We start from the raw sequence: 72,089 nt of genomic DNA, 5'->3' as shown, positions 1-72,089 counted from the left end.
AAAACAAGTGAAGGTATTCGAAGTCTTCTTCTTTCTATTTTGAACTTTAATTCAAAATTGCTCAATAATGAATGGGTCAAGGCATCCAAAGTCAATCATGATAAAATTTTAGGAATTGCCAATAATTCGTTTAATCAGGATGTTAAAGAAATCAATGACGAATTCATAAAATTATCAGCTTCGGATAAACCGACAACAATTAATGAAAAGAGAGGCATTATTGATAAAATAGCTCATAAATTTGCTTGGAATTATGTATACAATAATAAAAAGAATGAGGTACATTATTTACATTAAATATACAAATGATGAGAATCATTTATTTATAATCCTTAATTATTTAATACAGGCATACAACACGATTGAACAATCAAATACTAATAAGGCTCATTACAAAACTTTATCCAATATGGGAAGGACCAAAAATGTTACAGGTAATAACAGTAAAATGTCTTATGTTATGTATTTTGTGGTTAATTTTTAATTTAACAATAATATGTATTTTATTAGAATCGTTAAGAAAGATGCCTAAAAAAATTACGACCTTATCTCATAAGACAACATTACCCTCTACAAAAACGACAAAAAAGGTATGTATTTGTTATTAATATAAATTACCGAATGGGGAACCAAAAGTTTGTCTTATGTTTTGTGGGATAATCATTTATATTTTTCAAAATAATACTCTCAAAATTTTTCAAGAGATTGGCGACAAGAAAGTAAGGTCAATCTGTGACATAGCCTCAACAATTGGTAACGTTATAAGCGTTCAAAGGGTGATGAATAAAATCAATTTTGAACACTATGTGAAGAATGTTAGGTGTTACAAATATCAAACACTTCCGGCACACTTCCTTATTAAAGCCAGTAAAAAAAAGGAACGACGAAAGAGGAAAAGGTGCTATAGATGTGCCAAACTGCACCGGAAAAATAGACGATATTTATACAGGCAATTTATTGAAAATAAAAGGGAAGATGCAAGAGTAGAACTTGAAGATGACGACGATAATGGTTGTGATGAAAGTGACATTTCAGATAACCACCCAGATATAGACGTCTCTCGGTATGTGCGATAGTGAATAATTGTTAACGTAGATATCATTAATTCTGTGTAACATATTTACAATGCACTTATTTTCTTAATCGAGGATAGACAAGGATTTACTTACAAGTTAATGGACGGAGGTCGAGATGTTTTTGAGAAGTACCGTATAGGGTTGGCAGGTATATATAAACCTATGACAAGAAATAAAAGAGATACAGATAGTGTATTAGAAAAAGGGTTGACCAATTTATCACCCTTGAGGCCATTAACGGTATGATTTTATTTCTCGTTAAATTAATTTGCTTCTGATCAGAGACTATGAGTTTTTCTTTTGATGTTACTAATTTTTATTTATATATTTTAAGGATGAAGTATTCATTATGGTTGGAGATTCATTTTCTACGGATTGTTCTTATCCTGATGATACGCAGAGTCCATCTGATTTTGTTTGGACTACAGATCGTGAAAAGATGCTTACCGTCGGCAACGTGTTTATGAATGGATCTAAAATAATCATTGAAAATGCCCAAACAAGAAATTTCGGAACGTATACTTGTTATAAAGTAAGTTAATATGTTCTAATTAACGTTACAGTGTTCTTGTATTCATGTACCTACATTCTCGTAATATGTACATCATAATGTAGTTTTGCCATTAGTTTCTACGAAGTGACAAGCAAAAGCAATAAGCTGCTCCGATTTGGTTTATTTTAATGCATTTCTTAATAAATTAATTGATATAATGATAAATGTTTATATAACAAACTAGCGGTCCGCCCCGGCTTCGCCCGTGGTACATATTTATGTTTTCTCTACATAAAAACCATCCTCGTACTTCAAGGAATATAATAAAAAAAGAATTATCGAAATCGGTTCAGCCGTTCTCGAGTTATGCGCTTACCAACACATTTTGCGATTCATTTTTATATATAAAGAAGAAGAAGAAGAAGAAGAAAGATACACAAGCAATAAGATCTTTTTTAAATTTTCAGCACAATGTCATTGTAAGAAGTGTCAAACTAAATGTGGTAGATGTTCCAAACTTTAATATAGTTTTCATACAACTTTACACACAAACAGTTTCTTCGACTTGTTCATATGACGTAAGATAAATCGATCATGTATTTTGATTATTCTCTATAAGTATTTTTTAATTTTATATATTATATTTCATTTATTTTTGTATAGGATTTAAGAGCAATACAAAATCTTGGTTTGATAATGACACAATTGTTATGCGGTAATTATTGTTCCGTGAGGATAGATGAACCGGTTTGCTTGAGAGATCGGGTAAGAAGTTTAATCTCCTTAAAATAAAGGGACATTTAAAAAGGATAATAGTCGTGGAGTAGATCTATTCATTGGCATCAATATTTGAAATTTTAACTATCCACTCGGGTATTATTTATTTTATTATTTTTAATTTATGCAGGTTGACAACTCATCTTTGATGCGTATAGTTCCCGTAATATCGTTTGATGCGTCCTTTAGTCTAAGCTGCTCTGTAGAGTGTCAAAGAGATTTAAAATGTTCTCTAGCTCTGCTTATCGCTAAAAATGCTCCAGCATTAGCTACTATTCCAGGTACTTAACTATTCAATATTTTTTTACATGTATTAAAGCATAGATTTAAATTATATAAGGTATTTTAGCGGGAGGAGATCCTTTGATATAAATTAAATATTAAATATTAAATTAAATTAAATATTATAGGACATTATTACACAAATTATTAAATTGGGCTATATTTTGATTTAGGACTCTTTAGTGAGACATTATAATTATTTACTTTGATATTTGATATAGAAGGAAGGAGTTATTTAATATAATCGTCCTTTATATTTTCGATTTTATTGAAGCCTTATCAGTCTTGTTTATCCTTTTCTGTTATGTAATGGTTAAGGTTGAAACGCAAACGAGGCTCGTAAAACAAATGATAGGATGTTATTGGTGATTATTTTCAATCAGAAATTTGTGAAAAATAAAAGTCAAAAGTTCAGTTCAGTCAGAAGTTTATAAATTTGTTTTTAATTTGCGTAGGTATAATCTAAATTTCAACCCACTTGTACAAGATTGTTCCATTAATTACGTAATTACCGGTTATAAGTTAATGGATATTTGAATAAATTATTTGATCCTAATCACATCAAATGTACCAAAGTGTATAAAATATTATTGAAGTGAAACTTCTTTATCGGGGTTAGAAAAAAAATTTGTGTAACATTTTTTCGTTACGCGTGACATTTTTCCGTTACGCGCCATCTTTTTCTTATCCCTACCACGCGTGATTCGACGTATTTCTGTAAAGTTGCATATAGTAAATTATTTTTTGAAAAATAAGGTCATAAAGAAGTTTCACTTCTTACGTCTGCAGTACACGCACACATTTTTTTGCCTATTTTTATTCCTCGTAATATAAGCTGCTATACATATTATAATACCTAATAGTGAAAATGAAAATTTGGTATAAATAAGTTTCACCTTTTCAATATTTTTTAGTTAAGTAAAAAATAAATAAAAATGTACTTAAAGTAAAGTAGAATATTTAATTTCAGTTATTATGCTCCATAATGAGGGATCATTGTTAGAGGAAATAAAGACCTGGGAACCGTCTTTCCAACAACATGAGTACTTTGTTACACATACGCTAAGGAGGAAAGGTGATTAAATAACATTTTCTTTTCATGTAGAACTCTTTGATGTAATAATACATAAAACATAATATATCTGATAATTAAAACCACTTTCTAGTAATTTGCGACTCTGGAATCAGTAAGTGTAAATGTTTAAATTAAGCTGTTTTAACGCAAGTTATAAGTTTGATTATAAAGAGACAAAATATTATGATAAACAGGAGATTATTAGGTAAACTAATTTAAGAATTGTCTTTTGAAAAACGTTACGCTGTGCCTGTGTAAACATCGTCTCTGTAGTTTTTGTATAATTATAAATATATTAATGCAAATCTAGTGCTTAAAAGTGTTTATAAATCTTAAGTTATCTCTAATAAATATCTGCAAGTGTTATCTAAACGTGTAATAGCCCTAAAGTCAATAAATTCTCGATAATATACTCGAAACATTTTAAATAAATTACTGTGACCAAGTGCATAAAAACAAAAATAATACCGTGTAAAAAGGGCATCTAGTGACATTTTCTACGATTATTCAACCGCAAAACATCCGAAAAGTGTTTATAATTTAAAAAAATCAAACAAAGAAAATAACTTTGAACAAAACCGTTGAAGTAAATGTGATTCTGTGCAAGTGTGATATAGACAAAACATCATACTTATTCTCTCTAAGAAACAGAAATGTTACTACTATAACCAATACGCTATTTTCGACATCAGAGATTAAGTTCATGTAGCCTAATGGTTGCGACGCGAGGAACGAATCGATAGATACCGCGTTCGAATCTCAAAGCAGTCGTCGAACTTTTTATTTTCTATTTAAAAATTAAAAATTAAAAATTTATATTTGTACTGAAATTATTCTTTAAAATCTCAAACATTACTCACGACGCTAGAAATAATTAAAGATTAACAATGGATGAAGAATTTGTTACGCAAAGAAGAAATAAAACCGCCTCCATAATTGAGTCGCCTAATACATCGTTTCTATCTACATCATCAACCCACAGCTTACCGGACTTGTCAACTGAGCAATGCGATATTAATGTACTAAAAGAGGAAATAGAATGTTTAAGAAATCAATTAGAAACAGCTAACTCAAAAATAAAAAATCTTATTTTAGAAAATAATCGTTTAAAAGCAAAAAGCTCTCCCAAGGCCATTACGAAAACCAATTCACCCTCTGTTTGTAAACCTATATCCCTAGATGGCGCTACTACAAAAAACAGTAATAAATTGTTATCAAAGAGCTTTAGTCCAATTGTCAATAATCAGATCGCAAATACCTACCAAAATATGCAAGATGACAATATCAATAAAATATGTAAGGATATTCCAAAGGAATCTATTCTCCAACCAATTGATGAAACACAAAAATGTATTCAAGATGTCCCAAAAAATGATCCTGAAATACTCATAATCGGTGGACAACAATTTATTGGCTTGGCGCCCATACTCATCCGCAGTCGACGAAACACCAAATACCAAAAGTATAAAATTCACTCTTTCACGAAGCCTTATGCGCCCGCAGCAGACATCCTTTCTTGTAGCAACATGTTGCGAGATTATGATGATAATTACCTAATTATATCCATTGGTGAAAATGACAGTAATCCGTTTCAGTTGATGGCGAGTTTAACAAAGACTTTAGGATCGTTCAAAAATGCCAAAATAATAGTTGTTAATGTGTTTCAAAATAGGTTCTTAAATGAATTTAAGTTAAATCAAATGTTATTGCATGTATGTAATAATTATAAAAATTGTACATTTTTAAATGTATGTAATTTTAGTATGTATCCTTCTATGAATTATATTTGTAAACGAATCAATTTCTTAATCGATATGCAATTCTATACTGACCACTTTTTATGTTTAAAAAACCTTAAATTAAAAACAAGCGCAGTTTCACAACAGAATAAACCTAAACAATTAAATCCTATTCTAAAAAAAGGAACAATACCTTACTTATTTTCTTTGATGAATAATAAAAATCGCGAAAAAAATAAAACCCCGACAGAACAGCTTGCACCCACTGAATCGTCGTCTTCTTTTTTTCGGCTAAATCAAAGCGCTCTCTAAATGCGTCTCATTTCACGTTACTTCATCAAAACATAGCTGGCCTATTGAACAAACTGGAAGCAGTTGAACTTACACTGAATGAGTTATTATCTGAAAATACGTACATTGATGTAATTTGTTTCTCCGAAACATTTGTTAGATTGGGAGATGAGTCAAATATTCGATTTAAAAATTTTAAGTTGGGTAGTATTTTTTCAAGGAGTAAGGAAAAACGCGGAGGAGTTTGTATACTTGTAAATAAGTTGATAGATTGCACCCCAGTCCCCTATTGTACTGATATTTCTACGGAAAAGGCCTTTGAATGTTGCGGTATCGAAATACGCTCTATGAATATCATCATTATATGCATTTACAGGATACCTAATTCCAATCCAAATGAGTTTCTAAACAGATTTGTAATACTGCTGGATAAACTGACAAAAAATAACAAAAAAAGAATTATATTAACGGGAGATATGAACATTGATATTCTTAAAGAAAATTATATATCTCAAAGCTTGCAAGACATTCTCTTAAATTATGACCTTATCCTACATATTAATGAACCAACGAGACAAAATTCATGCTTAGATTTAATTATAAGCAACATAAAAAATGCAAAAGGAGCAGTTCATCTACTTGGTCTTTCGGATCATGAGACAGGTCAAACTTTACATTGCCCTATTCAAAAAAAAAGTTTACCTTTAGTGTCACATATAAAAAGGCGTGATTTTTGTAAAGAAAATATAACAAAATTTCAAAAATGTTTATCAAGTCTATCATGGAGTGAAGTCTACATACAAAACAACTGTAACGAAGCATTCAATAAGTTTCATGATTACTTCATACTTTTCTATAACTTATGCTTTCCTATCAATACCATTAAAATAAAAAATCGAAACATTGGACCTAAATGGATAACGAAAGGGTTAAGAGTATCCTCGTTAAGAAAAAGAAAACTGAGATACACGTACTACAAAACACATTCTACAAAAAACAAAGAAGCTTTTAAAAAATATGATAAGTTGCTCAAAAAATGTATTAAGAACTCCCAAATGAATCAAAACTGTTCTTACCTTAGTAAAGCGAACAATATATGCAAAGCTACTTGGAATATTATAAGTGACAAAGTAGAAGAAATAAAAATTCATAATTACCTAGAATGTATTAACTCTGGCTCTATAACGCTTACGAAACCGGAACATATTGCAAATTCATTTAACGAATACTACACTAAGCATGTATCCCCAGAAGCAAGCTGCAAACTAGGCATCGAGCCCAGAGAAGCGACTATGTTTCTTTTCCCCTGTACCGAGACTGAAACTATTCAAGTAGTTAACTCGTTAAAAAATACAAATTCAGTGGGATATGACGAGATATGTGTTTTTATTATTAAATTATGTATTAATCTTATTGCTAATGTATTGACATACTTGATTAATCTATCATTTGATGAAGGTATTTTTCCGGATAGACTGAAATACTCAATTGTAAAACCGATTCACAAAAAAGGCGATAAAAATGACATTAATAATTATAGACCTATAACACTTATTCCAATAATTTCTAAAATATTCGAAAAAATAATGCATAAAAGACTAATAGATTATTTAAATAAATTCTCGATACTAAAACATGAACAAAACGGTTTTCAAAAAGGAAAGTCCACAACACTAGCAGCATACCAGCTTATACAGAGCGTTCTAGAAAATATTGATAGTGGTACTAGCGCAACGGTCATATTTTTTGATATGAGTAGAGCATTTGATTGTGTTAACCATAGTATCCTTCTAAATAAGTGTGATATGTATGGAATAAGAGGTCCCTCATTAAATTGGATAAAATCCTATCTCATCAATCGTATGCAATGTGTCGAGATTGCATGTAGTGGTGCTGGTCCAGAAGTAAAAACTATACGATCAACCTCCAGACTCAACAGTTCAGGTGTACCTCAGGGAAGCGTGCTTGGACCGCTTCTCTTCTTACTCTATATTAACGACTTACCAAACGTAACTAACTACAAATGTACCCTTTATGCTGATGACATTTCTGTGACTATACCTAATGTAACTTCGGATTTGACATGTAATCATAATTTAAAATTGACATTGAATAGAATAATTGACTGGTTAGAAATAAACAACTTGACGGCTAACTTAGCAAAGACGAAAGTAATGCAGTTCCATAATTACAAACAAAGAAAATGTGACATTAATTTAATTTATAAAGACATTATATTGGAAGAAGTTGATGAAATAAAATTTTTAGGCATTATATTGGACAGCAATTGTAATTGGAAATCACATATTAATCATCTCTGTTCGCGTATAAACAAATTTGTGTTCGCCTTACGCCGTTTAAGGACCATAAGTTCAGAAAAAATTGCTCTTACCGCATACCATGGCTATGTGTCATCTATACTAAGATACGGACTTATATTATGGGGCAATTCAACAAGTATGAATAGAGCATTCTTGGCACAAAAAAAATGTATAAGAGCTATTTGCGGGGTTGGGCCGCTAGAAAGCTGTCGCCCACTATTCCGAAAATTAAATATTCTGACACTGACCTCTATGTACATACTGGAGTGTTGTGTCTTTGTTAAAAAACACCCCCAATATTTCACAAAAGCGGCTGACGTGAGTATTGTTCCCTCTCGAGATCCTGACAAACTAATTATGCCTCGTTGTAAAACTGCGCTTTTCTCTAAAAGTGGACCTATTATGCTTATTAAAATTTTTAACCATGTTCCTAAATCCATAAGAAACCATACATTGAATGTGTTTAAAAATAAGTTAAAGAAATGGCTGATTATTAATTGTTTTTATAGCCTAAAAGAATTTTTTGACCTTAAATGATAATTGCTAAATCGATTGTATAATATGCATGTGTAGTGTATTAGATCTAGTATACCTATCTGTTTTACGCATATATTTGCATGCTTTATACAAAGCGAAACATGCTGAACAATTATCTCTTCACACCTCTCTGTACCATGTTTTTGGCAAATAAATGTTATTTTATTTTTTATTTTTTATTTAATAAATGGTATTTTATCGTGGAATAAAATTAATTGTTTGCTAATCAGATCCGAACTTAATTCGGATCTAGCAGCGTCATCGTAAATTCGTCGTCATATAAAATCTCAAAATTAAGTAGAAAAAAATTATATGCTAACAAATATTATATGCTTTACATTGCACTTTATTTAGATTCTAACGGTCACACCGAGTACCATACGCTGGCATCTAATACGGAACCTGCGACCGTTCATGTCATCATACTATGTCCAGCTGGTTTCTTCTTAGTAGCTACGCAGAAGATTTGCAGTAATTATACATTATTTTAGAAATTGACATACATACTAACAAGAGTTACTATAAATATCATAATTATTGTTCTATTCTTATGCTCTGATCCTGTAAATTTAGTAGTTTTAATTATTCTTTAAAGAAAAAACATTATTTGAATTATTTGTATTCTTAAACAGGCAAGTAAGTGTAAACAGAGCGAGAAGCCTTGCTTGGAAAATTATCGTTATGAAATAATATATTAGAACGTTCAATTCATTTTTGAACTTTTCTTAAATGCCTACACGCTATTTATGTTTTAATTTAAATGATTTTATCAATAAACAATAATTGTTGCTTTAAATTCTTTCCAGGCGTATGTCCACCAGACTCTTATTCATCAGAAGGCACAAACATATGTATCCCATGCGCAAAGGGTTGGACATCCGACCCAGGGTCTCAATCCTGCCATCTATCAGTACAACGTCTCCGTCGTTCAGCAGTATGGCCAATTTTACTTATTGATGTATCGTTTTGCCTTCCAGTATGACTTTTATTCGTTTCTCCGGAAACTACGTCAACTTAGTTGATAGTTTACTATGATTGATCTGTTTAGTTTATACGCTGGTTGGATACGATATCGAGCGTGGTTTGAGTAGCTTTTAAATTTAAATTTTACTATTTTAATATATAAAAATAATGAAAAAGCGTAGTATTGAATTTGAGCTTTCAGAATCACTATCATGGGCGGCCGTACACGGATCGCTTCAAGCAGTTGAGGCCGACGGCTTGAAGCCGCGACCGCGGTGAACTATAGACATTCATTCATTGCCGTACATGGAATGCTCGAGCCGTCGCGACCGCTTCAAACCGTCAACTGCGCGGTTTGTAGCAACAGCTCGAGCAGTCAAAGACCGACCGCTCGAGCAGTCCGTGTACGTCGCTCAGCTGTTAACTGCTCGAGCTGCCCGTGTACGGCCGCTCTAATTTTTAATTTATTTCTAGCATTTATTTTTGTTTGACTTCTAGTTTTCTTTTCCCATGATAGTTAATAGTAATAATATTCTATTTTTTCTCTAACAGTGGCAGTGGGAATCATTAATGCTGTTGATTATTATCACAATACTGAGCTTTTTAACGTGTTATGGCGTGTTACGTATCATACGTAGTATTGCAACATTAACTATGACGCACGACGAACTGGAGAGGAAAATAAGACGTAAGCTCTTATTATTGTTTTCCTCATAGTCTTTGTGTAAAAGTTGTTTGAATTCATGAATGTTTTAACTGTGTAAAAAGGAAAACATTAATTTTTCGGTTCCTTCGTTCTTGAAGGTTACGAACCTTCGGGAAATTTTGTTCTGTTTTATTACAGCAAAGAGAGCTGAAACCCAGTATCGTTCTCATCAAATGTCTTCTTCACGGGTTATTCTGAATCGACTGCTTCGAGTTTCATCCATTCCACGTACGACATGTATATTTTTAACAATATTTACTTTTTTGTACCTGATGAGTAGATTTCTTTGGTTAAAATATGTATTTAGAACATCCACGTTCCGTCAGATTTCTTTTTCCTGTTCTTTCTATCAAAAGATCCTTTAGAAAATGTTTTTCATAGTCATTTATTTCTATTATGAACAAGATTTTAGATACAAACTTGTTCTTATAATAATCTGTTTTTCAGATTTCCAAGAAACCCGTAGAGAAATTTGGAAAGAGAAAAAGCCACAACCTCCATTACCACCCATTGATTTCGATTCATAGAATTTAATTTGGCAATATCAAAAAATGTTCTATCACATATGATTTTGTTGAAAGTTGTAAAATGAAACTTACTTTAGATAGAAATAAGCGGGTAGGTTTTCAGAACTAGGACAAATATCGATAGCGGATTTAATCAGGTTAGTTATCATTAACATTGATGTCATTAAAATAATCCATAATGTTTTGTAGGATATATTTATTATGTTTACGAGTGTACCTACGTTATTTATGCTTTTAGATATAGGGTGTATGTAAGAGAGTACCGTAGTACTGGTAAATATTTGTAAGTGGGTTTTTCTTTGTAAGTCTATGGTTTAAGATTTCGGAATAAATTGTATGATGAATAATGGTCTTTTATTATTCTTTTATTCTTTTATTACCTGCTGCATATTTTTTTAGGTATCTTAATAAGTATAGGTATACTTTTTTAATTAATCTTGTCAAAGCGGTGAATAATTTTTATTGCTAACAGGATTTTCAATTCTATGAATTACACATGCATGATTTAATTAAAATAGTAATGTGCAATAGAGTGTAATGACGCCCGTATTCACTGAATAGAGACTGATAATAAGGAGAATGCGCTAGATATTATACACATACTAAGTGGAATCTCATGATACAAAGCAGCTATTATACTTAATTCATTACCCTTGCTTCCTATTGTTTATTTCTTGACAAATACCGTAGTACAGCTGAATGTGTAAGCTCTTTGTGTTTCCAGAAGTCTAATTCATTAGAAAAGAGACTAGAGAAAATGAATGCGGTATACTTAAAATTTAATATGTGGCTTCAAAAACATTTGTGCTTGTGCTCTAACATTTAAGTAAGCCAGATACAGGTATAACCAAATTTTTATGAGCATAAAAGTAATTTAGCGAAAGTAAAAGGAACATTAACGTATTAAATTCACCTCGTCTTGTTTCGTCTTTCTCGTCAAGATGTTTATCGAATCGCAGGAGCCTTTCATAAAACACGGTAATTTGCATAGCTTTTAACCGAAGTATACCTACGCACTAGAAAACCATTCCGTCGGGACAAGAGTCATTAATACCTAAAGCAATTTGACCTCATTTATTCAACACCAAGTAAAGTTGTGTCGTGTAAAGTGAAGATTTACGATGAAGTCATTACGTTTTATGGGCCATAATTGATAGAGATAAAATCTTAGGGGCACTGAAATTGCAAAGTAGAGGTTGAAGCAGGTTGAATTCAAAGACGCGCATTAGTGTAAAGAAAAATTGCCTATATTACCATAAACGACTGGCGTCGTGGTTATTAATTATGGAATTTTATAGTAAGCGACACGCGAACATTGCTTTACTATATTGTTTTGGTGTAAAACAATACACGATACTCGAGTTTACTTCATTTTACGACACGGCATTAGGAAAATGAACGTTAACGTTAACTGCCTCTAATTTTTACTTAACCCCTTTTAAAGACTCCTTTGTGAATTTTTAAATATTATTCCTTTTGATAAAGTCGGTTCAGACTAAAAATAAATCATAACATTAAAGTTGAATTCGCCAATTAGTGCTAGGACTATTAATTATTACCTAGTATTTACTATTGACCATATCGCAGAACTTCCTTCAAAGTGATAAAATGTGTTTGTGAGTTTCTTTTATACGCAAAAATTATTGCATTTAATATTTAAATAATTTTAATATATGCAATGCCGATGTATTTTCTTTTAAGTGTTCATTGCTATTGCCATTACTTTTATAAATTATGATTTTAAAGTCGAAATAAATATTGGTAAAGCAATAAATAAATATTCTACCCCAGTTATCGCTGATGCTAATAACTTCTGTAGTCAGAATACTTTCCCTAATATTAAAACACATTAACACGTTCAAGACGGGGCCCGATTTTGGCTACTTATCGTTGGGCCGGCATAGGGCTTAGAAGACCTGTTGGTGAACTTCATTTACGGCCGGCATCAGGTGGAAAGGACCTGTTTCACCTTTTGACATTAAAATCAAATGTGTCATCCAGTTGAAGACTTTTTTTAAAATTCTTTCTTGAAATGTATTGTTATTGAATCACTGCATAACAACATTAGACCCGTTTTTGAAAAAAATATCATTAAAGGAGGTTAAATTAGTAGTAAAATTATAGGATCTTATACACCTGATCCCGGCACTAGTGAATATGATTGCTAGTGATGTCAAATGAATCGACTATATAATTAAAAAAAATCAATTCATTTTTACCTCAAAAACAGTATGCGCTTCATTATAACAGTTATGACAATACGAGGGTGAATCAAAAAGTTCTTGGAATCACTATAAAAATGTAAAATCTATTTTCCAAAATTTGTTTTTCTCTTTGTAAAAAATGTTTTTTCTAACTATCAAAAATCTCAACCACGGCTACCATTGCCGCATCATAATCGTAAAATTTTGTTAGATATATAATAACAGATATCAATACAATATCGCAACGTCTAATTATTATGCACATCACTAATTAACTGACCTGTCACCAAGGGCCGGCTATCGGGTTATCAGGCATCGGGTCTTTTAGATCCGATATCCGTCCTGCAAGGACAAAATTTCTTTGCAGGCCGTATCAGGTCTAAAAGATCCGATACAATATTTTTCCTTTTATGGGTACTATTTAGTGGCAGAATACCAGTCAATATATCTGTCACACTCTCCCTACAAAAAATCCTAAAGTAAACCACCCCGGCCCATGAGATAGCAATAGAAATCTCTCTCCGGCCCGCGCGAATAGTTCACTTCAGGTGTTTTCGACCCGATGCCGTACTGAACGTGTTAACCATAGCCCATAAGTGGTAATAAAATCGCCTGTAGCTTTTGAATTGTCAAACAATGTTTGATCACCACTTGGACTAATAGCGCAACTCTGAAAGTAACTAATAGTTTTTGTTTCGTTTTATTTGAAACGCCATTTATCTTGGTGACACGTGCGGACTCTATCAAAGTTTCGAGAGGCGTCGAATTTATTTACAACATAAAGCAACTTGTTACGTGTAAGAGCAGTAGAATATTAACAGTATGCTTTGCTTTACGAGCTGCAAGTTTATGGGGGAAGTTGGAAACTTATGATTAAGGTGATTCAGGTGTCCGCCATACTTTAGTAGCGGCTGTACTTAAATGTTCAATTAGATGTTTTTGTAACTGATATTTCTTGAACGTTTGACCTTATAAGTAGGGAATGCAATCCCGATCCCGCGGGATCCCGATCTCGCGAGATCTCGTGTAATTTTTCGGGATCAATCCCGACGCATCATACGACGAGATCCCGTTCGAGATTGACGGGATTGGGCGGCAGTGGTCAGTGACGCAACACACAACCACTCGGGGCGCAAGCGGCTTCTAAAAGTCCTTTTGCACGTATATCCACGTCCACGAGCTTAGACAAATTAGAATCTACCATAAAAAAAGAAATGGATTTGTTTGAGTGTGGAGGAACAAGGGGGCGATTTTTGCAGTTTGCATACAGGGTGTAATCGTTAAGTGTACACAGGCGATTATTCCGTAACTATTATAGATATCAAAAAACTTTAAACTGATATTGAAAGTACTATACCTAATGAGTAAAATGACAATAAGAACTATTTTAAAGTAAAACGAGAAATATCCAAAAATGTTACATGAAACGCTCCCATACATTTGATTTCCCATACATGTTGTATTCAAAGCAAATGTTCGAAATGGCATCCTCGATATGGAATACCATTGTATTCCACATCGAGCTCTATTTACAGTTTCTGAATGAACTTTCATTAAAGTTAGCGAAGTAATTAAAGCACAAAATCAAATAAAAAAGCAAAACCTTTCATATTAAATGTATGAAATAGTCATATTTCATACTAAATACATATATGGGAGCGTTTCAAGTGACATTTTTGGATATTTCTCGTTTTATTTATAAAAAGTTAAAAATTTCATTTTACTCGTTAGGTAAAGGGCTTTCGATATCAGTTTAAAGTTTTTTGATATCTGCAATAGTTACGGAATAATCGCCTGTGCACACTTAACGATTACACCCTGTATAATTGCTTCGCCAGTGGCGAATCGCCACGCTGTTGCCAACCAGCGTTGAGTCGGAGAGGGCATTCTCAGCAGCGGGGTACATTGCAACGGACATTAGATGCCGTTTAGCAGATGAGAATAGTTATTAATAGATAGACCCTTTGTTTTTTAAGGAGTCATTTAACATTTTCAAAATCACTCTTTTTCCTAATTCCCTTGAAATAAGCTTATTGTTTTGATTACCTAATTTACCTTCGTTAATTTCCTTACAACCTGATTATTATTTAGTTGTAAGATTAAAGAATAAAGGTTTTTATTTTCTTTCGAGTAATATGTTATTTGGCTTAACCTTACAAATCACAAACAAGCAGTTATTAGCTTTTTCAGTCATCTGAACTCAACATTTTTTTTTAAATTAGACGGGATCCCGAAAATTCCGGGATCCCGCGGGATTGATATTTCTAATCCCGCGGGATCCCGAATTTGCAATCTCGAGTCGGGATTGCATTCCCTACTTATAAGTTGTATATACAGGATTTCCTGTTCTTATAATAACAAGTAATTGTGTCTAACTATAACTTTTATTTCTTCTATATTAATATAAATAAATTATAAGACCTTCTAATTAGTAAATTCGTGTTCTTTATGTTACCAAGTTTACCATCAATTTAGCAACGAAATATTTCTGGCCTAAATACGGCTATAATGTAGGCGTTTATAATATCTTGTTCATGATCTGCATTCAGTCAATAGCATTGACGCTATCAATGTGGATGTTGACTGAACTGTCGATGCAGTGGTGACATTCTAAAGAGCTCAAGTGTGTGCCATTTTGCTAGTCTATTTGTATCTAGTATATTCAGTTTGGTGAATAGTTGGTAACTGGCTTTAAGAAGACGAAAGTTTATATTATGCTTATAAATCTGTCTGATAATAATTATATGTAATTCTTAATCAGCAAAAAAAGAAAAATGTGAGACACATCTTTACATAATATAAAAACACCATGTAACACCAGGCACTAAAAACCTGTGTGTTGTAGTTGGTACCTAAGGGAATTTACAGTTAATTCTTCTTAAAATATAAGCATAGAATATTTCTCTTAAATACTTTTAAACCGCCTCCAGAAAATCTGAAACAGAAGCACTTCGCCGTGTACAAATATGTTTATTTTCTTGTAAAGGGTCCTTGGTGAAATAACGGTCATATACAACGGGAGAACACCGCCCGAGTCTCATACGTTAGCTCTGCACCTGGTGATGAAGTTGGCTACGCGCCATGCTCTGATGTATAGTGTGTAAATGTTCTTCGTATTTGCAGCCTTTAATATGGTTGCGAGCTAAATACAGGAGAGCGGAGTTTGGATGGAGGTAAAAAGGATAGGCTGGAAATGGAAGGCTGGGCTGCATTGTTTCAGTTTAGTTTTGTTGAAGGTTATAAAAAATGTCTCTTGTATTACAGATTAAAGAAATGTGGTACATACACAATTTTTAGTATTTTACATTTTGCCAGATTACAAACTTAAAGATTTAAAAGATTACGTCACACCACGTCACTCCCAGTTTTGTATCTATATAATACTAGAGGTAAGGTAAGGTAAGAGGTAAGGTAGGAGTAAAGGTAGCCTATGTCCTTTCTCGGGTATCAAAATATCTCCGTACCAAATTTCATGCAAATTGGTTCAGTAGTTTAGGCGTGATTGAGTAACAGACACACAGACAGAGTTACTTTCGCATTTATAATATTAGTATGGATTATTGACATAATTAAATTTTTTTGAAACAACCTTATTACATCGTTGCTAGTAAAACAATCATTCAAAACCCAACAGGCACAAAACCTTGTATTTTGAAATTCATTAAGAAACAAGTATTGCAAGTTAGCGTTAAGAACTTTTTCCATCTGTGTGTCGTTCTATGTTGTTTGAAGCAGTGGAGTCGTCTCTATTCTTTATTACTTTACTATTAGTGGAAGCTTTAAAACAAAGATACTTCATTATGTTGTCACTGCGAGATCCGGGGAGGCAGTAAACATGTCAACTAGTTAGCAGCCAATAAATCTCAAGAACGGTCCTTGCGATGAGACGAAATTGGATAAGTTTATACGAGGCAAGAAATTATTTGATTAACGTAATTATTAAAGCGACCCTACCTTTACGAGTCTTGTTTACCCTTAAATAAATTATTTATGCGACGGATTTATTTATGATCCTACTTTTTCGGTAAATTCATTTAAAATTAACGGCTCTGCTCTTTAATTAAGGCTTTTGTGCTTTATAATAGATATCATGATAATTACAGTTCACAAATTATGGAAAAATAAGTCATTGTTGTACTGTGTATAATTTCGATTCGATGTAGTAATTCAATTGTCGTTGATAAGTATATACATAGGTATCTAATAATTTTCGTTTTTCTTTGAAATTCCCTTTGAAGTTCTAATGTTATACTAATAAAACCTAGAAGGCAAAAATTGTTCAAAGTTTTTAATTACATATTGGTAATTATATAAATACCATAAGCATACATTTAAGTATATTAAACAAAATAATGTGGAAAATGTGTTTCTAAAGAAGCGGGGATTTGAAACAAAAGGCAGTTTATTTCGCAAACAAGTAACAAGTCATTCACATCTCTGATATTGTTGACATTTAATGATACTCCTATCATTTCCAAGAGACTTCTGTTTAACTAAGCGTAGTAATTGTAAGTGCTTAGTTATTTTGTTATTAATTCATTGAGCGTTTCTTGCTTCGAGTTTGTTATTGCCTTAAGCTATTTCGCTGTTGTTAACTTTGTTTATCTAAATAAAGTAATTTGATTAAACGCGAAGTATGTTAAATGTTACTTTAATATTTATAGGCAAAAATGTTTTTATGTAGGTTTACAATAGGTTTCTGTTTGAAGAAGTCAGTTAAATTTCCACTGCTCAGATAATAATAAAATAAAAATAAAATACAGTGTGTCCGGACATGACATACCGATATTTGAAGGGGCTATTCTCCAGGTATTTTTATCGACAATTCAACCCCTCTACAGTCCCCTACCTCACCCCCCTCAAAATGGTTTTCGAATTTTTTTAAATATGTTTCATCACTCTTATCAATTAAATTTGTTTAGTGGTCCCTAGAATAACTTGTTATTGTTCAAATAAAACCAAATTTAGTATTTTGTGACACTCACTTTCGAAGTTATTACAATTTTCATAAATTCACTATACGAATTGATAGGTTTGCCATTTTAAGGGGGGTGAGGTAGGGGACTGTAGAGGGGTTGAATTGTCGATAAAAATACATAGAGAATAGCCCCTTCAAATATCGGTATGTCATGTCCGGACACACTGTATTTTTGTCATTTGCTTAGTTTCCATAATAGCTCCCTACTTTTAGTTTCAATCCGAATTAGCTACTACCAGTCACATAATATTATTATTATTATGATTTAAATGCCTGTCTAGTTTTACCTACTGTATTAGTTTGAAGAATTGTTACAATGTGCAATATGACTAAACATTCGTCTCATCGCAATTAAAACATCGAATCATTATAATACATTCCTACTTCGCCGTGCATAGTAACAAGTTATAACAACTTTGCATACCCAAATTCAAACTATATGTTTGAGATATTATGTGAGACTGTTTCTGTCGAGCAATCGCTGGAAATCTTCGCATCTCTAAGTCACGTAGCACTTGTATAATATCTGGAAATTCAGTGAGACCGTCTAAATTGCTTCAAGTCGGATAATAAACGGACCGGATATAACTGTGGGTAAATTTATTAAAGTATAATATATTGCAAAGTCTTTGCTAAATACGTGCTGAGTGGGATTGGGGAATTAGTACATGAGTAAGTAAGTCTTGTAGCTAATGATTTCCAGGTTGAAATTTGGGATTATCAAAGGTAGATACTAGATACGTTTGTCGTTGTCTAATAATTAATTTTTATGCTAACTAGCAAAATGTATGAGCTAAGTATATTGAAATCATTCCTAAATTTCAATATGAACCGTTTGTACACATTATTTCCTATTAGCTGTACTTTATGTGTCTCTATTTCTTTTGTGTGTGCAATAAATAATTAAATAAATAAATAAATATGAAGTACAATAATTGTTAAGTTTTACAAAAGAAAATGGTATTACACTTCTTACTTCTATTTAAGACGAAGAAAGTTTCATCAAAATTGGTTCAGTCCTTCAAATAAAACATTTAGATCAAACATTAGATATTAATGATATCTTGATACCTTCAAATAAAGTAACCAATGCTTCTACAATGAAAGAGACAAGAGTTGGATTCGACAAGAGTTAAGCAGAATTGAAAAATATACCTCACTTTATTGCACCAAGTGTCCACTATCTAACAATTAATTAATATTACAGTACCCATGTTCAATTTTGTTGTTTTATTGTTTTTAAACAGCTGCGTATTTAATTTAAAGTCCAGACGCTTCTATCAAAAGCTCGGTTCGAACCCGCATAAAAGCCTTTCATTGTTTACAAGTTGACGGGAATCATACAATAGAGTGATGGTTTGTTTTAAATGTTATTTCGGGCTTGTGTTCAATTAATGTTTTTTAGAATAATTTTTTTTTCTGGTTTAATATATTGTATGGGTCTAAAGGTGTCAAGGCTATTGTTTGCGTTAAAATAATGGATCTTTTTTTATATGTAATACGTATAACATGGTTCTAACATGCATAAGGTTATCTCAATGATAAGGATTTGAAATTAGTAGGTACCTACCTACACATACCGATATATTTTGTGATAAATATTATAATATAATGTAGATAAGCGAAGCCTTGGTTGCATGTTATTGTCTATTATATAAACATCACTTAACGTTTCTCTTTAAATAACTCACAAAATAGTTACTTACTTATTTCATTAGCTAGTCGAGTTAGTGTACCGTAAAAGTCTTTACATCCTCATAATGAAATTTTATCTTCTTAATCCGATAAAATCCTTAAATTCTTACTTACTATAAAACCAATTATAGATCAAGGCCCTATTATTTCTACATGACGTAACGCGAAGAACACAGCTGATGTTACTTGTAATCTTTAATTGCTAAACCAAGTGTGGTTAATTGACACATCGAGACACTGGTTTCAATTAGAATAAACCACTATTTGTTATTTATATTAAGAGAAAGGAATGTTCAATCAATATCTATACTAATATTATAAAGCTGAAGAGTTTGTTTGTTTGTTTGTTTGTTTGAACGCGCTAATCTCGGGAACTACTGGTCCGATTTGAAAAATTCTTTCGGTGTTAGATAGCCCATTTATCGAGGAAGGTCATAGGCTATATATCATCACGCTACGACGAACAGGAGTGGAGCCACGGGGGTGAAACCGCGCGGAGCAGCTAGTATTATATAACAATTGAAGTGTAAAAGAACAACAATGTAAAAAAGAATAGATAAGAGTTTTAAAGCTTGAATATATTATTTTGTTCTGTTTTGTGTAAATCTTAAACAAATGAATTCTTCTCTGTAGAAAACTGTACCTAATAAATGAAACAGGAGCTTTCATAATGCGTTGTGGAAATTCTCATTTCGCGATAAAAATTCAGCCACGGTAAATTAATTAATTGATTATTTTTTGTAGAGGTTAATTGTAATTTATATCCCTTAATCGTAAATTTGACATAGCCTTAACCGTCGGTAATAGGTATAGGACATAGGTACTGAAAGTACAAAACACAATTCCTAACTTTTTCAGTTATAAATAGAAATACCTGACGGTATATTAAAACTAACGTAAGAGCAAAATTACACCGGAGCTCCTATAAATACTGCGAATTTATTTTCTTTCAGTTAAAAAACTCATTACGACTTAAAATATACTACAACCGCAATGAAGCTACCTGAAAAAAGCGACGTTTGAAAACTTTCTTCCGAGTTCGTTCGAACCAACCAATGAAGTTTGAAGCAATCCCTGTGCAAGGATAGATTGGTCTCGTGGTAAATTAGTTCATAGTGAAATTGAGATCGTAGTTCGACCGCGGATCAGTGAGTACGGATCGTCGCAAGCCGAAATTTAAACTAGGATTAGTAAATGTTAAGTACATTGTACTTTGGGAAATCGATGGATATCGGACGGGTATTTTATGAATTTTGATCCACTGGAGTAGGTCCTTGAAATTTAATGATTAAACATTCTGTGTATTGAGAGTTACAGTTATGAAGTTAATAACAGTTTCTGAAATGTAGTCTATTATATTCTGTTAGTGGTTTAATCGAATATTCTTATCTAGTTCTTGACTTCTATCACACACTATACATATATTTTTTGAAATGGTTGTTTTTTCTTTGTAAAAAATTTTTTGCGTAAAATTTATGTCACTAGTAATGTTAAATGTACGCGCAGTCTAGGATGTTATCAGCTGTTCTAGTAGAGTACACTGTACAGCTTGAAACTCCAATTTAGCTCAGTTGGCAAAAGCCTGAGTAATATGATCTGATACAAGGATAAAGTAACTAGCGTGTATCTTAATTTGTCTAGAATTTGTGATCCGTCTCTTTACTGCGTAGTTTGGTTGTTATATTACAGTAAATATTTGGCTTTACGCGTATTAATCTTGGTAAATATGTTAATTATTCAACGTGGAAATTAATGCTCCTACTATTTGGGTGTCGTTCGCGACAGTGAATTTATGTTTTATTGCGTTACTTACAAAATTAATTTTAAAATAAGCTGCTCCATTTCAAGTCCTAAAATTTATTTATATTATGCACATGTATAAAATGTTGAATATAACAAATATAAGAGCAGTAAGCACATTCTGGTAAAAGCCAATATTGGCACTCAGGTGATTTCATAAGAGGATAGTTATAGAGTTTAAATAAACTTTATAGACTAAAAAACAGAGCTACTCACGTCCTCGCAGGTTTTAACTATCAGTAAGGACATACATAATTAAACAGCCGCGAAGTGCATTTGCTCCAGACCTCATTAGGGGACACGGGTATTCACTTACACTTAGCAGAATTCAATCAAAGTTTACGATTACAAGTTTCAGCGTGCTATAGTAACGATATGTGCACTGAAGAAGTGATATAACTTTATAACATCCCTGGAAGTCTGCACTCCGAGAAACTTTGCATAGTTAAACGATGCTGCATAAACTTATTGTTGCTACAAAAGTATACTTACGAAGCATTAAATAAAATATATTACCCACGTAAATGTTAAAGATCTGTTAATGTGCTCGTTGTCTAATGCGGCAAATAAAACGAATTAAAATTTGTTCACGGCAGTAAACAGATTTTGTATAAGACATAGCTTCTTAATTACAAATTCCGACGTTTAGTATAACATTCCCTCGAGACCGCGGGACCTTGGAACTCGCAGTACACAAGTTTTTGGGCAACTACACTGCTTAATTAAATCATCAATACTTAATCGACGGATCTGTTTATGGTTTAATAATACATCGTACTAACTAAATGAATTTACGGGTAATATTTATATCTGTACTATAAACTATTATGACGCTGAAGAGTTTGTTTATTTGCTTGAATGCGCTAATCTCAGCAACCACGGGTCCGATTTCAAAAATTATTTTATTGTCTCAGTCCATTATCGAGGAAGACTGGCTATGTTCCGCTAAGTGCAAAAGGAGTGGAGCAATGCGGGTAAAACCGCGGGGCACAGCTTGTGTTTTTATGAATTTATATTGAAAAATATCAGGTAGAGATCAAATTAAGTCGATTCGTATATATTTTACTTTATATTTATGTATACAAAATAGCCCGACTAATGAAACCAATATCATAAATGGTAGAAAATTAATTTGTTTCCTCTTCATTGCTTACACGTGCTGTCGTTGTATGATGAAATAGATGGATTTGCGAGCTTTACACATTCGCAGACCACTCGGGAATTATTTGATTCTATTGATCCAATCATTGTTTATTATAGTAGGGAAGATGTTTAATAACTTGTTGGCTAGACTATGGCTAGACTACATTATAGTACAATAAGAGTAAGATACATTCACAACTCTACAAGGTTGTTTAAAACCTAAAAAAAATATTTTGAGGGGAAATAAAAAATATTTTATAGCAAAATGTGATCAAAACAAGCGAGTATTATGGAAATGGTAAGCCATATTTTGCACTCTTTCTTATATTATATTATTATGTTTTTGGAGATTAATTAAATATGAAATCTGTGCATGAAATATATTATTTCTCACCAGCAATGTCAAATTATAAATATTTTACATCACTTTTTTCAAACAAAGTACAAAGGAAATATTTTTATATAAATTAAGGTTATTTTAAATTTCATGTAATTACTTTGTCTTCATTCAAAGGTTTCTTGTAATAATTAAATGTTATTCGAGACCTATGTAATCAAATCTGGGGCTTTCGTTTATTCGTTAGTATAATAATTGCGTATTTCATATTATGTTATTTCAAAGATATTTTTCCTGAACCAATGAGTAGGTAGTTATAATAAAATTAATGCCGAGCCATTTATGGAAAAGCTTTTAATTTTAATGAAAAGCACCGAATAAGTTTAATAAGTAAGTATAAATCAATTATAGTTAATAATATTACGAACGCATATTTACAAGAAAAGTTGTGCATAGCGCAGTTAAATAACCGTTGAAATAATAGCGGACTATTAAAACGTAAATCAAAAAGGAACTAATATGAAAAATAATATGCAAACTGCACTTTTATTGTAAGCTGCATATAATCCTGCAATAATAGACGTGCCTTCAAACATAATAAAATAAAGAAAGGGCGATTTGCATTGAACGTTTGGACTTTGTATGGCCGTGGCTTTCGGTAAAAGCACGGTAGTTTGAAAAAATATAATTTATTTAGCTAGAAATCCCGAACAAAAACGGCGGGCTATTAAAATAAATGCCCTGAAAAGAGCGATGGATGAAGTTTTCTTTAACAAATGCAAATGTGATGTTCGCGAAATGGTGAATTAAAAGTTAAATTAGGTTCAGCTCAAAACATCTGTCTCGTTTGTTTATAGATAATTTTGATACTTGAAGGATCATGTTGTTTACTTTTTATGCTGTTTCAAGCATGTGACAGATTCTTTCAAGTTGTTATTAGTTTTTAAGGTTCGTTTTCTAAACATAAGCATTTATTATATCTGCAATAATTGTGTTTCATATAAGTAAAAAAAAGGTTTCCGAAATTCGTCAGGGTAAACTTATTATTATTATAGAAATAGATTTTGAATTTTGAATCCATTAATTCCATACTTTCTATTTACATATTTAGAAAAGAGTAGAAATAAGGTCGATCTTCATTTATTTGTATTCAACTCTATAACTCATCAACTCTATAATATAAACTATATAAAGTGTTTTTAGAGCGGGGGCACACGATGCGTTGCGGCGCCGCACCGCAAAGATTTCACCGTGTCAGTGGGCACACGAGCGGTGCGGCGCCGTAACGTTGTTATGTCGCAGCGGCGTCGTAGCAGGGTTGCACAGCGTGTCCTTCCTTGTGATGCAAAACAACTGAGCGGTGCCGCTCCGACGTCGCACCGCATTCACCCCTCCCCGCCTCGTCTTGGTGGTTACAAGTCCGGTGCGGCGCCGGAGCGCATCGTGTGACATGCCACAGATATTTCTATGTAAGACGACGCAGCGACACCGCTCCGGCGCCGCACCGCCGCCGCAACGCATCGTGTGCCCCCGCCCTCACTTAAAGCATTTTTGAATACCGTTACACTTAGAAAAAGAAAATCAAAGTTCGCTCTTCAAAATACATTTTATTGAGGTCCCGAGAATAATCCAGCAAAAATGATTGTGTCTTTAAACAAAACAAAATGGAGAAAAGGGTGATTCGCGTTGAAGATTTTAGGTTTGTTTTCAACTATTGACCGTATTTCAATCACAGCAGCTGAAAAAAATATTTGTATTATTATAGTTCATATTTTAATGTTGAAATTATAGGGTCCCTTGGTATGGGATTATAGTGCCAAATCCAATATACATAGGTTCTTTAAGGATGATTAATGTATTATGGGCGGCTGGTATAGCCGCAGTCTGGCCATGTCTGGTCTACAGAGATACAGCCAGACGGTCGATTTAGAGCCATTACAAAATGGTAATAGAACTGTGAGTTAGGCAATACATAGTTTATTGGTAAGAATTTATATTTTTTTAATACATAAAAATATAACGAATCAAATATAAATATTAGACTAGAAGAGTAGGGAAATAGAATAGAAGCGAAATTCTTAAAGACTATTTATTGATTCTTACAGAAATTCAAGATTGTGAACCTATTTGTTAGGCAGATTTGCCAGAATTGCAACAATTATTGATGGTAAGTTAAACGTTTTTAACTAAATAACCTTAACTATCTAATATCTATGTGCAATTACTATTGTTGTAGTTAATCGTTAGAATGAAACTTCCTACGTACTTGTTTCATTTTATTTTATTTATTTATGACTTGTATTGCGGTCCTGAATAGAATCCAGCGAATATTGGTGTATATTGAAAGAGAATGAAGTAAATGAAAGGAGTGTTTGCATTAAATTCTTCAGGCTCTTCTTCATAATGAACTGAAGTTACTCCAATTATGACAGCTGAAAGAGTCCCGAAAAAAATTTTAAATTTTAAATTATCCCTCATATCTTAAGTATATCCCTCATATTTAATGAGCAGTAAAAAAAAATGATGACACAAATCATACCATTTCCTGCAGCTGCTTCTGATCCTGATTCGTTGACAATAATTTTCGCTTTTTGTAAAGCTGACGAAACATACATTTTTTGGTCTTGTTTCATAATTCCAGTTAAGTCTGATGTATCGGGATTGAATATTTCCGTCACACCATTCTGTAAATAACAATTTTATTGAGAAATTGGTCCAATTTGTAAAAATACCTATGCCTTCAAAAATAGGTATGTATTTTATTTTAATACCGCTAAATAAAATATAGTTTGTGTTATTCTAGGCGGACGAAATCTAATGGAAATTAGTTTTTATTACAATTATATTTTCAATAAACATATTTTTTCAGTTTATTGTAATTAAGTTAGTTGCGATTGCATTGTAATGTGCCTATTTGAAAATTTTAAAAGTGGATAACATATTTTTGATATAATATGTATTTCTATTTCTTAAAAAATATCAAAGCATAGTAATTCAATTAAATAATGATTCATAACATAAGTCTACCGGTTATTAGTAAGTTAATCAACGAAATAGCTCAAATAAATACTTAATTTGCTCAAATAAATACTTAATGTAGATACAGAATAGAATAGATTAGAAAAGACTTTATTTTACAATGCACACAAAAACAACATTTACAGAAACGATAAGTAACTTAAAATAAATGTACAATTTGGCGGCCTTATCGCTTAAAAGCGATTACTACCAGGCAACCTTGGGATATAGGAAAAATAAACGAGTAAAAAGGTAGATAGTGCATAAATACATACATATGGGAAACTGTAATTATTATACATATACGGTCCACCCCTGCTTCGCCCGTGGTACATATTTCGCAATAAAAGGTAACCTATGTTCTTTCTCAGGGTCTAAGATTACCTGTGCCAAATTTCATCAAAATCGGTCCAGTAGTTTATGCGTGAAAACCATACATACATACATACAAACCTTTCCTCTTAATGATATAAGTATAGATAGATATAAATTTAATAATAAATAATAATAATTATCTGTGGCATCTATACATATAATAAAATCGTAGGAAAGTCAAAACTGTACATTGAATATTTTTTTAAAAGAATACATAATCCATGATCTATAATCGATATAGAAGCCAAAAACATAGTTTTTAGAATTTTTGTCTGTTTGTCTGTTTGTCTGTTTGTCTGTTTGTCTGTTTGTCTGTATGTTTGTCCAGGCTAATCTCGAAAAGTACTGCATAGATTGACTTCAAATTTTGCATGAATATTACTAACAGGTCAGGTGACGCTTTTTTAAACATATTATCATGCTATCACCTCCGGGGGAGGAGCTGTGAACCTTTTTTTTTCTTACGTATTCCGTGTATTACGACAGCGTACAATCTAAAGACTCATGTTTAAATGTTGGTTTCGGGTAAGCCACGCTATTATCTAGCTTTACACAATAAAAACTATGTCATTTACGTAATTTGGGCAGAGAATCAGTTTAATGAATTTATTAGTATACAAATTTGAAACAGCGCCATCTATGAGATTTCGTAAAAATCAAATCAATTTACATGTTAACACTACTGAACACAATGTTAAAAATTAATAATTTAAATATAATTATGTTATTTATTTATTTAACTCTTTAACCCATATCTTCCCTTCCCTATAAGGTGCGCTTATAATTCGTGTGAATATACTACATTTTTAAAAGTGAGGGTAGTTAGATGTTTATTATTTTAAGTCAAACTAGACACCATTACAGTTAATCTAATATTGATTGTGTTCAATGGTTACATTTTTAAAAATCTTCGTGTTTTAAAAATTCGATAACGAGGCGGGACTCGAACCAGCATTCTTTAGTGGTCGAATTTTTTCTATTCTTTATAAATTTATTGTTTATGAATTTATATTTATAAACAATAATACAAAAAGGTTAGTTCGTTGATAATTATTATTCCTTCATCATTTACATGTTGTAAGTAAAAATATACTTTGACTGTTAATACTTTTGTTCAGTATTTACCTGTATGATTATTGCTTGGTAATTAATATATTTTCATGTCGTATACCTAATTAAAAACATAAGTTTGATGTGAAACTAGCTGGATTTATTTTTACACACTCACAGTCTTATATTTTGTGTTAATGTTAAAATAGTATTAATAGTGTAAATCATAATATTTTTTCACAATTAAAAATATTTCCTTTTTTTGATGATATTGGCATCGAATTAAACCGCGCTGTCGTTTCGTTCACAAAAAGTGAAGTTATGAGGACCGAATATGTAGCCGCCTCAACTTACGGAAACGAGAGTAACCTGCGTTGTCTGTTAGTTATTGTATAGTCGAATTTAACGTTACATGGAAATTGGCATCTAATTATATGAATAATACTTATATTAAATCTGTAGAGGTCAATTCTGTACATGAAATATATTTCCTAAATAACTATCACGAGGTGATTAGGGATCGACACTGACGCCAAAAATTTTTGTCCATCTGTCTGTCTGTATAACCGTTATAGAAACAAAAACTACTCGACGGATTTAAACGAAACTTGGTACAATTATTAGTATGAAAGAAATGTTCTCCATATTATATAAAAATATCTCCCGACATCATAATTAATGTCTATCTTTTATGGTTGAGCTTAGGAGTTCAAAGCTTTCTGATTATATTTGTCTACTAGCTGTGCCCGCGACTTCGTCCGCGTGGAATAGTGACTATGGGACCTATGACCATGGGCTCAAGGTGGGGCAACAATAATTGTTTTTATTTTCATGCTTCCACTCCCACGCCCACGCCAACGCCCACGCCCACTCCCCTTCACAATTGGTACCTACCAGATCAAAGCCAGGGTAAGCGCCCCACCCAGCCCCACCGTGGCTACGCCCATGCTGAATTACTACTTAACATACAATTATTGAGTAAATACGTACTACCATAAATAATTAAAAGAATTGTTATTAAAATTTCTTACTAAACTGAGCTAAAAAACTTACGTACCAACTTATTAAAGAAAATCAAGAAATGAAATGCCTAACCTATACCAAATAGTTACTACCAGTTACTACATAATATTGTAATTAAAAATTATGATTAGTATATAATATCGAAAATCAAAAAAGAAATGCCTAACTAATTCTACGTAAAATTTCTTTTAAATTATGTCATATTATTTTTTAGGAACCAGGGGGGGAGAGGAGCAAATTCTATTTCCTTCCTTTCTTAAATGGATGTTTTTAATAATGTATGGTGTAGCCACTGATCAGCTTAATCGATACTCAATTTTTATCAAATCCAGCAACAAATCCAAATTAGATGTTTCCTGTCTCACGCACGTAACTAAAGGCTGAAGAGAGAGAGAGGGAGCACGTAACTTAACCGTTTAGACGAAGAAAAGTGTATAGAAAAAGGAATAAATAATTTCATAAACTTCCCAACGATCTTTAAAAATAAATTATTATATCATTTTTTTCATTCCCACTTTTACCCCTATGTAGGTATAATAAGTGGATGAACCGATTTCGATACAATTTATCTAAGAACCAGCGTCGGAAAATATGCTGCCTAACAAAAAAAAACCGCATCTAATTCGGTTTACCTGTTAGCAAGCTACGGTGCCATAGACAGACACACACACACACACAGAAATACATAGCAGTCAAACACATAACACCCGTCTTTTTGCGTAGGGGGTTAAAAATATAATACGACATAATATAAAGGACATTTTGTGTGGAAAATTTAGCTATTAGAAGTAACCATAATGTTAATTTGACCCCGCCCCCCCTACTACCTCAGCTTACCCCCAAACCCTTGGGGAATTTTGATATGATCATCTGGACATGTAAACGAATAACTGTAGCGTATAACAGATAAATTACGTTTTATCGTACACTGTACAGTGTACAATAGAATGCCTTAGCAAATGTTCGCCGTGATTACTTATAAATTGTCATAACTTTTTTATTTATGAACCGATTGACATGAAATAAACACTAACTGTTAAATGAAGATTACCACAATACATTAGTGAAAACCGCATCTAAATCGAATAAGCCGTTTCTGAGATTAGCGTGCACAAACATACAGATAAACAGACAAAAAAATTTTTAACTACAGTTTTGGGTTCAAGATCGATTTAATAATAACACCTGCTAATTTTTTTCTACATATTTTCATTGTACAGACATCGCTTTTCCACAATTTTATTATATATATTGATGATGATGATGATTGATGATTATAACACTCTCAGTCCGTTTTAACTTAATTTTTATTTACTCGCATCAGTGCCACCTAAAAAATCTTTATATCGAAATTCGAGCAAAGCTAAGAAAATGAGAAATAAGAGTTCTCAAGGATCGTTAGAGGTAAGAGGCTTACTATTGACCGAAAACAACATATTGTGTTATGCCGAGAACCTGAAACCGCTTCACAACGAGAATTGCGGCTCACAGCTGACCGCGAACGGCATGTACTATCCTGTGAGACCGAAACCTTCACTGAGAGGGTATAACGTCTCACAGCTGATCGCAAATGGCATATTTTATCTCGATAATCTGAAACTTTTACTCAATATGAAGACCGATTGACAAATGATAGGGTGCACCATAATATTATTCGATCTCTTGAAGATGAACATGAGCATAAGCAATGACTAGAGTAGGGACGCGAATATTACCATTATTTGAGACAAGATTATTTGAGACAAGTACGATTAATAAGTTTGTTTAATGAAAGATTAAGAATTGAAACTATTTGGTCTCTTGAAACGGACGAATAGCGAGAGGCCCGTCTTACTGTAGACAGATTTCGACAGTCTTAATGACTTAAGAGGTAAACATAGAAGATCAATCTACGAATTCGGTGGTGTGGTCCGACAAATATAAAAGTGGGTTTGCTTATAACCTCACAATTGATTACAGATCATCTTCTGTATAGGCGATATTAACGTAGTATGTTCTTTTTGTAATGCTTTAAAGAGGAGTAAGGAGTCGGCTTTCGTTTGAAGATACACCAGAACCTTTGAAATCACTACTTTTAGAGGAACATGTGCAATCTAAACAGTTCTTAGACAATATTCGCTCTTATAGTAGTGCGTTTTAAATGATCCTTTGGTGCTCAACAATTACCAGAGGATCCTTTCATGCTTACTTTTAAGATACAAGGTCAAGTTTATCATTTGATAGGATCCCTTTTGTCTGAAGGCCAACCTAAGTTTCTTCAAATATATTTTGTATTCGACTACAACGAATAGTCGAATACAAGAAATCAATATTTCTCGAATTTAAAATATTACAATTTTTCCTACAGTAGGGCGACGAATGTATTTTCGCATAGTAACGGAGGGGAACTCGCGGGGGGTCAAGTGACGCGGGCCACGTACCACAAACATGCTTAGTTTGTTGTACCGAGCGCGAAAGAAAGTCATCGTGTTTTTAGTAAAATTACTATGTAAACTAACGTAATTTAATACTTAGGTACATATTATATAACTAGCTGTTGCCCGCGACTTCGTCCGCGATTACGTCGTTTTTCGTCATTCGTCGTTTAAAAAAAATACGTGACACTTTATTTTTGAATGTTCTTAATTGTCTCTTATAAAAATAAACTACATTAAAATTGAATACTCTGATAAGAAAATCTTAAAATCGGAGGACATCGAAAATCTGAGGAAAACATGAATTTGATTTAAATTCTACATTACTTAGTAATTCAAATAATAATCTAAATTAAATGTAGATTAACAGTTTGAGCGCATCATTATATAATATGTACCTAAGTATTAAATTACGTTAGTTTACATAGTAATTTTACTAAAAACACGATGACTTTCTTTCGCGCTCGGTACAACAAACTAAGCATGTTTGTGGTACGTGGCCCGCGTCACTTGACCCCCCGCGAGTTCCCCTCCGTTACTATGCGAAAATACATTCGTCGCCCTACTGTAGGAAAAATTGTAATATTTTAAATTCGAGAAATATTGATTTCTTGTATTCGACTATTCGTTGTAGTCGAATACAAAATATATTTGAAGAAACTTAGGTTGGCCTTCAGACAAAAGGGATCCTATCAAATGATAAACTTGACCTTGTATCTTAAAAGTAAGCATGAAAGGATCCTCTGGTAATTGTTGAGCACCAAAGGATCATTTAAAACGCACTACTATAAGAGCGAATATTGTCTAAGAACTGTTTAGATTGCACATGTTCCTCTAAAAGTAGTGATTTCAAAGGTTCTGGTGTATCTTCAAACGAAAGCCGACTCCTTACTCCTCTTTAAAGCATTACAAAAAGAACATACTACGTTAATATCGCCTATACAGAAGATGATCTGTAATCAATTGTGAGGTTATAAGCAAACCCACTTTTATATTTGTCGGACCACACCACCGAATTCGTAGATTGATCTTCTATGTTTACCTCTTAAGTCATTAAGACTGTCGAAATCTGTCTACAGTAAGACGGGCCTCTCGCTATTCGTCCGTTTCAAGAGACCAAATAGTTTCAATTCTTAATCTTTCATTAAACAAACTTATTAATCGTACTTGTCTCAAATAATCTTGTCTCAAATAATGGTAATATTCGCGTCCCTACTCTAGTCATTGCTTATGCTCATGTTCATCTTCAAGAGATCGAATAATATTATGGTGCACCCTATCATTTGTCAATCGGTCTTCATATTGAGTAAAAGTTTCAGATTATCGAGATAAAATATGCCATTTGCGATCAGCTGTGAGACGTTATACCCTCTCAGTGAAGGTTTCGGTCTCACAGGATAGTACATGCCGTTCGCGGTCAGCTGTGAGCCGCAATTCTCGTTGTGAAGCGGTTTCAGGTTCTCGGCATAACACAATATGTTGTTTTCGGTCAATAGTAAGCCTCTTACCTCTAACGATCCTTGAGAACTCTTATTTCTCATTTTCTTAGCTTTGCTCGAATTTCGATATAAAGATTTTTTAGGTGGCACTGATGCGAGTAAATAAAAATTAAGTTAAAACGGACTGAGAGTGTTATAATCATCAATCATCATCATCATCAATATATATAATAAAATTGTGGAAAAGCGATGTCTGTACAATGAAAATATGTAGAAAAAAATTAGCAGGTGTTATTATTAAATCGATCTTGAACCCAAAACTGTAGTTAAAAATTTTTTTGTCTGTTTATCTGTATGTTTGTGCACGCTAATCTCAGAAACGGCTTATTCGATTTAGATGCGGTTTTCACTAATGTATTGTGGTAATCTTCATTTAACAGTTAGTGTTTATTTCATGTCAATCGGTTCATAAATAAAAAAGTTATGACAATTTATAAGTAATCACGGCGAACATTTGCTAAGGCATTCTATTGTACACTGTACAGTGTACGATAAAACGTAATTTATCTGTTATACGCTACAGTTATTCGTTTACATGTCCAGATGATCATATCAAAATTCCCCAAGGGTTTGGGGGTAAGCTGAGGTAGTAGGGGGGGCGGGGTCAAATTAACATTATGGTTACTTCTAATAGCTAAATTTTCCACACAAAATGTCCTTTATATTATGTCGTATTATATTTTTAACCCCCTACGCAAAAAGACGGGTGTTATGTGTTTGACTGCTATGTATTTCTGTGTGTGTGTGTGTGTCTGTCTATGGCACCGTAGCTTGCTAACAGGTAAACCGAATTAGATGCGGTTTTTTTTTGTTAGGCAGCATATTTTCCGACGCTGGTTCTTAGATAAATTGTATCGAAATCGGTTCATCCACTTATTATACCTACATAGGGGTAAAAGTGGGAATGAAAAAAATGATATAATAATTTATTTTTAAAGATCGTTGGGAAGTTTATGAAATTATTTATTCCTTTTTCTATACACTTTTCTTCGTCTAAACGGTTAAGTTACGTGCTCCCTCTCTCTCTCTTCAGCCTTTAGTTACGTGCGTGAGACAGGAAACATCTAATTTGGATTTGTTGCTGGATTTGATAAAAATTGAGTATCGATTAAGCTGATCAGTGGCTACACCATACATTATTAAAAACATCCATTTAAGAAAGGAAGGAAATAGAATTTGCTCCTCTCCCCCCCTGGTTCCTAAAAAATAATATGACATAATTTAAAAGAAATTTTACGTAGAATTAGTTAGGCATTTCTTTTTTGATTTTCGATATTATATACTAATCATAATTTTTAATTACAATATTATGTAGTAACTGGTAGTAACTATTTGGTATAGGTTAGGCATTTCATTTCTTGATTTTCTTTAATAAGTTGGTACGTAAGTTTTTTAGCTCAGTTTAGTAAGAAATTTTAATAACAATTCTTTTAATTATTTATGGTAGTACGTATTTACTCAATAATTGTATGTTAAGTAGTAATTCAGCATGGGCGTAGCCACGGTGGGGCTGGGTGGGGCGCTTACCCTGGCTTTGATCTGGTAGGTACCAATTGTGAAGGGGAGTGGGCGTGGGCGTTGGCGTGGGCGTGGGAGTGGAAGCATGAAAATAAAAACAATTATTGTTGCCCCACCTTGAGCCCATGGTCATAGGTCCCATAGTCACTATTCCACGCGGACGAAGTCGCGGGCACAGCTAGTAGACAAATATAATCAGAAAGCTTTGAACTCCTAAGCTCAACCATAAAAGATAGACATTAATTATGATGTCGGGAGATATTTTTATATAATATGGAGAACATTTCTTTCATACTAATAATTGTACCAAGTTTCGTTTAAATCCGTCGAGTAGTTTTTGTTTCTATAACGGTTATACAGACAGACAGATGGACAAAAATTTTTGGCGTCAGTGTCGATCCCTAATCACCTCGTGATAGTTATTTAGGAAATATATTTCATGTACAGAATTGACCTCTACAGATTTAATATAAGTATTATTCATATAATTAGATGCCAATTTCCATGTAACGTTAAATTCGACTATACAATAACTAACAGACAACGCAGGTTACTCTCGTTTCCGTAAGTTGAGGCGGCTACATATTCGGTCCTCATAACTTCACTTTTTGTGAACGAAACGACAGCGCGGTTTAATTCGATGCCAATATCATCAAAAAAAGGAAATATTTTTAATTGTGAAAAAATATTATGATTTACACTATTAATACTATTTTAACATTAACACAAAATATAAGACTGTGAGTGTGTAAAAATAAATCCAGCTAGTTTCACATCAAACTTATGTTTTTAATTAGGTATACGACATGAAAATATATTAATTACCAAGCAATAATCATACAGGTAAATACTGAACAAAAGTATTAACAGTCAAAGTATATTTTTACTTACAACATGTAAATGATGAAGGAATAATAATTATCAACGAACTAACCTTTTTGTATTATTGTTTATAAATATAAATTCATAAACAATAAATTTATAAAGAATAGAAAAAATTCGACCACTAAAGAATGCTGGTTCGAGTCCCGCCTCGTTATCGAATTTTTAAAACACGAAGATTTTTAAAAATGTAACCATTGAACACAATCAATATTAGATTAACTGTAATGGTGTCTAGTTTGACTTAAAATAATAAACATCTAACTACCCTCACTTTTAAAAATGTAGTATATTCACACGAATTATAAGCGCACCTTATAGGGAAGGGAAGATATGGGTTAAAGAGTTAAATAAATAAATAACATAATTATATTTAAATTATTAATTTTTAACATTGTGTTCAGTAGTGTTAACATGTAAATTGATTTGATTTTTACGAAATCTCATAGATGGCGCTGTTTCAAATTTGTATACTAATAAATTCATTAAACTGATTCTCTGCCCAAATTACGTAAATGACATAGTTTTTATTGTGTAAAGCTAGATAATAGCGTGGCTTACCCGAAACCAACATTTAAACATGAGTCTTTAGATTGTACGCTGTCGTAATACACGGAATACGTAAGAAAAAAAAAGGTTCACAGCTCCTCCCCCGGAGGTGATAGCATGATAATATGTTTAAAAAAGCGTCACCTGACCTGTTAGTAATATTCATGCAAAATTTGAAGTCAATCTATGCAGTACTTTTCGAGATTAGCCTGGACAAACATACAGACAAACAGACAAACAGACAAACAGACAAACAGACAAACAGACAAAAATTCTAAAAACTATGTTTTTGGCTTCTATATCGATTATAGATCATGGATTATGTATTCTTTTAAAAAAATATTCAATGTACAGTTTTGACTTTCCTACGATTTTATTATATGTATAGATGATGCGCTCAAACTGTTAATCTACATTTAATTTAGATTATTATTTGAATTACTAAGTAATGTAGAATTTAAATCAAATTCATGTTTTCCTCAGATTTTCGATGTCCTCCGATTTTAAGATTTTCTTATCAGAGTATTCAATTTTAATGTAGTTTATTTTTATAAGAGACAATTAAGAACATTCAAAAATAAAGTGTCACGTATTTTTTTTAAACGACGAATGACGAAAAACGACGTAATCGCGGACGAAGTCGCGGGCAACAGCTAGTTATTAATATTTACCATTGCTAAAATATCTTCTAAATCGGTTGAAGTTTCAATATCCATTACTGGAAGGGATACATTTACTTCTGCAGATTTAAGTTTATTTATTATATCTTCTTTTAAACTGAAACATGGACTTCTAAATGTCTCTGCAATTGTTAATACATCTTGTTCTTCATTTGGCAACACCGCAACAAATGAAACGTTAGTATTTTTATAAAATAATTGTAGGACCTGAAAAAAAAATCAACTTTAGATTTAGTTATATTTAGTCATAGTTAAAAATTAACATTAAAACATTAATCTACCTAATTTACCTTTGCATTGATGCTGTCGAGGTTTCCATAGTTAAATTTGTTTATTTGATTCATCATATTAACAGACACAGTAATGTTTTCGTATACATAGAAATCTTTTAGTTTAGTCTTCTTCGCGTGGAATGGAATTTTCCAATCACCCTATATACAAAATAAAAATAAAAAGTTGGTCATATACTTTAATACAGATAACACTAAAAATATCTTATTTCATAGATTTGAAGTATACCTTGAAATAAATAGCGTTTGCCAGTACAAGACGTGTATTTTGATTCAGCAAAGACGAAGAAACCAAATCCTTTACGAGATTATTAGTTCTTGATGCAATCTAGAAACGGAAAAATCATTATTCATTTATATTTGATTTAAAATATCTAAATAAAGATTACAAGAGAAATAACAATGACTGGTTGCTCCCGCTATATTCTTTGTGTGGGCGTTGATATGACGCGGATTTTCAATTTTCCATCAAAATTCAATATTTTTCGGTGACTAATAAATGGTAGTTACATGATATAAAAATATAACCTTTTTAAAACGTGTAAATCTTGCTAAGATACCCATGGCCCCCGGGAAAAAAACAATAAAGCCTAATGTCTCATGATGACTAAGATATTTTTTTTTATTCGATACAGAATTAGAGGAAAAAATGAAAACTACATTTCCAGCTTAATAGTTAAGTAAATAAAGTAAAGATTACATAATATATTTACCCAGGAATTTATCGAGTTAGCAGCCTCAATAGATTCGCTGAAATCAAGATTCTCGGCTTCTGCATGGAAAACCAATCTAGTGTCTCGTTTGAACGATTTCTTGAATGGAAATTGAATACTGCCATACACTTTTTCAGCTAATTGAATCGTCACATTTTGTTGAGAATTTATATCGTCTAGATAATTCGGTACAATTGATCTGATCTGAAATTTCAAATGATTAATTTTAAAAGGATATCATCATCATCATTATCAGCCTATATTTGTCCACTGCTGGACATAGGCCTGAAAAGAAGATATGTTGCCATCAAATTGTACAATGTACATAATATAGAATCTTATATATATCATTTTTCTTAACGCAAACATTCGTTGCCACACTTTTTTCGTAGGAGCGTGGCATCAAAAATGTCTTTCGTGTTTCGAGGATTAAACTAATATATCTTCTATTTAGCTTCAAAATAACTCAGGTTGATTGAGAATATCCGTAAATTATTTAATCATTATACAAATTCCTCAAAGGTTTATCTCAGTAAGACTTAGTACGAGTATAAGCTTACCTTTATTTGAAGACTTCCGTGTCAATTTATTGTAGTAGATAACTACTGATTTAATGACAATGTTAGATGATAAATATTACTAATTTAAAAATAGCTTATAAAAAAAATAACATTAAGTTATTCTTTTAACAATCCTAAAGGATTGTAATTATAAACTTTTATTATATTATAAGTACCTCATTTCTGCTTTTTATATTGAGAAGGTTTGCTAATTGTTCATATGACGTTCCCTTCGCATACAGCGCTAGTTGTGCTAAAAGAAACAGCACACTGAATGGTGATGTGATGAAGCTGCTGTAAGGACTCTCATCTAGTCCACTCTGAAAAACAATAATATTTTACTATAAAAAAGGTTCACAATAAATAAAGTACGAGTGAAGAAAGCCATATCACCACGGCACATACCACCGCCGCTCCACAGGTAATACGGACCTATTAGAATTTATAAATTAAGTATAGCTTTGTTTGTTAAATTATTTTTAAAACGGTTTGAACATGAAATCTAAACTCAAACATAAATCTTCATGTTTTTGATAGTCTAAGATCCCACTGCAGGATTACTTCGTTCATAGATTTTTTATGAAACCAAATTAAACATGCTTGCGGCAAAATTTTGACGGGCAACCTAGTCGATATAATATATTCTCCTAATTATAAATATACATAAAATTTTGGTTTCATCAAAAAAATCTATGAACGAAGTCCTGCAGTGGGATCTAGTACTATTAATGCAAACCCTCAACTGACAAGCTTATACTTACATATAAAAATGCTGCTGTGAAGTTATTGTTGCCTCGATCGAAGTCGTCCCTCCAGTTATAGTTTGCAGTTTCCGGCTTTTTAACTGCAAGTGAATTATTCATTTCATTTACAAACGATTGCTATTCACCTCCGTTCAACGCAATAAACGCATTAGTCAAGCTGCCAGAATTGTTTTGATTCTTATCGATAAAAAGTTTACACTATAGGTAATGGTTTTGAATAGTCGTAATATAGTGTAGTTACGAAGAAAAAAATTGTGCTTAATAAAATTCAAGTAGGTAATTATTTTGTTCTAGAACTTACCAGAATTAGTTGTAGCGTACGCACTTGCATATGCGTTCGCATAAGCTTGTTCTGAAACCATTCAATGTTTGTAATACTTAAGATTGAATTTAACATGATCATTACAGTTACTGAACGAGTGTTGCTCGCTATGTTCATGAGATATAAACATAATAATATTATTTATATAAGTAAAACATAAAAAACTACGAAATCATACGTAAAGTTAGTATGTATAAGTTTCTGTGATGTATATATATGAAGGTATTCAATGTATTTTTCATTGTTTATATTTGACGAAATTTCTGTCTTTTAACAGAAAATAAATAGGAACAATCAGTTCATAAAACTTGTCGTGATAACAATATAAGCATATTACCTGAAGCAGTCGCGCATTTTGAAAATAAAAGTGCAATAATTGTAAGAAATATCGAAATTTTTACAAAATGTGTTATCATTTTCAAAAAATAGAAATTCTGATAATTATGATGGTTTAAATTTTGTTAACTGGACAACACCTACAACACGACTGCGATTAAAATGGTTTATTTCAAGTATAAAAATGAATTATTTAAGAGCGAAATCGTGATGTAGGGAAATTTTACTACATATTTTATACATATAGTCGCTTTTTATCTTGGACAATAATTTTATTGTCATTATTTTCATCCGATAACATTTAATATATTAAAAAATGTTAGGTATTATATAAATAAATAAATAAATTGACTATAAGTTTTATACAAGGCATTAAAAATCTCCCATACAAAGCTGTGTGGATCTGCGATAGTTAAAAATTTCAATTTTATAAAATCTTTGGGACTATGGATAATGATAGTAACAGAAGAAATTTCTATTGTAAGCCTCTGACTGTTCCATTGAATACTGAGATATTTAATAAAAATACTGTGTATACCTAATTTTGGTCTACTCTATAACTATATATGAATAAGTACCTAGGTATGATCATATTCAACGCAATTAAAACTCAAGTTGGGCTTGTGAAAGTAGATTAAAGCGTTATGGTATTAACACTGAAAGCTTTAAATTCTCTGAGAGTGATCAAAGCGTATCTGCTATTCAATTTTCATTGTTTTATATTATGAAGTTCCATTATGCTATTATCAGTTAATTAATTCAATTATTTATAATAAAGGCGAAATTTTATAATGTGTTTATGATGAAATCGTGTTTTTGGTAATTGTTCAATTACGAAACATGCCTTAGTAGCAGCTGTGCCACGTGGTTAACCATGGATGGTACCACGGATATTTTTTCCCCTTATTTTAGAAATTGAAAGGTTGATTTAAAAAGTGGTTCTAGTTACTACTAGAAATGTAGAGCTACATTTCATTCAACTTGGTGTTATGGATTATTCGTTTAAGCAAAATAGGCAAACAATGTCTCATTCCCTGTATTGAAAAAAAAACAAACATTCATAGAGCAGAATTATTTATTTTTTGTCTATGTAATATAAAAAAATTACATACACGTTCAAGTATGTTTATAATAAATATCAAGTTAAGCGTAAAAAAACAATGTATAAAATATATACTTAGGTAAAACAATGTTATTATTAGTTTTTTCGAATAATATGATAATTAATAAGAAATATTACACAATAATTATCAAGTTGGCTATGGTAAGGGGAGATTAGTAATGAATTTCCAGATTGAGCATATTTTGCAGTGTACTTGCTTTATTCACTGGATGCTGAAAAAAAATAGGTAGGGTTTATTAACAAAATACGTTATGAAGTTGCAACGTTATATTATTGTCATGTAGTTTTTACCCGACTACGGCAAAGCAAAAGGAGGGTTATGATTTTGACAGGCTATGTATGTATGTATGTATGTATGTATGTATGTATGTATGTTCATCTGTTCCCTCGTAACTTCTAAACTACTTATCAGAATTCGACAAATGACATATCATTAGAAGCGTCTTAATTGTCCGCTGGTTATAGGCTATATGGGGTTTCACAAAATCTAATGTGGCGCCCTCTAGCGGACAAAACATACAGAGTAAAAAAATAAAGTTAAGATAAATATGCCGTGTTTGGTATCATTTGAAAGCTTTTTACTTGCACATTTTGAATATATATATATTACTAGCATTTGCTTGTGACTTTACCTGTATTCATGGGCTGATTGCATATAATTCACATCTTTTCGTTCATAGCTTCTTTATTAGTTCATCAATTTAACTTTTGTTTTATACTTTTTCAGCGTCGTTTTTTGTCGTAGTTGGGTTTTAGTTGTTTTACTTTTTATCTTGTAGAAGAACATGATATTCATCGTTATGTACAGAATAAGGATAATGTGTTTAGAAGCGTAATTAATTGAATGATAAATTGGTACCTATTTTAACAGATTATTGAGGGTTTGTAAGTGATAGTAAAATAATATTCGATAATTTCATGCTATCTTCTTAACTTTACAAACAGCTACTCCAAAAATGGAATCTCACATTCAGTTGAAGTAAAAAATACAATATTCATGTGAACATAATATTTAATATTTATATTTCGACGTTAATTTATATCAATGGAGGATCGGGAAACATTACGTAATTACATCAGTGTTCATTTTTCATTCTGAATTCACAAAGTATCTGAATAAAGTTGATTAAAATGTAATAATTTATTATACACTTAAAATTGTCATGTTTCATACAAGAATAACGGTAACAGATTTTATGTTATTGAAATAATATTAATTATTGATATAATTATTTACTTTGTTATGTACCTACTTCGATTTAGTAATTATTGAATCAATAATTATTGCATTCAGTTTTAAATGTCAGGAAAAAGTAGAGTTATCTATATTAGGTACTTGGAGTAGTTCATTTCACGCTCCGATTACACCTCTTATCTATGCAATTATTTTATTTTATTATTGAAAATACTTTGTATTTATATTATCAACTATATTTTTTTACACCCATTATAATCTTTGTTAAAAGAACTTACGGCAGTCTTCTGGCAGCACGCATCTCTTGATGTCGCTGTTGTAAACATAACTTGGCCGACAATCACATCCATTGAGCTGACAAAAGAGGGGACAGGCGACTTGTTGTTTGTAATTTGAACACGTTGTACAAAACGTGCCGCAACCAGCAGTGGCGTTTGCGTCTCCACCGCATGAGGCTGCGCATAAAATATTATTGGACATTCAACATCGGCTCAATAGTATTTCTGTTCTGTAATTGGTAGCGTTCGTTGGAAATGGCTTTGAAATAGCCTGATGTGATACACAGGGTGTGTCTGAATCAAATTTATTACTCATACGTAAATAGTGATGTTAGTTGACATGATTTTAAAACAGCAACCATTGAGTTTATTGCCTTGCTTTCCGAATCGGTGGTAAATGGTTAAACTATGTCATGAAGATTCTAATTGAATAAATAAATGTTTGAGTTTGAGTCGATTTTATATAAATGATGATGATAAGCGATCGTATTAAATAAAATGTCGGTATTTTTTTCAAATATTTATTTCATATTTTTAAAACATGTTCAAAAACACAATGAACTAGCTGCAAATTTCAATAGATATGCAATTTCCTTGGTCATCCGCGACAAAGCCGTCAAGGCATACACATCCAGGCTCTATGACGTCATTGTATTGTCCACAGTTCAAGTCTATACCTACTTCGGCACAGGATTGTGGTCTGCATATTGAAAGTACGTCGTCTACAAATTCCGCGTTGTCTCCGCATCTTGCTGTAAAGAAAAACACTGTTTAAATATCATAGAAAAGAACAGATTTCTAGAATAAAATAATGGATTAATTTGTTACAGAGGAATGCCATATATTTCAACGGATATCACGAGTTTTGAAACAAATTTTGAATAATGATTTTAACAATACTATAAAAAATATAATAAAACATAATTATTACATCCCCATCCGTCTGATCCGATCCGATTGTTCCGTAACTATTGCAGATATCAAAAAACTTTATACTGTTATCGAAAGCCCTAATGAGTAAAATGACAACAATAACTTTTTTAAAATATAACGAGAAATATCACCCTCCCTATACACACCCTGTATAGGTACTTATCTGAGACACATAACTTTTACTAGAAAACATATTACAATACAATTAAAATTTTGCAAACATTAGGTACTTCTTTATTTCTGATATTTATAAATTACTTTTAAATATATAATATAATATTACACATATCTTTGGGGTTATGTATTTGGAAAAAAGGATTAACTGAAATATATTACTTATTTGTAAAAAGGTCCGATTCCGAAAGTGGTCCTTTGTAGGTACGAATGTTATAATTTTGAATGCAGGTTTACAACTTTCTGATTTGGGTTCACACGCGTATCTTGTCCAAAACATGGAATTTCAGTATTTCCAGATATTTGTATTCCCTAGTTAGTGACTTGTGATGTCCTTCGTGAATATCTTACTTGCATAATATTGAAGTATCCTATTTCGTAATTTAAGTATCCTATTTAGCATTTTGGTTTACGAAAAACTGGCTTCCTATGAATGGGCTGGTTCAATTCCTTTTTTACATACGAAGAAGCCGTTAAACTATACACGATCTAGTTGTCCCATACCAGCAAGATTTCGTATATCATGCTTCCGATATAATTAATAATAATAAATTTTATTTCCTTTTAACTGAAATTGCATTCGAAACTTGAAGACAATTCATGTGAATTTTTTAGAGTCTATTTTCAATGGGTTTGGACAAGCGGCCTTCTTATGAATTCCATAGTATATCCCATAGTTTCTAGTGATCCAGGAGACGGTAAAGTCAACTTACGGCACTCGTTTTTGGGTACACAGGACCCATCTCTGGTTCGATACAGATTATCAGCACACCTGCAGCTTGGATTGCAATCACTGTCACCCAATTGTGGGGGTGCTTGACATAGAATTAGTCTTTCGTCGACGTCGCAATCTGGAAGGCAATAAGCCGGACAGAGATCGAACACTTTGTTCTCTCCGCAGTCCGCTTAAAGGTGAAGATACGTGTTAATGAGATATAAACAATAAAAAAATAAAAAAATAACAATATAAACAATAAAAAAATAATATAATATAAATGTTCTACATTCCCAATCAATAAATTTAAATTTATGTAATGACAACGCAGTGAAATTGAGACATTAAGTTTAGATATTATGATTGATAAAATTTGCCGATATTTACGTGTTGGACACTGTGCTACGGGGACACAAATCCCATTTTCGTCTCGCAGATAATTCTCCTTGCAGCGGCAGCCTTTTTTACAATAGCCTGCGATTAAATCGACGCATAATGCTGGTAAACCTAACTGAGAGCAATTTTTCCTTCCACATCCTCCATTGATACAGTCATCTGGAACCTCGTCAGGCCCGCAAATTGGTTCTTGATTCGTTGACGATGACGCTGACGAAGTTTTAGAAATACAAAACCTTTGAGATCTTTTTTTCCTGATTTTAATTAATCCAATATGTGCATGAAGATAAATACGCAAATGATTCAATAACATCTGTAATTGAAGTCAGCATTGATTTATTCCACTGCATTGGAAATTTTAATGAAGGTAAAATATTTCACATTTATGAACACATTTTTGGTAAACTCTTTATATTAGCATGATTAAAATTGAGAACGAAACATTTTCCCTTTTGAATTCTTTTGTAATTATTAAAGTAATGTTTGGTAATTACAGCAATGGAGACTATTTAAATACCAGTATAGTTAGATTTTTCTGATGCTTAGAGTACTACCAAATGGATTATTTATTACAAATATATTTATGTTTTGTTCCTTTGCGTAATCTTGTCCTTGGGTTCCATCGAGCTAATACTTACCTTTAATGAAAAATAATATCTTAAGCTACCGAATTTGCTAATTTACTACTTATTACAAATATACAATTAAAATTAGTCAAAGTTTTATTACTTCCATTGTAGTCTTCTACCCGGAATCCAAAGGTCCCCTGTGTCGAAAAAGTACCGGCGGTGTTTGTAGAAGGAAAATCCGTGGTAGGAGTCGTGGGATATGTCATCATTATATCACCTGTAAATTTTTATTTATTTTAAGATACTGTCTGAAAACAACATAATAAAGATAATTATATTTATAGTGTCAGAACTAGACAAAATATAAATGCGTACAAGAAGACACACTTTCAAATGAAAAATAATCATCAAAATCGTTACACCCAGTCGATAGCTATAGCAAGCCCAAAAAATAGTCAAATTGAGAACGTTTGTCAATTTTTTACATATTTATTACCAGCGGACCCCGCAATAGACTTTGATTCGTGGGGTAATTAATTAAGAAAATATGCATTAATGAGTATAATTTCAAATAAGAATCTGGTTCCTTCTTCTTTCATTCCATCTTTGAATTTTATACATGTCCACTATACTGCTATATTAAAATAGAGTACAGAAGAGTTAATTTGTGTGTAACCTCAGATTGACTAGACAATGTTTGTACATATTATTATTTATTACTAGCGGTCCGCCCCGGCTTCGCCCGTGGTACATGTTTACGTTTTCTCTACATAAGAACCATCCTCGTACTTCCAGGAATATAATAAAAAAAGAATTATCGAAATCGGTTCAGCCGTTCTCGAGTTATGCGCTTACCAACACATTTTGCGATTCATTTTTATATATAAGATTATTGCTATATTTAATAAATTTGAACACTCATTTCGAATCACAAAATTTACACTACTGGTAGTTATTTCAATGAAGAAATCTTCATCACAATGTATTGTCCTATCCTACTATACTACTTATATTATTATAAATGCGAAAGTAGGTGTGTATGTTTGTTACTCTTTCACGATGAAATACTGAACCGATTACAATGAAATTTAGCACACATATAGAGGGTAATTTTGATTAATACATAGGGTACGTTTTATTCTAGAAATCCTACGGGAACGGGAACTATGTTGGGTTTTCTTAGAAAATGCGGGTGAAGCCGCGGGCGGTAAGCTAGTAAAACATAATTATGAATTAAAGTAGAATTTGTGAAGTGTGCTTTAATTTATCAATGAAATAGTTATTTGGATCTATAGTTTGTTCGTTGCGATTAATGAAGGGCAATCAGTATTTTATTTTATGTAATAAAACTTGAGGCCGTTTTTTAAACAAAATAAATAGAAGCGGCTTGCCCCGACTTCGGACAGGTTGTCTTGATATAGGAAGAGCCCTCTGTTAGTTAAAGAATCTTCAGGATCAGTTCAGCATTTATAAATTAAAAAACGAGTACCTACATTACAGGTCTCTATACTCTTAATTTCTAAAAACTAATCAATAATCATTTTATAGAGCAATACAACAGAACGATTGTCAAAACAAGGGCCTTTTTAATAAAGGAATTGAATCGGTACCTATATCCTAATGTTTTACTTGCATTATAAGCTTTAATTCAGCTTGTTTATAGATTACAAATGAGAGATTAGTTTACTGTTGCTAAGTCTCTAATTTTGATCATGAAATATTTATGGAAGTTAAGGGAAGGTTTGAACGGAGAGAAACATATTTTTTTTTAATTAAAAAATAAGCATACATATAAGTAGGTGATGCGAATTTCATCGGATAATCATTTTATCTATGTATATACAGAATAAGAAAAGATGTCTTATGCTTTACTTTTAATAATTAGTGTTGTAAGGTAACTACTTTTATTATATTATCCAAAATGACTTTTTATATTCCTAAAAACAGAGCAGTTATATCTTATATTACCTACCTAGATAAAAAAGTGAAGTTCTTTGACTTATAAGTTGTAAATCTTATTGGGAAAACTACTGATCAGCCAAATTTTCTTAATTTATTTAGTATCCGCTGGGGCTTGAATAAATTAGTTACGTTCTCCTGCAAATCATTAGACCAACTAGACGACATTTTTTAAACAAAATTAACAAATATCAGTAACGATAGGTATTTAACGTAAGCAGAAAATTATTTAGGATGAGTTTAGCAGACGTTTTGCAGTAGGTTTTAGTCTATTATGTTGTTGTTTTACAAATTCTTGTTTGGATATAATATTATGACTAATGATTAAGAATATAAATAACATAGAATGCTGAGATGATAGTTTAGTGAGTTATACGGAATTTGTAGATAAAAAAATGGGTTAAAAAAGAACAATAAAACTTAGAAAATTCTACTGGTAAACTAAATAATCAACACATAAGTATTTATACATATTATAGCTTTAAAAACAAAACATATGATCCTTATCGGAAAGTAATAATATTATATAGGTAATACAATAATACGAATAGGTACAAATAATAAAATAAGAATATACATAAATAATATGCAAATATACATACGCTGACATATCACCAAAGCGATATTAGCCAAGATGCCCAAAAAACCAATGGTGTTCAACATTGTGGAGTTCACTACTTTGTGTCAAATTTCGTTTTTCATTTATCAATTTATACTTTTCAATTTGCATGTATTTTCAATTATTTTTCAATAACAAAGGCAATTTGTTTATACAATTTGAATCGAAAAGCTATTTAAATATTTAAAGATTAAAAGAAATATAATTGAAGTTTTTCTATCACGGGAAATTAGCATAAAAAATATGTTGCTCAAAATGTGTAATCAATTTGATTGAGTTTTTATTCCTCAAAGATAAGAGTTCTCATAATTAGATATTAATTATGCAATTTAAAATACCTTTTTGTATTAATTATTATAAACCAATGTATTTTACATTAGTTTATGAAAAATATTTAGTTCAATATTGTGTTAAGTATACCTAAGTTTATGAATTCATTTTTGTAACACACATTCTACCTTCAAAATAATGAAGTAGGTACCTACCTAACAAAAAGGCTCTCTTTCTGTTACCTAAACCAACCTCTGAATAATAAATAACGTATTACTTACGTAGTATTTAACTATTTAGTAATGTGGTATTAGGTACTTTTGTTCAAACAGAACATATTATTATTGTACCTACATACACAAAGACACCAGTATATCATTATCAATGATTTCCACCTGTGTTATCTGTTATCAACGAAATAACACAAAACTTGTATTTACTTAGATTACATTTTATAACACCTCACAACGGACCACTAGTCGTTTATTCCCGTAATTGAGCCAATGTAATAGGTATTTGCTAACATTTTTTTAAAATATAATCCCATAAACAAACTATTATATCTCATAGATTAAGATTAGTGCATTAATCATTTCATGGACAGTTCGGCTTTTTGTCGCTTTGGTATTTTTTGCAATCTATCTCGTATGATAACTAGTATACATAATAAATCAGTAAAGTTTAGAAGCTTGACATCATATTGTTTCTAGTCTATACTAATATTATAAAGAAGAAAAGTTTGTAATTATGTATGTATGTATTTATGGTTATCACGCATAAACCTCTCAACCGATTTTGATGAAATTTGACACAGACAATCTTTAGACCCTGAGAAAGAACGTAGGCTACCTTTTATTGCGAAATATGTACCACGGGCGAAGCCGGGTGGACCGCTAGTAGGACATAAAGGTAAAAGTTCTTCTTCACCTGCCTTACCAATATTATAGCTTGTTTCCACTGAGAGTTACCGCGGTAATTTGAATAGGTTTTCTTTGTAATCATGTTAATTTATGTTTTCTTTTAATATAAAGTTAAGTAGAAGGTATAGATTTTGGAAAGTTACTCGCTAATTATTAAAAAGTATCAATTAAAAGGGAGGCAGTTGTTAGATGCAGAAATGATAAAAGTAGTTAGATAAAATAGGATTGCGGTTTGGAAGGTTACAGTAAGCTGTTTATTCAATTATTTCTTATAACCATCCCTCAAAAAGGGGCATAATATGATGATTTTTACTTTTATAATCACAGACCAACGTGGACGAAATTCGTCTGAAGGGCTTTATTGAATGTAAATTAAAAATTTAAGCATCTTTTAATTTTAAAGTGACGTAGTTTTTTCATCTTTCCATGTCTGCCAAATAAATCTAAATAAAAACAGAATAATGACAAACATATTTATTATTCTATATTTAGAAGGACAAAATATTTCAGGCCATCTACAATAAATAATATGGTTCCAAGGTTCTACCTGAAAAAGCGAATAACTGTGTTATCACTTTTATTTTTCTCTTGGTATCGTATCAAGAGAAAACTCACCGCAGTTTTGTGGTAGAACACATCTTGATTGTGTTTCATCAAATATGTAGTTCTTTTTACAATTACAACCGTTTCTAACGCATATCCTTGGGCAAGGTCTGGGACCGTTCCGTAAGGTGTCACAAGTATTGCAATATACTCCGCACCCCTTCATTGCATTTGGGTCACCTCCACACGATGCTGCCGGACAAAATTAATTATTAGATAATAATTATGTTGATTTTAAGGCATGATTGTAATTGTACCCATAGTAATGGAACTTGGTTATGCCATCTGTAATTACTCTCAATAATCGAAAACTATATTCTCGAAATATTTCATTATTCGTGAAAAGAAAACCTCATTCGGTACCACATCCGGACCGAATAAAATCTCTTAAACACGCTATACTTTGATTGCATTGATCGTTCGGCTCAATTACAACTATACCATCGCTCTAACAAATTTGATAATTCAAATGAAAGGAATCTGAAACGGATTCATGCTGTATCACATTTACTAAGGAAAAGAAAAAGTTCTCACGGCATTTTTCAGCGGGAATACATTGACCATTATCATCCCTAAGGTAACCTCCTTTGCATATGCATCCTGGTTCTGCGTAATTATTGTAATCTTCAAGCATTTCACATTCAAGAGGATATCCCAATTGAGAACATTTCTGAGGCTGACAATCAGCTCTGGTATTATTCACATATATTTCATTTACTCCGCATTGAGGGGCTAAAATAGTATTTCAGATTGTATAAGTACAAGTTGCAAAGATGATAATATTAAACATATAAAAATACGTACGTAAAATAAAAGTAGGTATGAAGCAAAACAGTGTTTCTCTGATGTTAATATTTAACTAGTTATTACATGTTGAAATTGATATTTTGGTTTAATGGCATTAAACCGCTGCAATTTTGATTATAAAATGATAGAACCACACGCAAAATGTCCTGTAATCTATAATGAAAAATCTTACGACATTGTTTGATAGGTATGCAGGTTCCTTGATCGTTCCTCACATAATTGTATGCGCAAACGCAGCCTGGTCGTACCGGCAAGCTTTTTAGGTCCACAGGCAAATTTGGTCGAGGGCCGTGCAATTCTGCACACGTTTTAGGCCTATTCCATTCGTTTATATTACGTATATACATTTCATTGGCTTTACATTGTGCTGTAAGAAGTTAATCTATTAATGCCATGTCGTCTGGTATTAGCGGTGGTAAATATTAAATAAGATATTTTGATGATTCAAAAGTTCTTTTGAAGGAAGTCTAGTTGAATAAATAAAAGTTGGAATTTGTTTTTGAGTTACACCCAGGATCGGGAAATTTACCTCATGTTAAATATCGAATTAAGTATATCATATTGTGTATAATCAAGATAGTGTGGGAGGCCTAAATGTTTGTGATTGGTCGTCATTGTAGATGTATATTCATAATCGTTACAATGGTGGCAAACATCGACGATTCCGTCCAACCCTGCCAATTGTGAAGAGGGCCCATAAAAATCAAGAGACCAAGAGACAAAGCTACGAGTCGGTAGATAGCTATCGACAAAACCTAAATCTATACTAATAGATATTATAAAGCTGAAGACTTTGTCCGATTTGAAAAATTCTTTCAGTGTTAGATAGCCCATTTGTCGAGGAAGGCTATATCAGCACATTAAGACCAACAGGAGCGGAGCAATGCGGATAAAACCACAGAGCACAGCTAGTAGAAAATATTGTTATTAGATAGAATATTACAATACTTACTGCACTGTTGCTTAGTGATGCATTCTCCATGATCGTTGCGATACATATTAGGCTTACAACGGCACGAAGGTTTACAACCTATTGTTGCATTTGCGGGACATTTATACTTAGCTTGAAGACCTCGACAAGTTTGAGGAGGACATGTTTTTGGGCATTTTTCATATACTTCATCTCTGCCCGGACATTTTGCTAAAAGTAATATTTATATGAAAATTGGTTCCAAAATAGTGCAAAAGTAGTTTTTATTTATCTTTCATGAATTAAACACACAAATAATTGATTGAAAAACATTCCATGAAAAACATATTTTTTAGTATCTACATTGATTCATGGCCAAACATTCTAAAAAGCTGTAGATACAATGGAGTTTTTTGAACAATGGTTAACATAAATAATGAAGCGGAACACACTTGTACAAATAATATAATTAGTAATATACCAGGTATTTAACGATAATATTTTTTAAATTACGATATCTTTTATATGTTTTCGAAGGTTGCCGACCTTACATCGATATTCGGTGGAGATTGTAAATAATAAGATGGTAGAATACATAAAGATATCAAATTTTACTGATAAAAGTCGTATGTGCGCCCATTTCATTTCAGGTTCTGCCCATGTTGTAAAGTTTCATGAAACGCACTCTCCTTTTTACAAATTTAAATCTTTCAAGTAAAATTAAAATGGATAAAATATCTTACGCGCAGGACAATCATCGATAGGAATACAAATGCCATTTTTATCACGCAGGTAGTTATCCTTACAGCGGCAACCTTTGTCACATTTTTTCACCGAAAACAGGCAGTTTTTGGTTGTAGCCAAGTCAGAACAGCTCAATTTGTCACATCCAGTATTAATGCAGTCTGACATAACTTCATTGGCTCCGCAAACGGGAGATGGAACGAAATCTAAAAAATATATTTTAAAGCGAAAAATATTATAAGTAATACAAAGAAAGTTAGTTAGTTTTCTTTTAATTTGCGAATAAATTTCAGTCTAGATTTAATAAAGAAAAAAATTTAATAGTCATCATTCTTACATGCTACAGCAGTTATCATTACAACCTCGGTTTGGTTTGTATCTAACTTGTCAAAATTAACAACCCCGACATCAGCATCTGAAATTATATTATTTACTTTCTAAATGTAACGTATGTAAATTAAACACGAAGATGTTTAAAATTTTAGTGCATCTTTATATTGACGGAATTCAATTGTCCTTCTCCCTTATACTTCTATATTTTAATCACAGTTATTAACTCTCGATTAGATACATCATATCCTTAATGAATCAAAATATAACAGAAAATATCTCACAGCATTCTTCAGTAGGGATACAACGGCCATCATGATTCCTTGCATAGCCTTCAGCGCAGACGCATCCAGGTGTTGGTTTACTTTTATTTGCCTTTTCATATTCCATCAGACCCAATACTGACTCCGAACATGTTGTGGGTCGACCAATTGCCTTTACATTTTTAACATACACTTCATTTACTTTACACTCCGCTGAAATTAATTAGCAGGTTAACTTTGTGGGTTTCACAAATTGCCGTTTAATTAAAATTATTTCCCGCTTGATTTGATATCTTATAAGATTCGTGATATTAACCAATATCGGTCCTTATGGTAGAATTTTAAATGGGTTGTCGCATCGCATTGGTTTCGCATGGACAAGCTAGATCGCAGGTTCGATAGTCTGTAACTACATAAGGTAGACACTATAAGGGTTAATAACAATTCATTTTCATTTCGAGTATGTATTTAATTTGCTCAGCATAGAAAAGAAATTGTTTAAATAAGGTATCTCGGGATACTATGAACATTTTTTTACGTTTCAAGGTTTAAAGAAGTAATCTTATTTTGTTCTAAGTTTTACCTAATTCATAGTTAGTTCACTGGTTAAGGCTATTGAATAACCGGCACTTAAAACTGTTCCAGAACATTTAGCTATATTCAACTTACGTGGGCATTGAGCAATGGGGACGCAAATATTGTCCACGTTTCTAGCGTACCCAGGTTCACAGTAACACTTCCTATTGCAAGTGATGTTTATGATGGGACAGCTGGTCTGATTCTGTCTGCTCAGCTTATCGCACTCATTGTCACAGGCACCACCACACGTGAAGTACTCGTGCGGCCCACGGCATTTCACTAATAATGAATGAATGAATGAATTGTTCATACACAGACACAGAGAGGTTGGTAAATGCTGTTTTTTGGTGGAGAATGTGGTTTAATTATAATTATGGTGTGAGGTGTCATACATTTTAAATAATTGGTATTATTATTAACTAGCGGTCCGCCCCGGCTTCGCCCGTGGTACATATTTACGTTTTCTCTACATAAAAACCATCCTCGTACTTCAAGGAATATAATAAAAAAAGAATTATCGAAATCGGTTCAGCCGTTCTCGAGTTATGCGCTTACCAACAGATTTTGCGATTCATTTTTATATATAAAGAAGAAGATAAGCATTTACGTCTCTATATTCGAGATTTAAGTTAAATATTTTATATTTTATATTGTTTGTGATTTATAAATTAAAAATTTTTCATTATTACCGAGGAAATGCGATTAGCCGAAAATTAAGTTGGTGGTTGGATCCTTTAATATAGAATGTCAAAAACGTACTCGTTTGCAAACCTCGGAGGACGGGCCAAAGTAAATATCAGATTTTAGTTTTAATAAGTATTCAAAGTGAATATGCTAAAATTTTGTATTATTACCAAATATTATATCCTTGAATCTTGCTTTATCCTTATAAAGCTTTATCCTTGTTTTATCCTTTACCTACTAGAAATATTCCAACGTGAATATTATATTAACTAGAATTATTTTCGATTTTTTTTATTGAATTAGATTGATTGTGCACGACATGCTGTCTAGTTTTTTCTAGTCCTAGTTTTGTTTATTCTAATAATATTATATAGATAAAATTAAACTGTCTTCTTACAGCAATCCTGTTTTGAGATACATTCTCCCAACTTGTTTCTATACATATCAGGCTTGCAGCGGCATGAAGGTATACACACTGCCGGTCTTATTGGGCAGGGGGCAGTTGACCAAAGGCTTTCACAGGTCTGTGGTGGACAGGATCTCGGACAGTATTCGTATACTTCGTCTTTTCCTAGACATGTAGCTGTAATCGAATATTGTGAATTGATTATTATTTAATGTATGAATGTTATTCACGATTGAGTAATCTAATATCATGATACAAAGCTTTGAGAATAATTTATTTATTATTGGTAGAAGAATAGCTTTATAGGTTTGGTGAGATTTTTTTTTGTAATTAATGTTCGCTAGGAAGATTCTAATCAATAGAAGTGATTTGTTGCCTTTTTTCAATCAAAAAGAGACTTTGAGGAAAGCCAACTGTTTATTTAGCTAAGCTACTATACTCACGGCATTGACTTTTGAGAACACACGCTCCATCATTATTTCTATAGTAGTTATCAGCACAACGACATCCTGGTACACATTCTTTATCACCCACTTTTGGAGGGCTTTTACATCTAATCACTCGTTCGTCAACATCACATCTCCTGGGTGGACATGGTGCTGGGCAAAGGTCGTAGACTTCGTTGAGCCCACATTTAGCTGTAAAAAATCATATTGTAATGATTCTTAAACATTGTTTTTTGCATAAACATTAGTGCTTAACGTTATAACTTTAACGCGATACAAAATTGTAGGTACTAGACCGATAAATACAATATTCATGTTGGAGTGCATAATGGGGACATAAACTTATACGCAAATAATGAAAGAGTCCCGAACTCATTTTAATCTGCTAAGAAAATTAATCTGTTTTCCGGGGTTTGTAGCAAAATGTTTTCTTTAATTTCCAATGTTTGTGAAAGGAGACAAAATAGTGATGTCATTTTATTCACTAAGGGCTGATTTTTCAATCCTTGGTTAAAACTTATTCGTGTAATACTTTATTGGCCCTTAAATGCATAACGTTTATATGAATATATTATGTAATTCTGTAAATAATGCTACTGTATAGAATGTAACGTATTTACTGAGCTCAAGATTGAGCTTTGGTCGAGAGAATTTGATCATATTACGTACGTTGAGGGCACTCAGTAATTGGAACACAAATCCCTTTATCATCTCACGGGATGTTTTCCTTACACTTACAGCCATGTTTGCAGGATTCTTTTAATGGGTAGGTAATAAATATTTTTTAAAACCAACTGCTCTCAGTTGACTGAAAAGTTATCTTAACTTTTATGTAATATTTAAAATTAAAGACTTAAAAACTTACGCTTTATTTGTACTTTAGCAACTTCTTCGCTGCTGCTGGCACTAGATGTAGCGTCAGCCTCTAAAATAAATATACTATTATGTTATTTATTATTCTACTCCTGAAAAGCGTGTAAAGTTTACGTATTTTCTCTATTTGAGTTCTTTTTCTCGTTAAATAAATTACGTGAACTATAGGCATTAGTTAGATCTGGACCTGATAAAGTTCAATTTTTATTAGTCCTAATTATGAGCTTGTGATTATCGAAAACCAATTTTATATCAACAACGATTTCAACGAATAGTTCAACTGTACGCGTCACAATATCGACGCAATTAAAATCGTTATTAATAATTATGTTATTACTTTTTATTATTAATAACTATACAAGCTAATAAAAGTTTAAGCTTACCTGCACTACTGCTGGAAAGATCTTGATTGTTGTTTGAAGATTTTACAGGTGGAGTGGGGGCTGGTGGAGGCGTATCATCTTGTGACGATGAACTTTCATCGCTCATTTGATTATCTTAAAATAAAAACCAATAACAGTTGATTGCTTGGAAGAGATCATTAGTGGACGAATCTTTAGGCCATGCGGTTGTGCTTGCGTAAGATCTTATTGGGTATCTTATATAATTGGATATCTTAATAATTATAGCTGAAAGACATAAATTTTACAAAACACAATGTATTGATTCGTTTCTCTAATAAACCTTATGGAACAAACATTCAACCGAAATTCAGCTTTAAAGTAAAATAGATAAAACCGCTTTCAACGAATCTAGCTTAACTTGGATAATTATGTAATGTTTGCAGCACAATAAGATACATTAATAAATATGTTTTAACTTACAGCACTGTTCTTCCGATATGCATACACCAGCTGAATCTCTATAGAAGCCGCTGATGCATCTGCACGCACCCACACAATCATTCATCTTTGGACAGTGGTACGTTTTGCCAATGCTATCGCATGTTTGTGGGTTGCAAGTACTGGCACATTTCTCATAATATTCATTTCTTCCAGCACAACTTCCTGAAACATGAGACACATGTATGAACCGATGACTTTGTTACTTTTTAGTAATAGCACAGAATAATAACTAGAAGCTAGGTAATAGTCATACTAGCTTTTTATACGCAGCTTCTCCTGCGTAGTCAAAGGGCATTTATAAGGGAATGAGATGTTTCAGTTGGATAAAAAGTGGTCTACGTTTCTGTCTAGCCTCCTATCGGTGAATGTAATATAAAAATTTGTATAACAAATAAAAAATGCTTCGTTATACGCAAGAATATCAGAAACATTATATTATATTGTTTTATCAATTAACCACAGTAAACAAAGTTATAAAAACTGATCTATTTGTAATTGAATTTCGAATAAAAAGCGTTTCGGAGTTTTTTTTTATGCTGCAATAGGGGAGCGCTTTGCCACGATCTCGCCTGATGGTAAGCTGAGATGTGGCCTAAGATGAAGCGCGCTTCCCGAGAATGTATCTGTTCACTCTCCTCTTGAAGACCTCCATATTGTACTCATCGGGGAACACAGATTCAGGCATGTTCCAGCCCCTAGCGGTTCGAATATTTTTTTTTATAATATTATTAATTATGATTTTGATAATTACCTGATCCTGCCACAAAAACAAGACTTTCAACAATAATCAAAATGAGTGTTAATTTTAACATCGTTAAACAGAATATGTTATGAAAACTTGTTGGAAATATTATCACTTTTATATGTATTCCGTGGTCACGCTCACAATTAATTTAAACAATAATAAATTTATTATTGCATACTATGTTTTGTATTGTATTCGCCTGCTGTTTCAATTTACTTTTTACACAAGCTGGTGTACCTAATATAAGAACAATGATTATGACTCGAGTTAATATTATTTATTAAATTTTACAAGAAATAACGTTTAAATTATTAAACAAAAAAATCTTTATCAATGAATATTGACTGACCGTTCTGCTTGGTTGGTGGTGGCCCTGCCTTCCAAGCCAGAGGTCGTGGGTTCGATTCCCACTCGGGGCAAATATTAATTGTGTGATGAACATAGATGTTTGCTCTGTGTCTGGGTGTTAATTATATATAAAAGTATTTATTTCAAATTATATATGTATGTTTATCGGGTTTCCATAAAACAAGCGAAAGCTGGAATAAAAAATGGATAAGTAGGTACTTCAATTTAGTAACATTTTTGCCATGCACGTTCATACATGCCAATAAAATAATTGTTGTAATAATTTTAATAGATTTATTTATGCTATTTTAAATAAATTAATATCATTTTTATTGATGTCGTTGGTAATAAATTCGATTTGTTATCAATATCAACGGTTACCAAAATAAAAAAAAAATATACACTAGGATATGCTTTGTTGATATAGTTAATGTACAAATACCTATAAATAGAATTGCGGTAAAAATAAATTTTCACCGCTTCCCTTAAATAAAGAAAAGTCTTTTTATTCTTGTAGTTTTGTTTGGCTAACCTAAGTATGCTTCTCATTTTATAAATTAACTAGCGACCCGCCCCGGCTTCGCACGGGTGCAATGCTGATACTAAATACACTACAGAAAAATTGTGAACGTTGTATAGGTATAAAAATATAGCGGCCCGCTCCGGCCTCCGGCATCGCACGGGTATAAAATACATAGCCGGGCGGCCGCAAACGCTACGTCCTGCAATTTTTAAATCTGTAATATCTTCGAAAATATTCACTTAAATCATACGGTGTAAAGGGCCATATAGATCTATATTAAATGAACAATGTATCCATGGTATTTAATTGGTTAAGGATTAATGCTATATTGGTTAAAATCGCTTCGAAAATTAGCCATTATTTGTCGTAAAAAGTAAATGACAAAAAAAAGTTATTGTGGGTTATCCATAAGAGATAGACATATACCATCGCGGACTTTTCTGTAGACCTTTTCAATGTGTATAATACTTAGTACATTATTTTGTTAAAACTCGTAGGGTTCAGCCTGTGTTTGCAATGTAAGCGGAATAAATGTAATTTTTTACGACATCACATTAGAAACCTCAAAAATAACAGTACTTTTCCACTACTTAATGGATCTTATTATACATATAAACCTTCCTCTTGAATCACTCTATCTATTAAAAAAAACCGCATCAAAATCCGTTGCGTAGTTTCAAAGATTTAAGCGTACAAAGGGACATAGGGACATAGGGACATAGGGACAGGGAAAGCGACTTTGTTTTATACTATGTAGTGATTGAAATACATTTTTAAAGAAGAAGCAACACCCAACCAAGATGCAACACTCAAGATGACTTTTTGGATCGTTGTGGTGCTTATGAATTTGGCAGATATCGTTAGATGTCTCTTATCTCTTTCGACAGTCACAAAATATTTTCATAACTGTTTTTACAGAACAAAAATTTTAAACTAGGTACACTTCTTATAATTTGTTTTTTCCAAAATGATAATATAATAATAAAAATTAATAATTTAATTATTATATTATTATAAATAATAATCATATAATATTTAAACATTTGTATTTCACTACACACATTGAAACAGTAATTTGGAGGGGCGCGCCATGTTATCGTAGTCTATCTCTATCATGCAATGTGTATATTGTATGGTGTGTTATCAAAGCACGTATTTAATTAGACGTAAAAAGCTTAATATACAAGTATTGTCTTAAAATGTCATCCTTATCTATTCACAAGGTATCAGATATTCCACAAATAGAATTGTTTTATTTTTAGTTAATTATTAATTTAAAACGAGTAATTTATAGAACAACAATTTTCTTAACAAAATGAAATCCTAACCTCGAATAAGCTTTTGTGGTTTCCCTATCGTGTTCATGAAAGTTTACTAACCAGAAAACTTATTATAATTGAGAATTACATTAATGATATTTTAGAACTCTATTAATTAAAAAAATATATACTTCAATGTGAAAAAATGAATCATCATTCAATTATGTTAAAAATACCTGATAAGTATGCAAAAATCTCCTTATTTATCTTATCAGACCAGGCCCAGGCCTGCTTTATCGAACTCCTAAATATAAAAGCAACATAACGGTAACAATAAAATAAATTCTAACGTTCATAAATGGCCTTATAACATCAGAAACTATAGTTCTGTTTTGAATATTTTATCGAGCTGAAAAAGCCTATCCACTGTCTTATCTACATTTCTAGCAATTTATGCAATTCTCAGCTTTACTTTTTGCTTGCGTGACTTAGATACAATATTGAGGAAAGAGTAAAGGTATAATTTTCATATTAAAAACAGTAGGTACTTGAACGGATCATTAATTTGTAGGTGCATTATGAGGGTTGGCGTGATCGATAATACTGAGGGAGATTGATGAATTGTTTTTGAACATGCTGTTGACCCGTTATAATGTTTATAAAAATAGCTGCACGTTATACATTAGCTAACAAAAAGTTTAATGGACACATCGCTTAAATATTGTAATGTACTGGAGCGTAATATAAAGGGTTATTAATACTGCTGATGGTATTTTGATAGCATTTTTTGAATTTATGTTAAACTAGCTGCTCCGCGCGGTTTCACCCCCGTGGCTCCACTCCTGTTGCCCGTAGCGTGATGAAATATAGCCTATAACCTTCCTCGATAAATGGGCTATCTAACACCGAAAGAATTTTTCAAATCGGATCAGTAGTTCCCGAGATTAGTGCGTTCAAACAAACAAACAAACTCTTCAGCTTTATAATATTAGTATATAGATAATTAGATTCTATGAAACTTTAATCAACCAATTTTTATAATATAGGTATACTTTTAATGTAAAGGCTTTAGGGAAAATATATATGAGTAGGTATATAATAACAAAGACAGTCAATTTTTTATTTTAATGGTATTTTGGGTTCGGACTTTTAGTTTATAAACGACTCAGTACAAATCGCAGACTAACTCGCGTGATGATTTTTACAAAAAGTTATCGAAAGTTATTTGAATTGTTAATAATTCAAATTAAATTTTACTAAGTCGAATTTAAAAACATCATCAAATACAAAAAAGTTGATCAAATAAAAACTATCAGTTCAGAATAATATTATTTTTGCACAACTATTTACTTAATAAAAACTGATGTTAACGTTATACAAGAAATGATTCATACTACGTTGAAACAGCTGCAATATTTCACTCATATAAACGTCACGGCGCAGTTTACGGGTTTAATAAAGAAATTTTAATCTATAAGAAATTAAGAATGCTGAGCGAGCAATTCTCTGTCATATTAAGTTTTAATTGTGAGCCTGCGATAGCAGCGGGTTGGCAAAATTATACCCGTAAATTATATGGACATTTGCATGATAACTGTGAGAATGCATGCGGGGACCTGCTTTAATGGTTAAACTATTTAAATGTCTTGCCGCGTATCTTATTCAATTATGAAGCAACTGTGGCTCTGAATGCTTGTTTTTGCGCTTAAAAGTTTGCGAGTAAAGAGACTTAGAATTAGGTATATGAGACATCTTTCTTTGTGCGCTTATTCTATAAAAATATTTGGTGTTCTAAGTTTCAATGTAAGTACCTACTACGCCTTTGTTGTCTCTCAATATGGAACAATGATAATTTTATGTGTATACATTTAAAGCGAACGTGTTTGGCAGTGTAAAACCGCTGTATCAGATTTGTTTAATTGCTCGCATTGTTATGTAACTACAGTTTTTTCTGTTAAATTAATTGGTATTTGTCATGAAATTCAAAACCGCCTTATCCCTACGTCTTAATTAATATAATTAAATGAATACAAGATTCTAGCGCGTAATTTGATCAAGACTATAATAATCCCTATTTGAATAAATTTATCGAAAGCAGCGATGACGACAACGGGGGTAAGCCCTTGAGCCGCGTTCAATCAGTGCCAGCCACTCTAGTGATTGATTTTTAAAATTCGTGCCTTCGACCCACTGGTACAATTGAACTTGATGAAAAATGCTTTGAGTTTCCCTCCTTGGATTTCAAGATGTTTTTAGTAATATATTAAATATATATAGGATTTTAAACGAATCTTATAAGTACATACTTATAAACAGAGATACTTATAAATGTACCTATTTTAAGTTAAGATAATATGTATTTTAATATTCTTTCGTATTTTAATTAAGTACCTATAGAATGTGATAATATGAGTGATTAGTGCAGTGATTAAATCTGTTTGTTCATAGATAATGCGATAGAGCAATATGACACGATCAGCCTTTTAACATTTGCGTGACGATATAGATTATAATAATTATTGTAACGATGAAAATATAAAATGCTTGCTTTTATCAAAAATAATATGCGAGTGTGCAAACTCTAGGCTATGAACAAAATATGTATTTATACATTTCTCATTAATTAGGTACCTGTTATCTATAAAATATATTTCAGGTAGTTTTCACATTCTTTTGAATAAATTATTGAAAATATTTTATACATAACATTAACTGAATAGAATTACAATGACATAATAAATAATAATCGGCTGATATCCATCAAGTAAAGTTTGTTAAGAGGAAGAAGAAAAACAGTTCCTTCAAGTTTCATTTTGTCTCAATTACCCTAAAAACAATTCCCCGGAGACAAAAGTATTCGATTTCTTTATCCCACAATATATACGATATCAGAGTCCCATTGTTTCGGCGTAATGGATATTTTATGCATTGTTTTGGTCCTTTATGTCAGCCGTGTCTGTTAGTCGACACATTAAGTTATGCTTTACCAATAGCCCCAAGTCATGTCATCTGTTATTGATAGTCCGGCCCTCGCAATATGAATGCTTCATATCAGTCCACTCGGTTTGTTTGACTTGGTTTGATTTGTTCGAAACTATTCTATTATAGTCGTTTCATAGAATAGTCTATATTTGCTAATTGTAGCACTGCACTTTATAATATGTGAATATGTGAAATTGTGTTATTGGCCTTTACCATGCCATTAATTGAACTAAATGCTAAATAAGAGACACTTCCTGCAAAATCAACTTTTAATTAGTATAGTAGTGTATGATACCAAAATTGCTTAACCGAAAAATTCGTTATAAGTAAGCAAGAGAGATAAGAAACAGCAGATTTTTTTGAGTCTGAATTCGTTTTCTTTCACATACATTTAGTGCGAGATCAGAGCCGATAAGTCGAGCCTGTTAGTTCCCCATCGGAACGCCTTCGCATAAAGCTAAATCTTGTAAATCTACACCGACTCGATACGCTCTCAAAGGGTAAACTATAGCGCCATAACTTGTGTTCTGTTGCGATATCTCCAGGGATGGGCTACAAAGAATAAATTACATTACAGTCTGTCGATTCAAGAATCGATAAAAGTTTGAGAGGTGCCTGCGGGTGTGATGGTGAAATAAGTGCTGCCAACTTTCGTAAAGGCGGTCGCAAATCAATGTTATTCTACTTTGGAGTTCGATTCGGATATTTATATCTACAATATTAATTTTAGATTTGTTAACTTATTATTGTTAACTTTTTTCCTTGTGTGTGTGTTCTGTGATATTTCTATTAATTATTCACTCATAATCTATACAACGTTCAGTCAACGAAGAAAAACCTAAGAAGTAAGTACATAATATCGACATCCAAACATTTTGACGATACGTGACATCTGCAAATCTGAACTACGCTAAGGTGGTGAATAACGGTGTGAGCCCTCAGAGGTTTGAATCCCTGAAGTACCATGATATTGGCCCCTTGATAGTAGGAGCTATGCATTTCTCGTCCTTTCCTTTGATTGATTTCCTTTGGGAATCAGTAATAGATGTAGGTGCCAGATTTAGGTTTTATCTGTATTCTGTGCGATTTCTAATGCTATGCCGCTGCAGCACTTGTTAAGATATGTTTGCAATTCAATGTCTATAAATGTTTTTTATAAAAGACTAAATAAAGATATGCTTCTAAATAATATAATGCAAACAATAATCCTGTCTGTTCTATGTCCCGAAAAAACTGTATCCGATAGAAAAAGTTACTGTAATTTTCGGTCAATGAGTCTGAAGAAGATGCAAATCTTTTCCTTATTGGTAACGGGGACGGTCGTAGAATTTTGTTTGTTGAACCAAATAAAAATAAAAATAAGCGCCGCGTCGCAACACAATTCTTCAATAAAACGAACTCAACATAATATGAAAGGAAATGAGCGTAACTTTGGTAGCGGAAGCCCTTTCTAGGGTTTAAATATATTCACAAATGTATAAATATTTGCGTGATAGTTTTTAGTGATAGGTATATTCATACAATATTAAATATGTGATAATTCTTCTGATTGATTGGATGATCTTTCCTTTGTAATAACTACCTTCAAGATACTTCAAGGCGTAGATTTACCTTTTTATTACGCAACTCTGAAAAATGTACTGTATCATCTTCAACAATAAAAATTAGTCGTAAGAGAACTAAATAAAATAAATATAATGCAATGGATCTTCAAACTTTATTTATTCGAAGTGTAAGTATAGAAACTAAAGCTCAAACTCTCTACCTGAAAGATTTATTAAGCAACGACACCCAAAATACTCCCGACACACAAGGCAATTATTTATTTATGACAGAATAAATAAAACTCCGACACCTCGTCTAACTTCTGCAATAGCAACAAATTGTTATTAACTTCTGCCGTCTGCGTCAACTAGTAGCTTGGGCAATAATTGAACTCTAATAATATCGGGACTTCATAGGACGTCTGCGAACATGCTCCTATACAGCTCCACGACCGTTGTCACAGGACAGCTGCGGTCCTGTCAACGATTATGCGGAAATAATTTGAATCCAGTCCCTTTGGAGGTTTTGTGTCTTGCGCCACTATTCAGAAATTTAACAAGATCTTTATTATGAGTGTGGATCTAATTTCTCTTTTTATCTAGATCATTATTATGACTACGAGAAATAAATCTGAACGGTAGAATTTTTATGGGTTTGATTAATGCAGAAAATTTTAAAATATCTGCACGTTTTAAAGCATTTTATTATAGTTCGTATCTTTATAAAAAATACTAACATATTATTTATTAGAAAAGTACGAGCGATATGTATTATTAAACAATTCAATTCTCCTTAAAAACATTAATATAAAGTTTATTTCCACACGTCTAACTTGTACAAAAATGCGATTAAGATGTTTACGGATTAATTCGCGAATGTTAGCACAAAATTGTCAACTTGACTGAAATATTTAAGAAAACTCAGACTAATCGACATTGAAGCCTGCGTTGTTCTAAGGAACGACGAAAATTCCTCAACTTCTTAAAACTTCGTCTCACAAAAAGCTAATTGAATGTTATCTGAATTGTTGCTTATGCTTGTCTCCTTGTAAAAACTTTGTTAATGCCTCTTCTATTATTATTATAAAACTTTCTCTCAACACTGGTCTTTGGAGAAAAACTGAACAAAAGCCGAGTGATATTAATGGTTTTCTTTTTCGGGTTTACGGAGAGCGTTTTATAAGTACCAACAATTTTAGATGTGAATAGAATTATATATTTCAGGATAGGTAAAATTTAGATTCTGAATTTATAAATTTAAAGTTTGTGCAGTCATATAACTAACTCTTATCATAGAAAATGACATACCTAGATTTAAATTAAAGTGTTTTCCAATCAGTTGTCAATGTAATTGTAATTGTCTTTTTAATTGCAACCTATTTAAGTCATGTGAAATTTAATGTTTTTTTTTTTAATTTGCATTGTACGAATATTATCTTTACATTCATAATATCAAATGGAAACAAAATTGTGTATAGTTACTGCATAAAATGAATAAATTAATAATAAAAACCAATTACCATGCTACATAATTAACGTAATATCAAATAATACAAATCTTATTACCGTTTTAGGCGATAAAAGCAATGACAACCACTTGTTTTTCATCGAAACAGCTTAGAGAAAAGGAACAACGGAAAGTGGCATCGAATTTCCTTCGAAGAGCCCGTTTGGTTAAATTACGGTCGTTAATCAAATTGTCACCTGCTTTATTTGCGAATAAAGTTCTTGGGGCTTTTAGGAACCTTATTAATCAGAACAAAAATAATTGGCCATTCCCATTGTTGATGTTGAGCAATTTAATCAATTTATCTTGTGTTTAAATATGATTTTAATTAATGTTGTCGATTTTATCTTTATTTCCGTACGGATGAATATTTATTTTTTATATTCAGATTCTTGCATTTAAATTGTATTTCACATAAGCATTCAATGCGTATCACATTGCATTCCATCAAGACGGATTTCAGTTCTAAGAAATAAAAGTTATTTCAGACAAAAATCTGCATCGGGCAGACAGTTGTAAAATATATTTCACCATTCCAGTGTTGCGATGGTTATCGTGTTCTATACATTTTTAAACAGATAAATGGTAGATGCAATATAAAGTCATTGCTCTATACAGACGGGGCATTGTTTACAAAATGGCTTTTGTCTGTAGTTTATTTCACTCTATCAAGCATTGTAGATTTTCATTTCAGTTTTATGTTTATTTATGAATACAGGGAACTAAATGATTTATTATATTTTAGGTCACTAAATTTAGCCTTAAAACAGTTTTTGATAAAGTTATGTTATTTGTAGCTTTAGCGTTAGCGCAATTAATGTTTAACTAGTTTAATTCGTTTTCATAGCGAATACGTTTTGGTAAGCACCGGAATTGTACAATTTGTAAGTGAAAATATTATGTTGGTTTAGTTTATTAGAAAACTTTATTATGGGGCTTCAGTGCATCCTAGATACATATTTCTTGCGAACTAATAACTAGAGAAGATTTTTACGTTTACTAGGTACCTAATAATAGAAAATAATACAAAAAAATGGAGCCGGACAATTCTAATAAAAAGTCTACTGAAAATAAATATGTTAAGTGTTGGATCTACACTTAATTGAGAAAATAAGGCATGAATTTCGATTTCATGTTACCAGTACATATTTAAGCAAGTATAATAAAAAATAATTTATCCGGTTACCGTTTTATTACAAGTATGATGAAGTAGGCAATAGAAATAATTATACAGAATAATTGTAACTTATGGTAAAATATACGAAACCGGACCTAGCAGAATACTAATACGCACTGGTACATGTTCACGAATTAGCAGCTTAAATAAGACTTAATTATTTTTTATGCGGAAAGTCTACATCTAGAAATTCGATAAGGAGGTGTTTTTTGACTACGTACTGCGTAGTCATAAGATAATACTTTCCTTTTGAATAAAATAACCAACACAGACGCCTTCATATTCTTAAAGGGCTTGCTTGTATTTACATTTTGTATGACTTAGGCTAATGCTCTACAAACAAATATCAATATTAAAATGAGTCATTATGGCTATTTATTTTAGTATCAATCACACACATAACATATTGTATCATCTTCTAAAGTACTGTAATTTTCACTACATTTACTAATGGTTAAGACAACATTACGAATGATCATCTTTATTTGTTTCCTCATTATTTTAAGTATACCGTCCTACACATATTATAGAATCTTAATCCCTATAATCTTTATAACAACCGAGAATATTGAAGCAATACAAAATAACAATGACATTAAAGGTGCGGTACGATTTAGCCACAAACTTCTCTAATAAATCCACGCTTCACATGATGCTTGTTTGCATAATACAAGACTTAGTCGGCTTTGTTTCAGTAGTTTGATAGGTCGCAACACATGGTTCAGAGTGCTTTACAAGACTTGCGGTTATGCCAATTAGAAAGCCACACGTTTCTACATATATTTATTCGCTCGGAATTAATTTCTATTGATAATAATACGAACATGTTTCATTACTGCGTTTTAGGTATCTATTTCGTTTGAATGTTTTCAGTGTAATAATTATCAATGGTCATTGATTTTACGGTGAATCGTCCGGAAATGTGTTGAATTATTGCTGTATGATAATGACATATTAGTATGTAATCAATTTTGTGATATGACATAAACATTTGTATTAAATAAATACATACATTTTAATGTGTGGATACATAAATATTTTATTGATCTCAAAGGTTCTTTAAAATAGATTTTTTAGTGCTGTTGAACGTTGTGTTCTATTTTTTTTTCTTTTAAAACTCTATATAGAAGGTTCGTTCTGCTGAATAAATTCATACATCCTAAAACTTATATTAAATCGTTTAGATGTTGTATTGTATTGTAGATATTCGCATAGTTTTTTAACCTTAAACACGACTGAAGTTTTATTTCACCTTTTTAGAAATTAGATTATGGTCCCTTTTGATTATTTTTACGCCTTAAAAACAGGGTGCAAAGAAAGTACTATACTTTATAATTGTGCGAATTTTATTTCGATACATTTTTTAATAATTTATTTGCATCTCCATTCAACCCATATCCCAGATTTTCGACAACGTATGACCATTCTAAAAGGATCTAAATCTGCTATTATGAATCACATTCAGGTTAACAACAATGAAAGGGGCCGTCTAACTTCGCAGATTGCAACATGACGAGGGTGGACATTCCGGCACCACATAAAGAAAACATTGCCACAATTAGGATTATTCCGGGTCATATTTATTTAGCTTGGTGAATTTTAATATGTATATGTAGATGATATTTCAACGGATTGAGCTATTGTCGTTATAAGTTATTTGAGGGCATTGTACTTTGTAGTCTTGTAGATGATATTAATTCAATGGATTGAGGAAATTAGATAGAAGTAAAAAGGTACCGATTCCACTTGTAATAACCAGGACCACAGACTAATAATAATATACTACGTATCCCGGACATTATTATCACCTATGTTGAGGAGAGTGATGAGAAATTAGATTGGCCTAGTCATTAGTTTTATTCCTAGTTTCCGCTTTAGTACTGATAGCTACATGAACAATGAATTACGGAGTCCTTTAACAGTATTTGCGTAATATTTAACATATTTTATTATCATATATATTTACGCGGATGCGGTTTTATTCCCAAATAAACGCAAAACAACTCCGATGGATGTTGTTTATAAGCGCTCAATAAATAACAGTTCAAATAACTTTCATGGCAGCAATGAATCGAACCATTATTGCCAAAACAACACATAACGTTCCAACAACATACATTTTAAATCAACAATAAGATATATAAATAGTAGTCGAGTATTTCCAAACTATCAGGCGGTTCTAGAAATACTTTAGTCGGCATGTATTGCGTTAACGGCCTCTCAGCTCTCGTAAAAATAAGCCCACATTAAAGCGGATCAAAGTAGCATTTTACGTGCTCGACAACCATCAATTATTCAATATCGGTCAGAACACGCCCTCACTCTCACATAAATGTATACCTAGCGACGTTTATCATGAAAAATTTGAATTTCTTTAGCCAATTCGAGCACAATACATTTTAGCACGCGCGTGGGCGGATTATTGTGTAAGTAGTTAGTTGTGGTTATATTGAAGCTAGTTTTTCTACAATTGTTACAAGTTGTACGAAATATTTGTGTGAAATGAACAATTACTGGAGTTTTGAATTAATTCTTCTGGAAGTTTTGGCCGAACGTTAACTTCCTAATTGTCTCGTAAATACTATGAAAAAGGAGCTAAAATATTAAAGACATATTTTTAGAAAAAGTAGCAATCATGAACCATAATAATATTCAGTCCTCTTCAAATTTTTATTTGATCAAATTTTGATCATTGCATTGGCCTCCTATACAAATTTTTTTTTTTATTAATTTAGGTCAGTATCAGGTCAAGAAGAATTCAAATAATTATGCTGAATAAGTAATGTGCCGGTTTAAATTAAAAAAAAATGACTATTATCATACTTAGATTAAATACTATAACGTTTAATTAGTTTTAGAATTCTTCAAAACTGGAGGTAGTTTATAAATTTCAGAAATAAGATTGCAGCAGAGAGCCAATCAAGATTTTTATAAGGATTATGACTATAACGGAGGAAATATTCAGTAATCTTTATTATATAATAGTATAGAGAGTATGTTAGACAATTAGTAGGTATGGGTGGGTTGTGTGTAGCGTACCTTTATGTTAATTTAAGCACTTATAAACGATAAGTATTACTTTATAAGGACACCCAGTATTCTGTATTGAGTGAAAAGAATCTTACAAAAAGCAGATGTTATCAGCTTTTTAGTGCTCTTTGAAGGAACTGGCTAATGTATTAAAGTACGGAACAAAAAATACGTGGCGAGGTTTAAAGCAAGAGAGATTTTTTTCTTTTCAAAGTTAATGCAGTTGAATGTAAAATATTCAAGTTCCTTCTTTGTTGGAGACTTTAAGTGTTGTGAAATTTATATGGGTATCGTGATGAATTTATTTATGCATTAAATTGGATGTAAGTTTATTTCTCCATAATAGTGGTAACAGCTTTATTAAATTAATTACCTAATAAATGCATTTAATAATTCTTATAATTTATACTGTGTAATATTCGTTAATAAACAATTAAAATCTAACTAACTGCCGATAAAAAATTAATACATGTCCAACTCTATTCTACATCGACGTCAAATTGTAACTCCATTTTTGAAGTGAGTTAATAATTGAAAATAATATAGAAATTAAAGATGTTGAACAAATTTAAGGTAAAATAAAAACAGTGAAAATTTGGTATTCCATCTTTCGATTACTTATAAATTATTATTGACGGACGGTGTATGCAACCATCTCAAGGGAACTGAATAGGAAATTAATTTTTAAAAGAAAAATTTGTAACATTATTGTTAAAATGGATCAATGCGGAAGAAGGTAAATTGATATGTTTTCGTTAAAAAACCTAAGCTCAAAATGTGTTAATTTAAATTTTAAATTAGGTAGGTACCTACATAACAAGTTTATTTTCATCAAAAATTTAGTTAAATGTAAATGAAATGTCATGAAGATCATCAATGAAAGATCACATAAAAAAAGAAAACATTTAATTTAAACAAGTTACCATCAATAATAATTTTTGTTCGATTTAGTAGCCTTTCACATTGCCGCGTTACAATCTAATAGTCAAATGAATTTTTCCGAAATTAAACTGTGTTCCTAATTTCTTATGATGAAAACTTTAGGTATAATAATATGTATTATTTACAAAACAGTTATTCCCTTTGCTTACGATTAATCGATTATTGCGCTGAACATTGAATGATTCTTGAATGATTAATACGCCATTGATAATTTGCATTAAGTAATTATCAAGCCTAGTACAAGCTCTATTTATTCTATTTTTAGCAACAAACGAATGCTAAGCTAAAGCTTTGATATTATAATTCGCACTAAATAACAGTATTTTTTTATATTAAGTTTCAGTAATCGTTTTTGTATCATGCGGTTTTAAAGTTTTCAATTTATAATAACATAATATAATGTAGGTACTAACTATTAGCTACTCGCCCTAGCTCCGCTCATGTAATCCTATTATTTATAATAATTGAGACATAAAATTCTAAATATATCATTCAAATAAGCTAAAACTGCACTCTATTTTTATTAAAATCGTTTTAAGCAAAAGTTTTCAGTCTGAATCGACGTGACACCAAAATAAGTAATAAGTATATTAAAATTACCTTATTAAATACATCAAACGGTTTTTTTAATATCGGTTAAGACGTATTCGAACGCAATATCATAGCCGTTAACTCCTTATTCCTACCATTTTAACACGGTCACGTGCCTCCGTCTCGCCTGCTGATTTATTTGACTACCATATTTATGATTATGTCTCAATTCGTTTAAAATACATTTATTCCTTGTAATGAGATAATTCTCCAGTGTTCAAGTTTTAATTAACATTTTACTGTGTGTTTATGTGCTTTTTAGCATTGTGTTCTGAATTATGTTTAACTAGATTTCCGCCCGCGGCTTCGCCCGCGTTTTCAAAGGAAAACTCGCATAGTTCCCGTTCCCGTGGGATTTCCGGGATAAAACCTATGTGTTAATCCAAGTTACCCTATATGTGTGCTAAATTTCATTGTAATCGGTTCAGTAGTTTTTACGTGAAAGAGTAACAAACATCCATACATCCATACTTACAAACTTTCGCCTTTATAATAGTATTAAGATACAGAACATAACTATAATGTTTAATGGAAAGTGCCTCTGTTTTCATAATCACAGTAGGTGGTTGTCAAAACAAAGAAATCGGGTACTCTGGTACCATCGTATATCCTATTTAGTTTGGTATAATCTAAAAAGTAAGTATCACTTTAAAATATTATAACATTAGTTTGAAAATTGGTTGCAAAAACTTTAAGCGGTTATAAAACAGAACTGTGAAAAGATGAACTGGGAAGAGGTTTAAGTTTATAAAATAATACAAGTGCATAATATGAAAGCTGTTTGTGAACTACGTTTAAACTCGGAGATAATTCCACTTTGTAAAATATTGTGCGCTTCAAGCGTCTAAACATTACATCTTCAAAGGTAAGAAATCAAAAGCCAACTTGCATCTCCAACAGCTGTTAAAAACACTTTTGAAACAAGAAATTAAAGCTTGGTAAGAGTTATTACAAAACATTTTAGAAGTCTCACTTAAATTTGTTTGTGCAGTGCAAGAAGCTTCAAATTCGGAATTGTAAAACTGTTCTCGACGCTATTTTTAACAGAAAACTGAATTGAATTTGTAACTAAATGCTTTTTTTTAATCTGTAATTATTTACCTACATTTATGAAACTGAATATTTTGTTTTCGTTTATATTTTCCAGAGGTCATGTAATATTCTATAAACTTTATTAATAATCGGTGGATCAAACAAAGTTAATATTAATCCAATCCTAACAATCGATTAATATTTTAACTAAAACTTAACGAAATTCATGGTATTTTAATTAAAAGTTCATACAGTAGGTATTTACTGTTAAAATCTACTTTTCAAGTGATTAAAACTTCGAAAATTGTAATACGTATCGGCCAAAAGGTATTTCATATCTAATAGAATAGAGCAATATATTCAATTAGGAAATATTTAATTTACCAAGTACAAAATATTAAATTGATTTTTTAATGAATGTTAAACTTTCGAACATTTATTTCTATTACTTGTTTTAAATAAGTTGCAATAATATTATATTATGCTATCTTTAAATGTATATTTCAATTGTACGAGGTAATTTATTTAAACTGACATCACACGAATACATCTCCCTAATAGAGATTTTGGTTTTTGCAACTGATATTCATAGGAACATACGATGTAAGTACCAACTTGGTACAAACATAAGATACTTTAATTCTCATTGTTTATGTAACATAAGCCATAGACAATATACATAGAGACCTATCTCATTGAACATAGACAAAGAGCAATGACATACCAACATCGATACTATACACTTCGTATGTGCCTGGTGACAAACAGTGCTCATTCTATTTCATTTGAGGTTTAAATCCGAGCAGTTGAAGCCAATTGCAACTATCGTGA

General features: G+C 31.8%; 2 protein-coding genes across 2 annotated transcripts; one reads left to right on the top strand and one right to left on the bottom strand.

The window, feature by feature from the left end:
- The first annotated feature begins 667 nt into the window (after positions 1-667).
- Positions 668-10,846, top strand: LOC149484744 (uncharacterized). Its single transcript, XM_089701006.1, has 12 exons — positions 668-1,063; positions 1,154-1,316; positions 1,411-1,608; positions 2,037-2,147; positions 2,233-2,334; positions 2,477-2,627; positions 3,599-3,703; positions 8,946-9,062; positions 9,398-9,525; positions 10,107-10,242; positions 10,399-10,497; positions 10,708-10,846. The coding sequence occupies exons 1-12, from the start codon at positions 780-782 to the stop codon at positions 10,785-10,787; spliced, it is 1,674 nt and encodes a 557-aa protein (XP_089557132.1). The 5' UTR covers positions 668-779; the 3' UTR covers positions 10,788-10,846.
- Positions 10,847-25,233: 14,387 nt separating this feature from the next.
- Positions 25,234-55,709, bottom strand: LOC149484743 (uncharacterized). Its single transcript, XM_089700797.1, has 28 exons — positions 55,558-55,709; positions 55,117-55,230; positions 54,726-54,785; positions 53,858-54,052; positions 53,406-53,591; positions 52,415-52,603; positions 51,767-51,958; positions 51,490-51,567; positions 51,152-51,358; positions 50,451-50,639; positions 49,671-49,865; positions 49,226-49,423; positions 48,671-48,883; positions 46,882-46,953; positions 44,483-44,597; positions 43,743-43,972; positions 43,354-43,545; positions 42,100-42,285; positions 41,534-41,710; positions 38,581-38,631; positions 38,277-38,359; positions 37,692-37,835; positions 36,956-37,159; positions 36,472-36,570; positions 36,257-36,383; positions 35,944-36,098; positions 25,484-25,628; positions 25,234-25,376 (listed from the first exon to the last, which is right to left on the bottom strand). Exons 1-28 carry the CDS (start codon positions 55,640-55,642, stop codon positions 25,234-25,236), a joined length of 4,224 nt encoding a protein of 1,407 aa, XP_089556923.1. The 5' UTR covers positions 55,643-55,709.
- Positions 55,710-72,089: the final 16,380 nt, after the last annotated feature.

Source organism: Colias philodice, chromosome 11 (assembly GCF_061535455.1).
Source record: "Colias philodice isolate Cphi_HAF_F1 chromosome 11, ilColPhil1 Martin Lab GWU primary, whole genome shotgun sequence".
Taxonomy (NCBI): Eukaryota; Metazoa; Arthropoda; class Insecta; order Lepidoptera; family Pieridae; genus Colias; species Colias philodice.
The sequence above is the reverse complement of the archived record's forward strand: the minus strand, read 5'-3'. Positions and strand labels throughout refer to the sequence as shown.

Bases quoted from the DNA above. Each gene is read 5' to 3' on its own strand.
- LOC149484744 (XM_089701006.1), top strand. From the start codon at position 780: ATGAATAAAATCAATTTTGAACACTATGTGAAGAATGTTAGGTGTTAC. The intron at 2,148-2,232 runs GTAAGATAAATC...ATTTTTGTATAG, and splicing joins CTTCGACTTGTTCATATGAC to GATTTAAGAGCAATACAAAA. The intron at 3,704-8,945 runs GTGATTAAATAA...CACTTTATTTAG, and splicing joins ACATACGCTAAGGAGGAAAG to ATTCTAACGGTCACACCGAG.
- LOC149484743 (XM_089700797.1), bottom strand. From the start codon at position 55,642: ATGAATGATTGTGTGGGTGCGTGCAGATGCATCAGCGGCTTCTATAGA. The intron at 50,640-51,151 runs GTAAGATATTTT...TATTACTTTTAG, and splicing joins TATCGATGATTGTCCTGCGC to CAAAATGTCCGGGCAGAGAT. The intron at 42,286-43,353 runs GTAAGTTGACTT...TTTTCTTTACAG, and splicing joins TGTACCCAAAAACGAGTGCC to CAAGATGCGGAGACAACGCG.